We start from the raw sequence: 72089 nt of genomic DNA, 5'->3' as shown, positions 1-72089 counted from the left end.
AAACCCAAAAAATAAACGTGAAATAAAAATTCTAGGTCTTTTACACGAACCAACTGATGCAATGGGTTTCAATTTAACACGGCAATCCATAGTAACCTTAATAGAGTTTTCAGTCAGTGAAGCAATTAAATTGAACAATATTGGTAAAAGAAGATTTTATGCAGCTATTCACAAATATCTAAGAATGGATATAGATTTAAAAAAAAAGCACTGAAATTCTTTAACAAAAAAACCTGAAAACTACTCATAATATATCTCGGTATAAAATCAAGTCAACTGAAGAATTGAAGAATAACCATCCGACTATTATCGATCCTTTTTAGATAACTAAAATAATGATATGAAGTTAAGTAGCTATGGGAATTACAAAACTGAGGAAACTCATTAAAATCAGTAACATGGAATACAACAGAAATAGAAAAGATGAATGACACCAAATGAGTGAAGCACCACGATCATAACGGAATTTATATGCTGTAAATCGATTTAAACTAATTGAAACAAGTAAAGCTCTAAAAATGTCACCTTTTCATGATACCATAGTAAAATAGAGGCTCCCGGCGTAGTATTCACCTCACGTACGATATCAAAGAATGGATTAGTAACTGAGCAATAACTGAACATTCACAAAAAATATGTCTAGAGGTCTCAATTGCTTTTAAACACGGACAACATTTTGTATCCTAAGACAGACCTATTTTGTTGAGAATTTTGTAGAGCAAACATGTTAAGCCAACAAATAACCTATCAGTAGCCTATTATTAAAGGGATTAGAATATTCCCGATGTAAGGTAAAAGACGGCTTAAAACCCGGCGCTATTTCGACACTTGTCAGGAAGTGTACATAGTAGTAAATGTTGTCCTAAATTGCGACACTCAACCAATAGTGTAAATCTGGTACTATGGGGTATTCAGATTAGTATTGAGATTTTCATTTTTGTATAGCAGTTGGAGGTGATGAAGAATTTTTATTTTCCATTTCTAGAAATACTCCAGGATGAGGTTTCTAAGCTCTTGAAGTGTATTGGTTATGTTGAGAACACATTTATCCGTATTGAGATTTTCATTTTTGTATAACGGTTGGAGGTGATGAAGAATTTTTATTTTCCATTTCTAGAAATACTCCAGGATGAGGTTTATAAGCTCTTGAAGTGTGTTGGTTATGTTGAGAACACATTTATCCGTATTGAGATTTTTATTTTTGTATAACGGTTGGAGGTGATGAAGAATTTTTATTTTCCATTTCTAGAAATACTCCAGGATGAGATTTATAAGCTCTTGAAGTGTGTTGGTTATGTTGAGAACACATTTATCCGAGTATAGCATACACGTATCGTCAGCATATACATATATACTATATATTATTTTATAAATAATATTTGTTAAATAATTATTTTCAAACTTCTATCATTTTTGTAGTTATAACACGTTTGATGAATAAAAAGAAACATTAAAATCAGATAAAAATAAATATTATTTCAGACACTATTACTATGCTATAAATCCCTACATATATTGTTTTATATGCTTTGTGCTATAATTTACAATCAAAACGTTTATTACCATAAAATATAATTCAATTCAATGTTGATATGCATTCAATAATTCAAAAAAAATAAAAAATGACAAGGTGCCATTTATCTTATGCTATAGGTATTGTTATATCTGTGGTGTGAGAAAAGTATATAAAATATCAAATCCATAATATTCACAATGTGCACGGTATATCATTGTTGTCTTCAATAATTCCTGCGTAGCCGATATCCTTGCTTGTTTTCGGATTGTGAAACGCACCACACAAGTTCAACAATGTCACTGCCAAACGTACAATAGCAGAAAGTTTTCAATTTTTTATGCTTACATGGCACAGGTAAAAGGTCATAACCTTTATAGCTACTTTTATGACTCTAACTTTTCACAAAAAAAAAGTACACACCCCAGCCACTTATAAATAATCAAAAAAATATATATCGTTTTGTCAAAGATACATTGGGAAAAAGAAAACTTAGTACATAAATATTGCGTATACTTTTATGTAAAAAAAAAAAATACAAAAAAAATATTTAAAAAATTGCATCAGCAATGGAAAGGAAGAATTCACAAAAACTAAGCCTTGAAAAAATGTGTGTACTCAGATGAGAAGATTCTCGTCCTCATCTCGTTAACATTTTCCAAACCAACCGAAGCAACCACACAAACCAAAATGTCTACATTTTAAGGCAGTTTTGGTTTAGTTTTTGTGGCAATGAGTGTCTGTTTGACACGGGGCTTTTGTCGTTTTACAGTTTTTGGCAAGAATACGTTTTTACAGCGCACAGAGGAGTACAACTAATATAGATCCTGGTACATTGTCAACATTTTGATTTGTGTGAATTTTTGTCATGTTGCATATTTCATAGATGAAAAATGTTTTCCTCAATGTTTTCGGCAATTGATCATATTTTTAAAAGTAAATTTAAATCGATTTGAACAGGTATGGTGTGTAACAGGTATGAAAACCTCAAATATGACAGCTTGTGTTGCAAGGACATACAATTTAAATGACAAAGTATTTATCTTAATAGTAGACTATATCAATCAACAACTTCTGAACTATAAATTATTTTCAATTAAATGGTCACAAAACCATTAAATTCACTACATAATTCAATTTAACATTGTTCTATATTGCTGAAGTATCCCAACTCAAAACATTTCCATTATGGGCCGAGCAATAAAATGAAAGAAAACTCAATTTAAAAAGGCTTTACTGTCATTAAGTTTGTTTGCATATAATAAATAAAACATGAAAAGTTTTCCTTGCGGCACAGACGGAACAGGCAGGACTAAAAGCGGCCGTTCCCTATTCAACATATGAGCGGTGTGCCTGCTCCTCTGTAAGCTGGCAATGAACTCACAGCTGGGAATGTTTATAAGTGTATATATTAAATTTTGCCTTTGAACGGATTTGTCAGTTTTGTGTCATGATAAAATGGACGACATTTACTTAAATATTGTTTATGTTTAGAATTAACAAGAAATCCAACAAAATTGATTTCATTTTTTCTTTTTTTCTAATAAAATAACCAATTTTATTTAAGCCACTTAAAATCCACAATTTTTATTTAAAATTATATTTTGTTTATTCGAATTAAAAGGTTTTTAAAAAAAAATATTCATATTTTTGTTCATTAGCTTTCACTAAGAGGAAAAAAGAGCTATTTATATTAAAGTTGATATAGGTAAGTAAATAGGTGTGATTATCAAATTTATTTATTTGAAAATCGATACGTTTTGGATTAAGTGTATTCATTTAATGACTTGATTAGGCTTGGCAATGTCCAACTAGTGTGGGTTTTGAAGAGAAAGACAAAGACATCTCAAGTAACTATAAATCGGACGCACTCGCTAAAGCAAGTACGCTGCCCTCCGATATTCACGTTAACAATATTGGTGACAATTACTAATATAATATAAATATAAATATTAATATGTAAAATATATTTTTATGTATATAACATATATTTTATAACAAATAACATATAACATATATAATATATATGTCGATTAATATAACCCCGACAATTACATATAAATACCACAAGTAAGAATGTAAACCTGGGTAAATAAAAATACTTTCGAGATCATAACACTTACCTGTTCCAAATTAAACAAAGTTTACACCAGTCAGCTGTTTTAACTAAAGCTAAATCAACTGAGTACTACGGAATCGGTACTGACAAGCAACTGCATATTAGTGAAATAGACCTTGTTATAAGACCTGGTCTACCAGCAAGATAAACCTTGCAATAAGAGCTGGTCTACCATCTAATGACTTTTGCCGGGATTTTGACGCTGCAGCTGAGAAAAACACAATGCTTCACCTCATGTGTCAGTGCCCTTTATTGGATACAATAAGACTCAAAAATTTTGTGGCCTATTATTTAAATGATTTGAAAGAGTTAGGTTCCATTAAAATGAATTAGTTAGAAAAGTTTATAAACTTCTCAGGTTGGTTCCTGCGCTATATACTTTGCACTTCTACCTTTAAGATAGTCTATTAGATCTGACAGACAAAATTTGACTCATTAGTGACATCACAATTATGGACAACGAACCATTATTTGTGCTAAGTAACCTTTGATACAAGGCTGCCACTCCTTCCCACGCTAATCTAGGTCTCACTTTCTGGTTGAAAAGTTTTAATGCTTTATGATTAATGAATTTCTTAAGGGTGTCAAATACGAGATCTTTGTATATATCTGCTCTTCTGATACCATATATCATAAAGAATTTCCTTTAAAGTTCTGCTCTGACAATATAGTCATTCAATAATGATTTTGTTTCTTTTGCCACAAGTGACCCATCGATATAGCGAAACAATTTCAAAGATCTGCTTAAAGATTTGTAATTTATGTTAAATATAAATTTATTGCTATTGAGAAGTTGATCTGGAGAAGTATGAGATTTCAAGCACATATAACTCTAAACTTTATGTCTAAAATTTGCATTTAATAAATTTTATTCTTATATATTTCAAGTAATAGTTTTCTAATATTTCCCGATATTTCGATTTATTAGAATCGCTTTTGTTTTGTTCCGATTAAATTGAATTAAATAAAGAAATCCGTGATTAGCTCTATATAGTATATGTGCTCTTAAACTATATTTGTACAATTATACTTTTATATTATCTAAATAGTTGGGGCTATTTTCATCTATGAAAAGCAAGAATAGAGTATGGTTCTTGTTGATTATACTTTAGGTATATGCTCGCGCTCTAATTCTTATGAGTTTAGAATTCTGTTGACTTATTCCTACTTATAACTAACTCTCTGCTTTATATAACTATGCTAATAATTTTTTTAAAAGCGTATGTTGGCTTTAAACTTTTTCAAAAGTCTTAACTAGGTCAAATGAAACTCTAACAAATTAATTTTGTTTAGTTAGTACTATCTGGATATTTTTTACTATGTCAACTGAAACTATATAAAATGACTCTCTGTTGTTTAAGAATGTCCGCATCTTTTCTGGTACTCTGATCAGATGCTCTTCAATGTAATTTCTGTCTTTGTAATCGTATTGGTCCTTTGGTATTACGTTATCTTCATTATTTATATCTTTCAATACATTACACAATACTTATAATTTATTTATAATTTTTATGGATGAAACTTAAACTCAAATCAGATGTTCTTCAATGCAGTTTTCGTCTTTATAATCATATTGTTCCTTTGGGATTACGTTACCTTCATTATTTATTTATTTCAATACATTATGCAATACTTATAATATATTTAAACGTTTTATGGATGAAATATTATTATTATTATTTTTTCTTTATTTTTTTAATTTATTAAGAAGACATTTTTTACATGATTACAACCACTACACTTATTTATCTATAATTCAGTCAAAGGGCAGATATATTTATGAGCACAATATTTTAGATAACAAAAGGATATATTTATAATGTTCATAAAATAAAAGCAAAACAAAAAAAAAATATAACAAGGACAAATAGAATAAAACGATAAAATAATATCAAAGCCCAGAAGGTTAACGTTAAGGGAACATTAGTCAACTGAGGTAAACAAAAGATACAAAAAACGAACCTAATTACCGGAATATTTCCATATTTACATTCTACACAGATAAATTTGGTTACTTGTGAGAAATTAGCAGGAAATTTAATTAAATTATATTTTCTTATTTGTATCAGATAAGCAACAAAATATAATGAAATATAAGATGCTTATTTAATTATATTTTTAAATGTAAGATAATTTTCCATAGATTTTAATTTCTTTTTGAATTAAGATTGATTAAGGTTGATTAAGGTTGATTGCTATATATTAAATGTTTGTTTAAATGCTTTATAATGTTTAACATATAAAATATGTTTATATATAGAATTTTTTAAATATTTGTTGGGAAATATTTGCTACTTTGTTACTCCTTACCACCCATAAATGAATAAGTCAACATAGTATGAATTTTTTTAAATACAAGGAAAGCATATGCAAAATATGTAAACATAAAAATTTTGTTTATGTTTGCTTAGATATGAAGTCAGTTATGCGTAAGATACTTTAATACATACATACAATATGTAAATACGAGGGTTGTTTGTTAAGTAAGTGACTTTTTGAATTTCCCGCGCAGTTACTCCTAATGCAACAATGCTGCCGTCAGCTGTAGCATATCCTCATATTCTCCAGATTTAGTCCCCTGCGATTATTTTCTGTTTTCAAACCTAAAGAAATGGCTGGGCGGTAAGAGATTTGAGTCGAACGAAGAAGTCATTACCGAAACAAACACGTATTTTGAGAGCTTTGAGAAAACCTATTATTTGGAGGGAATAAGAAAATTAGAAAAATGCTGGACTAAATGTATAGAGCGTAAAAGTGATTATGTAGAAAAATAAAATATTTGCCGAAAAAAATTTATTTTATTCAATAAGTCACTGACTTATCAAACCGCCCTCGTATTTATGTCTGGCTATGTAAATATGCTTCTGTTGAGAGTGTTGTAATTCAAATCTAAATTAAATTGTAATGTCATTATAATTTCATTTTTATAGATCACATCTCACATTACAGACAGGTTGTTTGTGTATTCAAAGAAAATGTTAGAGACATCAAGTCCATGTGCCACAAAACAGCATTAAATACATAAAAAAAAAATTAAAGCAATTTAAAAAATAAAAATTATATTAAAATATGATTTAAAAATTTAAATAATTTTTATAAGAAATAAATTTAAGACATTTATTCGCATTTGCCTTCTGACTTTATAGACAGACAAATTTAAATAAATAAGAATTTTGAAATTTTTTCTTAAATTTTTATTACTTTTTTTCAACGAACTTCAAGAGCTACAAATAATTCACAGGAAAGGTCCTTGTTCAGAATTTGAAATGCAAACAAAAAATAAACTACAGCAAATATCAGAACAACATACCTATTCGTATATATATATATATATACTGCTCAAGTAAATGTGAGAACTGCCAGAGCAGATAACAATCGACATGGGCTTAAATGTATGAAAGTATCTATGGAAAAGACGGCAACTTACGTGCACTGCTGCGTAAATATAACACAAAGATATATACAAGTATATGAATCTGTATCAATAGTTATTCGTAAATATTAACACAATTTATGTGAAAACAGATTTGGAATGCATGAAAAAGTTGCTATGAATAAAATTTTGACTAATGAATTTCAAAAGTTTTGAAAGGATTTCAATAGATTTTTGGATTGCTGAAAGTTCAAAAGAAATATTTCATTTCAATTTTTCAGAATGCCAATATTAGAAGAGGATTTATTAAACCCAATCTACATTCTAATGGCATAAATGAGCTTAAATAAAAATACACAAAAAAAAAATAAATGTATTTAACAATATTTAAACTTTTATTAGTCAGCTATCAAACATCGTGAAGAATAGCTCTTTCATATGTAAGGTTAATGAACCGACTTATGACAAATAGCAAAATATGTATCTATTAGTTGTCAGGATAGAGATGTGTTAAATAAAATAAATAAGTGCTCACAATAGCACTAAAGAAAATTGTAATCGCAACTAGTAATATAAGCAATATATTATTGTATTTCAAAAAAATTAGTGAAAATTTAGACTTTAAAGTGTGTTTTTAGTACGTACAGTACCACAAATGCGGTGCTGCTTTCTGTGGACTGTGAGCAACATGAGTACAATCCACTTTGATGGCATGTTTATAAAATTCTCTTAGCTTAATTTTTATGTAAAATTTAACAATAATCTCTATTGATATGATTTCAATATCATCAATATCACACCAGTACACTTGAGCACTTTTACTTTTTCTTAACTCGAGGTATTTTTAAAACCCCTCTATACGCTTTGACTGGATTATTGTTTATCACTTCATCAGACTAAGCAATAATTGACCTCAAATCTGCATACCTCCCCGAGGAGCCTGTAACCATTCTGAGATTTGATAACGCGGTGTTGATAAATCTGTCAGTTTTTGCAAATAATTTCAGGGCTCTGTCCTTTATGTATTTTTTTGATGGGATCAATCTTGAGGTCCCTGAGGATGTCATTCGTCCTAATGTACAATGGTACTTTGAAAAGTCTTCTCAGAGCCTGACTTTGTCCAATTTCTAGCTGGCAAATAGAAGTGTTTGAAGCTTTGCTAAACGCTACACATCCATCATCATCATCATTCATCATCTAATTAATTTAAGTTTAGTTGATTAATATTTTTTGTGTTTATTAAACCAATCAATTCATTTTTTTTGTTTTTTGTTGTTGCAATGACCTTTTTTCTTGCCAAATATAGTAGCAATATTTAATAAACCTATGAAATTATTTTTTATCCATTGTTTCGGGAATAACTAAAGTCGGTTTGTAAAAATTACTGTAAGTTATTGACTTATGATCAGTAAATTCTAGAACATATCTTATAAAGGTTTGTAATAGGAAACGGAAATACATATTTCTTGAAGATATGCTTTCTATATGTCAGAACAATAATGTTTAAATTTACCTATATATTTTAAACTAACTTTAATATATAACAATTCCTATTATCCATATTATTGATATAGAATATATATATAGTATTTTAAAATTCTAGTATATAAAAACTATTAAAAATTTTACAAAAAATTGAAATTGTTTTATATAAAATATAAAAAAATAAGTCTACTATTCCATCTAAACAGTTGGAATCGAAAAAATGTGTTGATAAAAAAATAACAAAAAATTAAAATTCATCAGGCAGAACGAAATATAATGCCAAATCCAGAGAAAAATATTTTTTCTATGCAGACTAAAAAGATACATTTTAACTTATGACGAGAAAAAAAAAACAGAAAAATCAGAAGTGGTAAAATTTGGATTTCAGTTGATTTTTTGCTCCTGTATTTTTTGATTAAACCCGTGAGTGAAACTATTCTATATAGGGTTTCTAAAGCAAACAGCGTTATTTATAGCAGAGTTTGAAAAATTTATTCAATGATTTTTGGAGACTGATAAAGTTTATTGAATGATAAATTCATGCAATAAAAAAAATTAATATTTTTTATGAAATAAGTAGATGCTATAGCATTTTTTGTAGATATATAAATTGAAATATAAACTGACACGACACGCGATTTTTTTTTAAGAGTCATGTACATAAAGTCTGGGATTAATTATGCACAAGATAAACCACAAATAATCTCTATAGTAAATTAAAATTGAAACTTTTATTAACAATTTTAAATTTAATTTAAATAATATACTGAAATCCTACAATTAATTCAAAAACTTTTTTTTTTGGTTTTGAGAGTAGATAAAAGGCATTGAAAGCCGCAGTGTGAGTTTTCAATCCACAAAAGCCACAAAACTAATGAAGCCAACTACGACGGAAAGGAGATGTTAATAAGCTTTATATAATATTCAATAAATTAAATTAATTTAAGCCACATAATTGAATAATAAATTAAATATACAACTTTTAATAATATTTTTTTAATTTTAATGAAATAAAAATTCAATTTTTTTTCTCATTAATATTTTATTTATTATATTTAAGTAAGACAGCGAATCCGTAGGCGGATTTGCTTATGTTGAATTGTTTTTTCTTTATTTTATATTTTAAATTTATACAAAATATACTTAAATAATTAAAAAAAAATTTTTATATTTCTTGCATATTAATTTGCCAAATGCACTTGTCATTTTGCATCTCAAATTCAAATTTTATAAAAATTCATAAAATCCTAATTTAAGTTGACATTCTTTGAAAAGGTCAAGAATATTTTTTGTTCAAATTTTTTACATTAAGTCATCAAAGTATATAACTGCAAAAATTATATAAATTTATATTTAACAATTAATTAATTATAAAATTATTTTTCTATTTTTTATTTTATTTTTTTATTTAAAAGACAGAATGGTACACTATCTCTTTACTGGGAAGGTTTTGCCTAGGAGCTTTTAGCATACGTCTCAGTACAATATTCTGATAAGCTTGAAGTTTTCTAATGGTGGATGTAGCAGTATTGCACTAAATAAAACAGCCATAAAATAGTTTAAATCTAATAATTTGCTTATAAAGAAGAGTTTTATTTTATTTATTAAACATAACGAAACAATAATTTCTTTTATCTCACAGACGAGGCTAGTATGACAATTTTTTTTGACAAAAAATCTAGCTACTCTGATAGTTTACCTGATACAAATACACATTTCATAAACGTAGGCAGTGGGTAAGAGAGGAGCCACATTAGAAGAATTCTGTCTTTATATAAATTGACGAGCAAACTAAAAAAAGTTACTTTATTGAAATAATTAACAATTATTCTTATTTTAAAACTAAAAAGTGAGAATCAGATATGAATTGCTAAATTGCACAAGTACCTGCAAATTGAAAGACCCAAACCTTCGCCATCGATATATAGCATTTAACGAAACGATGATGTAATAAAAACTCATGGACCGTGGTTTTATTATTTTATATTACAAAATACAACGAGTACTTCGGTCACACTATCATTTTACCTCATATACCCTCATTTACTAGATCCATGTCACATATATACATAAATGTAATAGCAGTAAATTTTATAAACTATAAAGAGAAATAACTCTACAATAGTAATAAACTAAACTCAATATACCGAAAACAATTAAACAATTTCTGTATGAATTTTTAGATCGTAGCAGATTAAGGCATTACCGAAATGTACAAAGTAATGAACCTGTCGATAAAGATCTAAAAATGTGTATGAACTAAAAAAGAATATACAGGTCTTCAATTGTATACATAAAATCGAGCTTGGTCACATTTCCAAAACGTGTAGACCTTGAAATATATATGAAGTATCATGTTAATAAAGAACTTATATATATACGAACTGATACACAGATAAATGTTAAATTGTATACATAATATCTAAACACTACCAATACATATAAGAGATTTAAGTCTATACAAAGTAAGTAACCTGACGATCAAGATCTTAAATGTTCACGAACTAAAGTATTAAGAGATCTTTAAATATAAACAAAGTAACCAACCTAATGACCTTCTCAATACATGAAGCTCTTGAAATCTATAAGAGCATGTAATAGTAACGAGCCTATAGCTAAAGATCTTAAATGTAGACAAACTAAAGAATATATAGATCTTGTATTTTATGCATAATAGCGAACCTGGTGACATTTCCAATACATATATATATTTTAATGTTTCTAAAATAACGAATCTGGAAGGCCTTCCCAACGCAACTAGATCCAAATAAAAAGTTATATTAACTTTCATTACAAGTAAAATATTATTTTATTCAAATTTTGTATTTAAATTAATTAAATATTAAAATCTTATATTATTATTCAAAATTTAAATAAATAATAAATTATTGTAAGTAAGTTAGTATTATAAAAATTAAAATATATAAAAATACTATTATATATTTATATTATTATATATATTATATTGTTATTTATATTATTTTTATATTATTATATTTATTATTTTTATATTATTAAGTTATATTTTTATTCAGACAAAAAATAATGTTAAAAATTATTTGTATACATAATTATTTGTATAAATTTCTCTTTGTAGTAATTTTTTTTTATTAAATGCATAAAATTTATAAAATATACTTAAATAATAAATTCCAAAATATATTTTAATCTTCTTAAAACTTACCTTATTTATTTAAATAAAATGAATAGAAACTAAGTCTTCTTCCAACAAAGTTGTGGCTTGAGTGTACCTGGGGTTTCCCTTTTCGCGATTTAATTATATTGTTTTTGCATCTTAACTTAACAGAAAAGTTTTCAAAACAAAATTAAGTAAATATGAAGATGAAAATGATAAACTTTAAGTTTCGAGAACAAAAGTCGCGTAGGAGCTGCACAGCGAAATAGTTTGATAATCTTTAGGATTTGTTTTGGTATATAATCGGATTAATTTATACTTGCACTCGTCAAGCAAACCACTCAATGGAAATTTTATATTATTTATATTTTTATGTAATTGTGTGTAAGTTTAGTGGATGTAAAGGTTTATGTCAGGATTAAGGTGCACACATGAGAAACGGAATATTTAATATGGAATTACATTTTCATTTTGAGCAGAGCGTCAACTAAAATTAATTTATATTAAAAAAAATTATTAATTATTTCCTTAAATAATCAAGTGTTCAACTCAATTTAATACAAAAATATTATTGGTTAAAGATTTTGGTAAACAAAATTTTTTAAAAAAACATTTCATATAATTTAATTATATTTTTTATTTTAAATGTCTTATATTAATTAATTTTTTAAAGATTTATTTTACTGTTTTTCGCATTGTTTCAGAAACAATTTTTTTTTTTTAATTAAGAGTTTTTTAATTACGCTAGAAAGCACATATCATTAAATCCAATAAACGCCATACAGACGGTGTATTTATTTATTTTTTTATATTTTTGTATCTGATTAAAATTTAAAATATTTAAGATATATTAATTTTTTTAAAAATTTGCTAATATTTATGATATATCGTGTTTATTTTTATTTAAAAAAAACAATTACGTTTATTTTTTTTCACTTAAGATTTCTGCTTTTCCGTTAAAGGTCCGTTAACAACTGAGCTTAAAATGCATTGGTGGCGCACATTTTGTAGACAAAAAAATATCCCAAATCATTTATAATATCCCATAACAAACTTAAACAGCTGTTGGCTGCTCCTTGCATTTTAGTGTTTAAGTCCTTTTTTTGCATTAACAAAAAGGGTTAGCGCATGCGTTTGTGTTGATATAGCGTTTTGGCGCTAAAATGCCGATTGTGTGTATATATGTGTGTGTGATTATTTTCTTATGTCGCCCACACTATGCTCAAGCGAAATAGCTTCATTCATTATTACAGTGTTTACGATAATAGAATTTTAAATATATAAAAAACAATGTAAATAATCCATCAAATATAAATAAAGTGAAAAGGCAATAAAAAAAATTGCTTGTAATTATTTATTGTAATTTTTTTCATTGTTGGTTAAATTTTTTTACACGTGCGTTCAAAAATATGCAACATATTTTTAGAAACCTTTAACCACTATTTAATATTCAATATGCACTTATTCATACACTTCAGATGTGTGGTTGTGTATATTCTTTTAAAATGCACAGTGGGCCATATTAGTATTTAAGCAAGTAAAACAGAATTTCAATTGTTCCCTGATATTAGTGTTCCTCTTGTAGCTGCTTAACTGACAAACATAAATATCGAGAATGTTAAAAGAAAGCATGGTAAGATGAAGATTCTTGTCAGAAGACTTAACTGGTTTAACTTGGACAATCAAGACAAAATATTTAGACTCGTTCAAGTCAACTGTTTCAATTAAAGCGGTATCAACTCAACTCTGCTATGGTATCGATGCTAACAGGTCACTACCTATTAGAATAGCATGGTCTGTAGATGAGAAGGAAACCGTTGTCAATTTCATGTGTAGTGCACATCATTGGCTAAAAGAATATTTATTAGGACTGTAGTCAAATGTAAAGATTTGTCAAGTTGGTTTTCTTTTAACCGAGTGAGAGAAGTGCGCCTTTTCAAAATGATACTGTTCGACCGTAAGGCACTTTTTCCCTTAAAATATTTCTTTAGTTCTGTTATACTCCAAAGGCTCTTCAAAGTGCCATGGTACATCCTCACGAATAACATGCTAAGAGACCTTGAAATAGATCCGGCCAAAAAATACATAAGGGACAGAGCTCTGAAGCTATATGCGAAAACCGACAGGCTGTCCTACTTAGTACTATCTAATCTCAGAGTAATCACTAACCGCACGGAGCGGTACGCAGATCTTAGATCAGTCATTGAATAATCACGAAGATTATGAGGAATACTCAAATTAGTCAGTGAGATGTGTGGAACTCTGTAGAAACTCCCCAGCTATCAAAAAGTAAAAGTGCCCAGATGCACTAACTCGGAAAAGTCTCAACATTACATTACAAATGGTTTCTCATCCATGCATTTACATGAATGCTACTCCATTCAATGACACAATCTATGAAGCTTGTAAATTGTAATTTTAAATTTTTCCACATAGTTTACTAATATGGTTTCCAAATAAATATATTGAAAAAGACTATAATGTATATATACCATGAATATATATGTTAGAACACTGATACTTATTAAAATATAAAAAACATGCATTACAGTTTATAGAACATTGTTTATTTATTAGACCTTTTTCTAATGATCATACGACACAAAAGTAAATTATATTTAAATTATAAAAAAAAATAACTATTTATAAAGTAAAGTAATTAAATTATGAAACTGCACAAAAAGTTGAAATTCCAATGGAAGTGAGCAACACCTGGTAGCTTCGGCATGTAGCCCTGAGACATTTAGTCTAAATAGTAACAAATTATAAATTGATTAAAAATATAGGATAAAATTAGAATATAGACAAATTTTAGCAAATTTAAATAAGTAAATGATACAACATTTAATTGTACATTATTTATAATTCCACAAAAATTGTAGTTTTTAATAAAAGTAACTTCTATGCAAATTAACTAAATTATTTTGTATAATTTTATGTGTTTAGTCTATCTTAAAGTAATTAATGCAATTCGTTTTAAAGCATGTTTTGCTTTTACCTAAATATTAGTTTATTTGTAAATAAACTTATACATATTTTGCATATATGTACATATATACATACATATGCATTAACATTATTAGACGTTAGTCGTTAATATTTCTAAATAAATATTACTTTACATATATGCACATATTTATAAATAGATAACTATTATTAAAGTTAATTTTACTTAAAATCTACTATGGTTTATAAATTATAATTTGAGATATCTCGTATAATGAATAAATTGCCTAACTTATCTCCTTCAATAGTTTCGTTTTGTACATCAGTTACCCAAACAACATTCCCATCTTCGCTGATAGCATTATCGGTTGAACTATTTGGAATCAAAATTGCTCCCATACTACTATCTATATCACTATCAGTTTCCTCTAAAATATATTCAATATTTTCATCCAGTTCTTCTTCTACGATTTCATACTGGCTATTTTGGTTTTCCATATTATTGGTGGCAAAACTTATTTGAGGTAAGTTTTCATTTTCATATTCAACTTTGCTTTTCATAATATTAATTGGGATTGGCTGCAGTTCGTTATTTGGTTCGTCATAAATTTCTAATTCATTTTTTTCATCATCACTAGCAACCATGATGAAAAATTCTTCCTTAGGTTTCATTTTAACTTGTTTTACTGCTTTTAGTTTCTTCGAGCTATGGTCACTATGCTCCTCTCTGATATGCGCTCTTAATAATGATACTCTTGTGAATTGCCTGTTACATTTTGAACACTTATGTATTCGATTTGTGAAATGTGTTTGGCGATGGCAACGTAAATTTGATTTTTTTATGAATTTTGCATCACACAAGTCACAAGCATGAGGTAAAATTCCTTCGTGTTTATAGCGATGTTCCTGTAGATGCGGCTTTTGTCGAAACCGTGAGAAGCATATATCACATTGATAAGGTTTCTCACCGGTATGTATACGTAGATGAGTTGTCAGCGCAGCATTCGTACGGAACGTCTTACTACAAAGTGTACAAGGATGTGGACGTTCCATAGTATGAGTCAGTAAATGATTTTTATGAGTAAAATGGTGTTTCGAGATTTTCCCACAAATAGTACAATGATAAACTTTTTTATCACCAATTAGCACTTTTTTTGACGGGCAATCTGAAATATTAGTCGTACTATTAATACTAATATTCTTTATATTTCTATCTATATGATCATCATTACTTGTTATGTTGCTTGTCTGTTTTGAATTGGAATGTCTTTTCATATGAGATTTCAAATACCGTTCCGATTTAAAACTATAAATTCATAAAGCAAATATTAATAAATGATATAATACGTAAAAGAAACTAGAAGAAATACCTTGAGGTACATTGCGTACATGGAAAGTTTCGATCCGTCTTATGGATGAGCATATGAGTTTTTAAAATATCAGGACGACAAAATTTCTCTGAACATACTGTGCAACAGTATCTGCGTATATTTTCATGTGCAGAGCGTATATGACGCGTTAAATTGTAGGCAATATTATAAAGGCGGCCACATTCAGGACAAGGATATGATTCTCTTTTTTTGTGAATTTCCTTATGTTTTGTGAGGGATGCTTCTTTTAAGAAAAATTTGCCGCACTCTTCACAAGCATATCCATCATTACCGTGTTCCTTGATGTGACTAAGATATTCAGCAAATGATTCGCAGAACTGGTCGCAAGTTTTACACATAAACACTTTTTCAGTCTACCAAAGAAAATTTAGAAAAATTAAATTAAGATTAAAAACTTTAAAAGGGGGTTTTCAAAACTAATTAAAAGTTCATATGAAAACCTTTAGCTAAGAAATATTTAAAATGTTTTAGTAGACGTAAACCCAAAAACTCCTGCATAAGCCACTTATACGTTCTCATTATCTCAATCAACTCTAGAAACGTTTATATAAATTTTTCTAATTCTTTACCTTATTATTGGCATTTTCAGTAGATGGTGTTGGTGATGGTGATACAGACTCAAGTATGTCTGCTTCATCCAATTTTTCCACTTTTATTATCTCATCATCACAAGTAAAATATTCTGATTCTTCTTCAATAAAATCAGCAAAAAACCGTTCCTCGTAAATTTCATCGACATTATCTTCCGAGAAGGTCAACACCACAGGTTTAGCTGTTTGTACATTATTTGATGTGTTGCTATTAACTAGATCCTTTTTCACATCTATTGTTGTGGTTTGGACATTATTTTCTTCAACAGATTTTTCTAATTGCAATTTTAAGCGTATTTGTGTCATCTCCCCCTGCTTACGCAGTCGATAAGATATTTCAACGTTTTGTTCACATTTTTCGCAAATATGTTTTGGTAATTGATCGTTTTTCAGTATCTATAAAATAAGTTTTTAAACTCTATAATTTTAATAAATATATAAATTATATTAAATAATTGAGATATTTACAATTATACTTGTGCACACCCTTAGCTTCTCCAGAAAAAACTCTCCCATATCTTCAATATATTTAAGATTTTCACAGCCACCGCAAACGCGGCATACTTGGCTAAGTGCAAAATCTACTTGCGACATTCTGTTATCATCAATATTTTGCTAATATTTTTTCACATTTATAACAAAATCACAATCAATGAAAAAATTGCAAAATTACAAATACTAAGTGTTGATGTACTCAGCTGGCTGTCAAAATATCTGACATGGGCTATGTTTCATGTTTTGACATATTCACTTTACATTGATTAGAGTTTACCACTCTAAATAACATTTATAAATATTATTTTGAACTGTCACTAAACGGTCGTTGTGCTGTGCATATTGGTTATTTTCGTTTAAGACCATATTATGTCTGTTCCGAAAGCTACTCGTAGTAAAACACAAGGAAAGTATAAACTGAGAGCGTAACACAAATAAAGTGCCAAATTACGCTCTTTACACAGATTTCAATGAAACAGCTTTGTATAAAATCTGGTAAAATCACTAGTGCCGTGCAAATAAACCACACAAAAATTTAAATTCAAACCAAAATAGCTGATTCACACATCACAAAAATTTTACTTGAAATAAAATGTACGAGTAAAGTCTGTGCAACATTTTAAAATTTAGACAGGGATGTTACGCTCTCTCAGTTGCTCTCAGTTACTTGAAAATTTGCTGGTGAAACGCATTTGTGTATACACAGTGTTACTCAAAGTTACTATGAGTAACTTCGATGAGTTAAACATAAGTTATATCAATATTAAGACTTAAGTTACTACTATTAAATCGGCTCTTTTATGTTGTATTTATTAAATTGTTATTAAAATAAATTACAGATGAGCTAACAGAAGTTCACTTAGTTCGCAACGTTTACTAATTTAGAATAAATTTTAAACCCGTAAAAATTGTTAATGCGATTTTAATAAAAATAGAACAAAAAAAAGAACAATGTTTAAGAAGACTTTTTAAGGTGCCATGGTACATTAGGACGAATGACATCCCCTCAGGGACCTCAAGATTGATCCAATCAAAAAATACATAAAAGTTGAAACCCTTAAACTGTTTACGAAAACTAACAGGCTTACCAACACTGCATTATCGAATCTCAGAATGGTTACAACAGGCTCCTTGAAAAGGTATGCAGATCTGAGGTCAGTTATTGCTTAGTCTGATAAAGTAATAAACAAGAACCCAGTCAAGGCGTGGAGAGGGGTTATGAAGGAACCTCGCAGTTAGTAGAGAGTAAAAGTGCTCAAGTGCACTGACTTAACTAGCCTAAACATAATAATAAAATAAAATACCTAAATACAGCGAAAGGTTCATCCTAAAAAGTATTTACAAAGATATTTTTGTAAATGATTTGCTTGTGTTAGAATGAAACTCTATGTTGAAAACAAATAAATTTATACGATATAAATTTATTCGGTAAAATTTTCTTGTAAATTTATCAAGTTTGTGTAAAATATTTTTCATACAAAATTTGACACTTCATTTACCAATCAAATAAATTTATACGTTTATAAGGCATTTATCAGTTTAGATGAGTACCTCTAATGTTTTTATTTTATAAATATATTTTATTTAAATAAAGAATAAAATTTATATGAAATATATAAACAATATAAAATATTTAACGAAAGAAAAAAAACCATTTTTAATTTAGTGATTAGTGATATTTCAAAATTTTAATCTGTTCTCTGCTTCATCATATTATATTCTTCGCTACTTTATTTTCATCTCTCATCTTCTGATATTCAATGGTGCTCTGATTACGTACATTTGCCAGCTGCTGACTATATTCCCTGATTTGACTAAATCCTTCATGCGTTTGTGTAATATGTTTGCCCAACAACTGCTGGCTTTCGAAATATATACTGCAATATTTACATTCATACAGAGATTCAACAGAATGAATAGTTAAATGTCGCATCAGATTTTCTCTGAAAATATTGGTGTTTTTTAAATTAATAATATAAATATTATCTCACCAAAATAAAAAGTTATATTAACTTACTTAATAGCAAAGCATTTGAAGCACATACAACACTGATACTTCTTGGCACGAAAAGGTTGAGTAGCTGATGTGGCCGAAACATTTATAACATGCGTCCCATCATTATCAAGCATTTCATTTTCTGCACTATCATTCAACAGCATTTCTTCATCCAACAGTTCTAAGAATGTTTCATCGCTACCAGTCGAACCGGTAGCCTGACATTGAGAATCCTTGATTTTATGATTGTTTACATGTTTTTTCATGTGCAGTTGTAGGTTTTCTTTGGTGTACATGTCTTCTTTACAAATCGAGCACATATGTGTCTCAATTTCTCCATCATCCATAACAATCGTATGATGCCTCAGAATGTGTACCTAAAAAAATTATAGTCGATCAAATAAGGTTGCACGTGTCACATTAATTACTTACTTTTAATCCATCTTTTTGTCTGAAAGATGTACCACAATGTACACATGCAAAAGGTTTATCTCCACTATGTCTACGTTTGTGAAATACTAAACTTTTACTCTGTGTAAATCCTCTATTGCATACTTCACAAACATAGGGCTTTTCACCAGTATGCGTGTACATGTGATGCTTAAGTGAACCATTTTGTGTAAATCCTTTACCACATATGTTGCACGCATAAGGCTTCTTACCGTCATGTGTGGCCATATGTCGGTTTAGATTTGTTTTAGTCGTATAATCCGTGTTACATTGCTCACAATAGTATCGTATCTTATTAGAGCTTTCATTAGAATTTCTTCCACTTAGTTGATCTGTGCGTATACGTGTTCTACGTAACTTGAAATTATTACTATTTTTTTGTGGAGTCGTATTTATATTCGTACGTAACTTTACCGGATGTGGTTCTCTACCCAATTCTGTACCCATCACAGATGTAGAATTGTTTACTTTTGAAGGACGCAATTCAATGCTAGAACTATTTAAATATTCCACATCCAAAATCATATCATTCATATCTTCCATATCCATATAATCATCTTTATTTTCACTATCATCCAATATTTCTTCATATTCTTTTAAATACCCATCACCATCCACCGGTATAGCCTCTGCATCGGTTTCTATATTTTCATTCTCTGAAGTATCATCAAGCAATTCTAAAACGCGTTCAGTATCATCAATATTAAACTTATCGGTACGGTGGACTTTTGAAATTCTTAGATGAGTAGTGTCATCAATTCCAATTTCTTTTACATTTGAATTATCAACTTCAAAATGTTCGTTTAATCCAGCATTTTGTATTTGATATTCTATTTCATCATCATCAACTTCATATTCCCGTTTTAACGTTTGTTCTGTTGAAACTGTTTTAGGTTCTTCTTTAATAGTAATTAAAACGGATTTACTCTTATCAATATTTGTTCCTAAATTTAAGCTCTTCGAAATTGAGGTTGATGGAGTAACTGCTGAGATTTCATCAGGGTCTATAAAAAATTTGTCTTAATTATATAATAACATAAAAATTTATTAAAAAAGTATTTTTAAGGTATTCTCTATAATGTACTTTAGAATATTCTTAATATAAAAAATATATTAATAATTGTATATAATATATATTTTATTTTCATTGGAACCAATATATACATTGGATAACATAACAGATCCAGATTAATATTCAAGTACTATATTTATAGGTTCGGTTGGGTCTAAAAAGATCTAGACCACCTATGGATCCGTTGCATTAGCCTAGATCTTTTATTTTAAGATGTTGCAGCTTAAACCAGACAGGAAAACATAATTTCCCATTTTCTTTATACAAACTCTGCTCTTTGGAGATAGAGAGCAGCTTCTTCTGGTAAGACAAACTGCTCTTTAACAACTAATAATGAAGTTTAGGAATATTAAAATTTCTGAAGCTGTACAGACTGAATCTAATGATGCTGTGGAAGCAAACAACGTGGCAACAAAACGGTGCGAAATCGCTAATTGGGCTTTAAAAAAGTCGCCACTGAAATCAGCCAACCAATATAATAAATTTATATAGAAATATTAATTGTGAAGTATAATAAAACATTGTTGTTACCTTACCTTCATCTTCACGCTCATTTAGTATTGCAACACAATCTTCTATATCATCATCTGATACCATTATCAAAGCTGAATCATCTAAAGCTTCTGCTATTTTAGGATTTAACCTGGTTACTTCTTCAAATTCATTCGAAACCTTTTTTAAAAACTGTTTGAGTGCTTTTTGTGATCCATAGGCCAACTGTGTAAAATCGAAAGCAATATTCAAACGATTTATGCATTTCACACATATTTTCGTTGGCAGATTATCATTATCAATTATCTGTTGAAGTATACAATTGATTATATATAGAAAATAAACTAGATATAGATTAAAATTATATTTTATAATTTTTATATATATAAAAAGACGTTTTCATCTCATAGACTGTGGTACACCCAGTTAATAATGAAAATATCTTCATCAAAAGCTCTTATCTTAGTAATAATGAATATATAACTTTGTAATTCATTTATAAATAAGATATAATAGAAGTTTCTTTTACACTTTAAAGCGGATAGCCGCCGATAGAACACAAATATAACAATAAAGTGAAATAGTGGCCCTCACACTTTTTTGTCGAATGATACGTGTGTCTTTGTGCTCGACTGCTCCTGGAAACAGAAAAAAGGACGACAAAATCTTTCACAACATAAACTATATCTACAAATTTAAACCCAATTAATTTGTTGTTATATTTCACAAAAAGAGTTATTGTCTTACTATTTTTGGTGACAATATCGCTTCCCACTACCCACATCCGTCTCCTATCAAAAGTACTTAATTATACCTTCCTTCAGAATTATAACACCTTCCTTCATATTTCCCTACTACTCAATCTCTTATGCCATCAAAAAAGGAATAATGTTTCCTTTTCTTGGAAACATTATTCTCCATTATTTATACCTTATTATACTTCAAAACGTCATTATCATTTTTAAGTCCCCACTACACAATCTCTTAACCCGTCAGAGTGGTTACATTCTACTTCTCATTCGTCACCAATTATTCTCAATCCTCATCACTCCCCACCATTACCACACTATTAACTAAACAGGCCATTTGTGCTTTCTCTAGTTAGTTTTTCCAGAATTGGCAGAGCTTTATCTCTATCGATAATTCAGACGTACCACTCACACATGTTATATGTATATATACATATATGTTAGATAAATATGTCGTAGCTTTCTGAATGAGATTCACGCTTGTTAGTGTAACCAGAACTAGCAGTACATTACCATAAGCCACAACTCAATATTTCCTCTCATGATCTCAGCCACTCTTCTTCTGATTTCCAACCAATTATTCTCATATCTCAACACCCTTCGCGATTGGTACACTAGTATTTAAATAGCATGAGTAGGTTTTCTGCTGGTTAGTTTTTCCAGAACTAGTAGACCCACATATAGAGCCACATGTATAGATACTTTACATTAAATGGATGTCATAGCATTAGACTTTTTTCTGCTTGTCGAGTTTTCGAGAATTGGCAAGCTCTAACAAAGAATCACAGCAACACTACCATAACACTAGTACCCATTTTATGCACATATATATAACATAGACTCCTTTGGCGGCACGTTTAATAGAAGACGGGCTGTTAGGCCCAAAGAAGTGGGCCTATACCAAACCATTTTATGTATACCAAATTATAAAAATTATAATACAGAAATTAATTACTTTCTTATTATATTAAAATTTACTTTCCTTATTAGTAACATTTAATAAATGAAATAATAGAAGCAACAATCGCAGTCCATTTAATTCAAAACCAAAATAACGAATACAAAATCATTTTGACTAATTTTTAAAATGAAAAAAGTTTAAAACTTTATAAATAATATCAATCTTTATCTATCAATCTCTCCAGTATAAATCTGCATTTAGATATCCAAATCCACATCCATCATTCTTGCTTCTTATCCGGCACTGTTTGTGCAATCCAACTCAAATATGGTACGTTGCCTTTCTCAATAGGCAATGTTATAACCTCAGCCACACTGTATGAATGATTCTCACGCACCCATTTTATAAGCTCATCCAAGCGGCTAGTACGTGTCTTAATCATCATTAAATATTCACTATCTTCATTGACTTTTCCTTCCCACATATAAACCGACTGTATATTGGGTATAATATTGACGCAGGCTGCCAATTGTTTTTCTACTAAGCCTCGCGCTAATTTCTTTGCTGTATTTTCATCTGGCGTAGTGACAAACGCTACAGAACTGGTACCGGAGGTATAAGTTTCAGCTGCAGGTGACGAAGTCATCTCTTTTGGACAATTTGATGCAAAATTATGTTTACTTGTGCAAGAATTTATTGTTTCACCGGCAACCACCAAAGAAGACTTTGTTCCAATGGTAATAAATGGACGCGCAAGCAGTAAATACGAGGATACACAATATAGATGTTTTATAATGTGCATTGAGTTGTTTACTATGATTATTGTTTACTCTAATTAGTTGATATTTTTCTTTTTTGCTTTTAATAACTCTTCTCAAAATAGTTTAGCAAAAAAATGTATGTTTGACAGAATGTGGAGACTTGTGTTTCTTATTATGAAACGAGTAATCATTTTATACGTAACTTATTCAAAGCATAATCAACTACTATTTTATACATAAAAAACTATTACATAGTATATAATATCCAATTATCATTATTAAAACTTCAATTCAGAATCTTTTTACCTATATTAAATCTTAAAATATGTATATAAGATCCATTTTTAAAATTTATTTTATATGATTTTTCAACTAAACTAAATTTGAAAAAATAAACACTTGAATTATATTACGTTTACATTGTGAGTTTAAGTAAACGAGATTAAATTAATCTGCATTTTTATAAAAATTTGGTACAAAAAAAAAGGAAATATAAATTTAATAAATAGTTTTATAACAATAATTTAACAAATTTTAGTTGTAATTATGTACAGAACTATTATTAAACAAATGTATTAAAAATTTACTCATTCGGCATTTTTAAGTTTTCAACGTTTAAATAGATTTTGACACTTCTTTTCCAATTCCTCTAAGATCGTAAAAAAATTCACAATATTAAGCCATTTGCAGAATTGCACAGAAAAATAATCACCATTTCTCCGGAGATAAAAGACTAATATCGACCAAAAGGAGATTAACTTTTGTCTGGGAAATCTGACATTAAACGACGAGTTTAGTACTTTAATCTCGATTTAATCTACTTTAATGTACTTTTAATCTCACAATAGAAACGCCTCATTACTTAAATGACACATCACTAAGAGCATAAATTACTAAATTTGCAGAAACCAAAATAAATTGTGCTGACACTATTTTTATCACTTTATTTTACTTTTTACGATCCATTTATTTATGTCAGATTAAACTCGCACACATACACACACATTCTATATATATATATATATAACAACAATTAATGTTACATTTTAATAACCACTAAAAGTAACCAAAAAACTACACATCTCTAAAACTCTCCGTTGTGGTAAAAGATTTATCAAATCTCTACACACTTTCTATTACATTGATATTTTTCTTCTAGTATAATAGATTAATATTTATTACAAAAATTTACCGCCAGACGTGTTGTTAGATAAAACTTCTTTCGTAAATCTATATGCAATAACAAATCCTTGCCTGCAGCTGAATTCAGACACACGCGACAAACATTTATATTTAATTCGAAATCCATTTTTCAAGAAAATGCATTAAGTGCTCACGAATATTCAGTGTTCCGACTTATACTGAAATGTCAAATTAGTTGTAATGTGTTTGCAAGATGCTGTCAGATATTAAGGAACAACAGTTCCCACATTTTATGGAAGATAATTTTTAAAAAATAAATTTCAAATTTATTTAACAGTTAAATAAATAATATTGTGTTAAAACTTGCTTAAGTCAGTTTTAAAGTGAGTAATGCATAATTAATAGCAATTACTTCCCCACGTACATCATTTTATTTAAAATATAATCATTTTTAAAAAAGTAGATTGTTTACATAAACTGAAACTTAAGATTTCGACGTGTGGAAAAACTTAGGTTAGGAGTTTATAAACAAAAAAATATTTTCTTTTAGCGCTTAACTTTATCAGAAGATAAAAGCGGAGATACTTTTATATATAAATTTTTTTTTGTTTTTATATGTAAATCGTTTTATGTTTTTAATTATTTTTTTTTTTTATTTTTATTTATTATTTATAGTTATTAAATTTGTATATAATAATTTTACTGCAAGTCTTGCAATGCGAAAACAATTTTTCTCTTAACTTTTCCACACAGTCAAACAAATTCTTTATTTAATCTGCACTGCGCATGAACAAACAGAGAGGCGCTTGCATTTTATGGAGAAATTCATGAATGAACATAGCATAAGTATCCATTGCCAACACTATAAACATTGCAAAAAGCAATTATTAAATGTCATTCCTTCTCATTCTCTCTTGAAATTCAGCCTAAAAGCCGGCAAAACATTACAAATTACTTTGGTATGCCGCCATTTTTGGGGAGCAGAATCCGACGTCGTTACGCCAAAGCATTAATTTAGCGTTTCATCCTTTTTTCATCAGTATTTTGTTTCGCTTTGCCTTTTCCGGGATTTTCTTCTATCGACCTGCGTGAAGTTAAAATGAAAATAAGAAAAAAAAAACAATTGAGATATTTTCTATATATGCCTTCAACACGGACAATTTGACATTTGTACTGTTAAGGTGAACAAGGAATTTGGGTAGAAATTTTTTTTTTAAACCATTATTGTGCAAAAATGTAGTTCTCGGTATACTTTAATTAATTCTGTGAAAAATGTTTATTAATTGGTTTAACAATTTAAGTCATCGCACTTTAGCGATTACAATTTTAATTTGCATATCCTTGATATACGTGTCCTATACATTTAACTCATGTCTCCTGACCAGCATAAATCGTACTTTTCAAAAGGTCAGTCAACTTTTTATGTTTACATAAAAAAAATTTTCCAAATAATTTCAAGTAATTTTATAATTAATAATTTTTCTCTTTTACAGAGTCCTTTGCGTAACTTCCTTTTATCGTCAAACGTGCTACCATCCACAGAGCAACTGACTACATCCGTACCAAATCTAATTGTGAATAATACTAGCCAAATACATATATCTTTATCTTTATTACGAAAAACTTTAAATACTACAACCACCTATGTTTCGGATGGTGCACCGAAATATCGCCTTTTACGTCAGCAAGGACTGAGGCCATCTCGCCATCTACCAGATACTTTAATTATTGGTGTAAAGAAAAGCGGTACCCGTGCTTTACTGGAGTTTATAAGACTACATCCTGATGTACGTGCTGCTGGTTGTGAAGTACATTTTTTTGATCGACATTATCAGCGTGGCTTCAATTGGTATCGTCGATATATGCCATACACCATTGAAGGACAAATAACGATGGAAAAAACACCCAGTTATTTTGTAACTAAAGAAGTGCCACATCGTGTACATCATATGAATCCTAAAACAAAGTATGTATGGAAAGAATATATATATATATATATATAATTTATACAAGTGTAGGTATATCATCATCTATAGTACTTTAAGCTTTTGGATCACTTTAGGAATTTGCTAATTAAGACCTTTTTTTGTCATTCCTTTTAGAATACTTCAAAATTTATACTAAAATTAAATTGAATGAAAAATGGAAATATTAAATAAACTATATTAGAATTCATTACACAATGTAGAAAATTGAAAAATAGAAAATAAGTTAGATTCTATTATTGTTAACCGTGGGTGAAACATGGGTTAGAATACGGTTAGGTTAAGGAAGTGTAAAAGGGAGAGGTGTTATTTGACAACAGTAATCGATTAAAGATGGGTTGGACTTTGATTAAAGCTGATATTGGAACAAAGTGGAGAAACCTAAACACTCTAATTGGACTTAAATAGATTCTAAGATGTTTTTTATACCATAGTAAAGTAGTATTACCTTACAGTCTATATTTTACCATCTAATATATAGATTATTTCAAGGTGTTTGCAATACGTTAAAATTATTTCACACATATTGAAACACATTCAAATTCTAATATAATTTTACCAATACTCATAGATAGGTACACCTTAATCTGAAAGGTTTGTTGTATAAGAGAATGAGATTAAGTGGGCATTTGGAGACATCTTATGAAGTTCAGAAAATTTATATATCTAGTCTGAAATCCTTTATATTTTCCTACCTAAAGCAAGGTACAGATAGCTCTGTTAAAAAATAGTTTTTAGGTTTCCCTAAACTCAGACCCTCAGATAATTAACAGATACATTGTTGTCCAATAAAACTTAAGTTTATGACATCAACTTCAGCCTAGTTAATATTTCCATTTTCAAAGAAAGATTGCTTTCTTCTCCAGATTGTTTGTAGTTCCTCCACTATCTAATGTAAAGCGATCCATTATCTGTATACCAAATTTGCGCACTAGATAACATAACATTGTCAGTTTTTCCCCGAATTATTTACTATGGGTAAAGAAACTAGCAGCAATGCTAAAAATCTAAGGCAATCCAAATAGCTCAGAAATTCTTAGAGGTCTCTTAGCACAAACAGATTTAAATTCAGATTAATCACTAGTTTGTAGACATGCTTTCACTAATTACCAGAACAAATGATATTGATATTGACAGTCTTATGCACCGATCGAAATACCCGTCCATCTTAGTTTGGTTTTATTCGGTTGTCTAGGAACAGTTACAATATCTCTTTCTGGCTTTTGGGGAGCTAAATTTAGTCTGTTTATTAATTCGTTCACTTATCAAAAGCCTTTATTATATTCAAGATTACTATAATAAAAATCACATAGATCACTATGTATCTATAATATCAATTATAGTAGTAATAACATATGAAAACATAATTTATTATATTGATAATAGTAATTTAGTTTTTGTTGTTTTTTTTTCTATTAAGAAAACAGTTTCTTTCATTATGTTTGACTTTAAAAATCAAAATGTAATAATATATATATTTATCATTAACACAGTTTCTTTCATTATAATTAATATTAATAATCAAAAAGCATAATATATATTGCTAATAAAATCACAACATTTTTAAAATCCCATTTTCTAAACATAGATTACTTGTGGTTGTACGAGATCCAGTAACCAGAGCCATCTCCGACTACACGCAAGCGGCAAGTAAAAAGTCAGATATGAAACGTTTTGAAGACTTGGCCTTTGTGAATGGAACCTATTCAGTTGTGGATACAACTTGGGGACCAGTTAAAATAGGCGTATATGCACGGTATCTGGAAAAATGGTTACAATTTTTTCCACTAACGCAATTACTCTTCATAAGTGGTGAACGTTTGATAACCGATCCTGCATACGAAATCGGTCGTGTACAAGATTTTCTCGGTCTTAAACGTATTGTAACTGAGAAGCATTTTTACTTTAATGCTACAAAAGGCTTTCCTTGTCTACTTAAATCCGAAGCACGTTCTACACCGCACTGTCTTGGCAAGACAAAAGGACGCAATCACCCACATATCGATGCTGCAGCTATCGAAAGACTCAGAGAGTTTTATAGACCGTTTAATAATAAATTTTATCAAATGACAGGCATAAACTTCGCTTGGCCATAAAAACTTCATTATGAAATTTTGAAAACGAATCATGGTTGTAGATCAAATAAATACTCGTTATTGAATTAGTTTAGTTGAAGAATTTGGAATTGTTAAATTAACGATAAAAATTTACTAGTTAATTGAAAATTAGTTACTTGTGCTGTATTAGTAAAGTACTTAGGACGAAATGTCTCTCATAAGTATATATCACAATGGAGCCAATTTTTTGGGGTCTAAACGAGCCCAGGGGCTGGCACTTGCAGCCTTCATACTTGTATTCCTACATATACTTATATACATGGTGTTGGCATCTATTGCAGAAGTAACGATTAATCAGAGAGATAAAAAAATTTAAGCAATAAATAGACTTGCAATTTGAATAGTAGACTTATAATTGGTAAAAAAAATCTTAGCTTTATATTTATGAAAGTGGTTCCTTCTTGTGCTGCATTGTTAAGTCAATAATGGCAAATTAGTATATAAAAAAAATTATCTACAATTTAAATGAAATTATCTCAAGCAAAAGCATTTCTATTATATATGAATATAGTATATTATCTATATCTTATATACAGATACGGTTTAGATAAATTTATCTCTAAATGCAATATTGTATCCACATAAATTGTTTAAATTTTGTAGACATTTTTGCTAAAATATGAAACTTTTTTATAAAAAAATTTATTTGTTATATTAGTTTAACTGAGCTTAATAGAAATAATGACAAAAAATATTATATATAGATTTTTAAATTAATTTTTTATTGATGATCTTCCAATAGAAATTCGTTACACTCGAATTCAATTTAAGTAAAAAAAACAATAGACTGTAGCAAAGTTATTCAAAGTTTTTTACTATTAGCTTAGCAAAATTAAATATTTACAACTTAATCAAATTTAAAAAAATATATAAATCTAAATATATTTTGAATTTTTGTAGCAGATTGTAATAAAATTTTTTTCTTATACTGCATCTATTTTGATGCCTTAAGTACTTCAACGAGTGAGTTTACAGGAGTGAGTGCATTCCACAAATCATGCACACATCCTTTCATAGGTGCAATATACGAAATGAAATTGTTTTTAATAAAAACGTTTAATAAATATATTATGTACGTATACATAAGTAAAATATATAAGCTTTATTTCATTTAAGCTAAAATACTTACCTATATATGATATAATTAATAAATCAACATGATGAAAAATAATGTTTACAACTTTTATTTCTCAAAACGAAGGTACAGGATACATAACGTCTATACATTGATCTCAAGAAGAAAACGTTCGAGCATAAGAAATTGACTTTTTATAATGCAACCCCAAATATAATAACATTCTAACTAAATTAATGAAAGAAACCCATAGAGTGCTGTTTCATTGCACCTGCCATGTGTTTGTCCCACATTGTGTAGTTCCTATAGACACTTACGGAAAAGAAGGGCAAATTAGATATAATAATGGCGATTACAGGGTAGAATCAGATCGATTGAATCACATTATCTTTATCTTAAACTGTCCCGCAGCTTCTGTTGTTGTTATAAGAGACATCCCATAACCATTTGACATGCCTCTGAATAGTTTCAAGAGCGAAAGTAGCAAGCTTCCTTCACCTTGCCACAGACTGATTTGAATTAGATACGTACATACTTATGAGGTATAATCCTTAGGAGATTATAGGGGTATAATCCTCCCTTTCGGCACAAACCTCAACCAACTACTGTTTTCTGATATGTGTTTTAAGACCAGATCTTAGTGGGATTTGAATCCAGATCCCATTGTGACGTAGTTCAAATACATATGCAACATATCAGTTCTCCAAAATTCTAAGACTACCATTTCAAACTTTTTCTTTTCTCTACACATTCTAGTTCTGTAGACACCCATAAATATATTATAGAGTCAGGAAAGTAAATTATTGTAGTATAAATTAACTACAAATTAAGTAGTATAAATTGAATATAGAAAGTAAACTATATAGACTATCTAAAAGGTATGAAACCCTTATGTTTCTCGACGACTTAAATGGCTGCAGATATCTTGTATAGTCCATCTCCCTATTCTTACGCCTTCAACCACCACCCATCCACATCCCACAACCCTTCGTAAATCTTTTCATGTTGTCTGTTTTCAGGTCTCAGTGCGTTATCCTTTCTGGTTCTCCTTTCTAGGTATAATTTCTTCATTTTGAGGACTTGAATGGCATAGAATCATATGGGATCAAGTCCTCAAAATGAAGAAATTAGATCTAGATAGAAGAAACAGAAACTAGAATAATAAATAGTGCAGACACCAAGAAAATGCGGTGAAAAAGTGAAGGTCTATACACAGATCGAAAATCACAAGAGTGTGACTTGAAATGTCAACATTAAAAGAGATTCTCCCCGAAGTAATGCGAAAGCGGTTCCGAAGGGGAATAAGTCTTGCAGCAGAGGGAGTGTTTTAGTCCGTATACTACATATTAATGTTTGAGAGTTGGGCACACCATTGCGACGACGGTCGGTTTAACAGTGCATAAAGCATTCCACCTCCTCACCATAAAAACAATAAAAAAGGTCTCAGTGCGTTACAAGAACAAGAACTGCTGATGTCTTGAAGAAGGACAATTCGAAATGGATACTGAATACTGGCAAATCCATTAACAAACTACAGCCAATAGCGCGTAACAGAAATAACTGAAAAGCTTAAATCGAAACCTTTAACTTCTTATAGAAGTATGATTATCTACTTCTTAGATAAAAATTATCTAAAAGCATTCAAATGAAGTTTCATAATTTATCCTAAAAACAATAAATTAATAATAAAAATGGACTTTCATTTTTTCAATATAATTATATATATAATCTTTTTAAATAATTACTTTTATTTTATTTAGTTTAATTTACAATTTGCTTCTCTTTGCTTTCACTTATTGAAATATGTTTAAGTTATAATAGTGTTTTTATTTATTCTCTTATACATTTGATGATGTATAAATAAGTATTTGTATATATGTATAATTGTATACATATTTATATATATGTATTTGTAATAATTTAAATAAACTATTTCGATTAAAAAATAAAACGCTTTATTTTTAATACTAAAATATATCTTAAAAACTACAAGTTCATCACTAAAACTATAGTTTCAAATAAATAATTTAACTTAGTTAATGTTTTTGTAATTCATATCAAACCGATTTTATACATTCAATTAGTTTCTATAAATCATTAAATTATTTTAGTAATTTTATTAATTACTCTTACAAAAATTATTCAAGAAATAAAAAAGAAATTTTTATTACATGCACATGTAAGTATATAAATAAATTTAAAAATAAAATAATTTAAGCTTAAAATATTTAAAAATTAATTATAAATTAACTATTTTTGTATATGTGTTTTTGTGAATTTTTTTTATATAATAACATTATTTTATTTTATTTTATTTTATTTATTTATTTTATTTTTTCGTAAAATTAGTAGGAAACAAAAATATAGTTGTTGTTGCTGCATTTTAAAGAGCAAACTTGGTATTTCACATAATTCACTTTTAATGATTTTAAACAAATTTGCTGTATAATTTAGTTTACATTGTAATTTCTTTTTTTTTTTTGTTTTTGTTTTTACATAAGTCTTTTGTTTAACTTCAGTTAATTTAAATATTAGCTTTTGCGCTTATTTTACAAGAAGAAAAAAAAACAATATATATTTATGTATATTTTTTTTTTTTTGAAGAATTTTGTGAAATGGCAGTTTTAAAATTTCGTTCGTGTTTGAATCGTTTCTGTTTAATGTTCTTTTTTTTTAATTATTGTAATTTTTGTAGAACATATTTATTTAATTTTTTTTTCTCTTTGCTATGATTATTATTTTTTAAATCTTTATTTACAGACTTTTTGGTTTATTTGCTAATGCTAAATGTTTTAATTCGAAAATGCTGTGTAAAATTATTTTCACAGAAAAAAAAAAAACTTCATGAATTAACATTTATTTAAACGTATAAATGCGTTCATTCAAGTAAATTCGAATTCATAAATAAAATTTTAATGAAAAAAAATAAATAAGCTGCAGTTTTCTATTTTTTTTTTTTGAACTTTTTGCACTAATTAACGATAACCAAGAAATGCCTTAAGTTGGATGTTATGCTTTTTTTTTTAAATGTATTAATTATTTTTAAGGCTGTAATAAAAATTTTACAGTCTTCCAATTTCTTAAGTTTGCTTGTTATATTTTAATTTTTTTTTTCATAATTTCAAAGGGTTTAAGTATACATTTTTTCTATATATATATACTATATATATGATATTCTGCTAACCCTGCATTTAAGTACATCTAAATACTATATATATTGCATCTATACAGCAGCTACGTTTTTTTTTCTATTAGTTTAATTATAAAAAAATATAAATTTTAAAATTTGTTAACAAATCAAAAAAAAAAAAATAATTATAATTTGTATATATCATCTCACAAATTTTAATTTAATTATAAATATGATATTGTTACTAATTTATTGCTTTCATTTCTTTTAAATACAATCAATTCAATTAAATACTTGCACTACATTTAAAGCTAATCAAATTGTTTATTTGTCATTTCAGAATTTTAAATTATATATTATATCTGTTGCGTGTAGATCTATTATAAGATCTGCACAACAAAAGAATGTTCTACTTGTATTTACTTTTGTAAAATATTGTAATATTTATTGAATTGTGTTATAAGCCCAAACCCAAAAAAAAATTTAAATTATTTAGTTAGTATAAAATAAAAATAATTTAATTTGCTCCAGGCAATTTATTCAACATAATTCGTTTTGGGCGATTCGCATTTCGCTTAAATCGCCGAATTCGCTTTAAGTGACTTATTTAACTTGCTTTGATTTGACTGATATATTTAAGTTACTTCGCTTTAAGCGATTAATTTGACTTAACTCGCTTTAAGCAAATTTAACTAAATTGGCTCTGACAAAATCACTTTACCTAATTCGCTTTGGATAAATTGTGACCTGCAATGCGCTCTAAAGCGACTTAGTTAATTAAAATCGCTCTGGACATCCATTTTATTTATGGCTCTGACAGTCATTTTATTTAATTCACTTTGGGTAAATTATTTCCTTTAATTCACTCTAGGCGATTTATTTAACTTAACTCGCTTTAAGCAAATTCAACTAAATCGACTCTGACAAAATCACTTTACCTAATTCGCTTTGGATAAATTGTGACCTGCAATGCGCTCTAAGCGACTTAGTTAATTAAAATGGCTCTGGACATTTTATTTAACTTAATTCGCTTCAGATGAGTGAGGAAAAATAGTAAACGAGCAACAGCAGCAATCGTGAAGTGCAGTCGTGAAGTGCAGTCGCAATAATTAAATAATTATATAAAAACTACTAACAAATAAAAGTAAAGATTGGACCAAAAAAGAAATTTCAGAAAGTGGAACAAGAAATTTTTAATAGTTTCGTATAAATTATAAAAAAAAAATGTCATCGCTTAGATGGTTTCATCCAACAATAAGTGGCTTAGAAGCTGAGAAGTTATTACAAGAGCAGGGTTTTGACGGTTCATTTTTGGCTCGTCTTTCATCATCGAATCCAGGAGCATTTACATTATCAGTGCGTCGTGGTCAGGAGGTTACTCATATTAAAATTCAAAATAATGGCGATTTTTTTGATCTTTATGGAGGTGAAAAATTTGCGACGCTTCCCGAATTAGTTCACTATTATATGGAAAATGGAGAGTTAAAAGAAAAAAATGGACAAGTGATTGAATTAAAACAACCTCTTATTTGTGCGGAACCAACAACTGAAAGATGGTTTCATGGGAATCTTTCAGGAAAAGAGGCTGAAAAATTGATATTGGAACGTGGAAAGAATGGTTCTTTTCTTGTACGTGAATCTCAAAGTAAGCCCGGAGATTTTGTGCTTTCGGTTCGTGCTGATGATAAAGTGACTCATGTCATAATACGATGGCAGGATAAAAAATATGATGTTGGAGGTGGAGAGCCTTTTTCTACTCTTTCTCAATTGATTGAACATTACAAAAGAAATCCTATGGTGGAAACGTGTGGCACTGTTGTCCATTTGCGACAACCGTTTAATGCGACTCGGATTACTGCTGCTGGTATTAATGCCAAAGTAAAACAGTTAATTAAGGGTGGATTCTGGGAAGAGTTTGAATCATTACAACAAGACAGTCGTGATACGTTTTCGCGAAATGAAGGTTATAAATTGGAAAATCGAAATAAAAATCGTTACCGTAATATATTACCATATGATCACACACGTGTTAAACTAATAGATATTGATCGTAACATTGCTGGTACCGAATATATTAACGCTAATTACATTCGATTAGCCACATGTTCAAATGGCGCTTTGTCAGGGTGTAATAGTTCTGCCAATGGTACAACGCGTGCATCTATATATAATTCAATAGAACGCGAAATGTTCAAAACATATATTGCTACACAAGGTTGCCTGTTCAGCACTATTACTGATTTCTGGAACATGATTTGGCAAGAAAATACGCGAGTAATTGTTATGACAACTAAAGAATTTGAGCGAGGAAAACCTAAATGTGCCAAATATTGGCCTGATGAAGGTCAATGCAAGCAATTTGGTCATGCAAAAATACAGTCTTTATCTGAAAACTCAACTAATGATTACACATTACGAGAATTTCTTTTTTCGTGGCGCGATAAACCTCATCGTCGAATTTTTCATTATCATTTTCAAATTTGGCCAGATCACGGTGTACCAGGGGATCCAGGTTGCGTATTAAATTTTTTACATGATGTTAATACTAAGCAAAGCCAACTAATGCAAGCAGAAGAAAATTCGGGTCCTATATGTGTACATTGTTCTGCTGGTATTGGTCGTACAGGAACTTTCATTGTAATTGATATGATTTTGGATCAAATTAATAGATACGGTTTGGACACAGAAATCGATATTCAACGGACAATCCAAATGGTTCGATCACAACGTTCCGGTTTAGTACAAACTGAAGCACAATACAAATTTGTGTATTATGCTGTGCAACATTACGTACAAACACTTATTGCCCGAAAACGTGCAGAAGAGCAAAGTTTGCAAGTTGGACGGGAATATACAAATATAGCCGATATAGCCGATATATATAAATAGAATATATCGTGAACAATGCGAGTTTATGATGGGACTTTAAAATTAACTAAAACTTGATTTGAACTATAAATATTTATGTAGAAAAAACTGTGATTAATCATATAAATACTGTACGTCCTAAAATTTTGAATTTAATTTAAAATTCTGAAATTAACAATTATAAATTGTGCGATTGATTAACTCTGTAGCATTCAAATTTCTTTGTAATTTATGAGTATTTTTCATATATTAGCTACTTACTCATAATCTATATAAATGACTTCATATATACTTTTTTTTACTTTAAAAATCTTTAAAATGTATACTTGACATAGTAGTATATACTGAATATAATTTTATAATTTTGACATTTTGTTATACAATAAAATAGCATAATTGTTCATTTAGTTTAGTTCATTTCAATTATTTTTTACTTTCAAAAGTATCTCAAACCTTTAGATGCGGTGGTGTTTGTTGTTCTTATGTTGTTTATAAAAATTTTAATAATTTAATTTTTTAATTTTATTTTGTAATAGCAAAAAAAAAATTTACGTTTGCTTTATGATTTTACCATGATTTTTATAAAAGAAAGAGACATAATTTCAAAAAAGTTTTTCTAATGCATAAAAGCCAAAAAGGACATACATACATAAATATATAAAATTTAGTATATTAAGGATTAATAAGGTATCGCAGTTTGGCTGTTTCTTGAAATAGAGATTTGTTAAAATTCTTTTATAAATCCATACGCCATCTTAATAGATATTTCTTCCAAATTTTTTCGTTTATTGTTTAATAAATATATTATTTAATTTTTAATTTGAATTATTTTAAATTGCTTAAGTTACAATCTTGTATACGTTTTCTTTAGAATTTTAAAGTTGCGCAAAAATGTTTAAAGATAATGCAACTATACAAATAAAATAAAAATAAAAATAAAAATATTTATAATAGGAAAAAATATTATAAAATAGTATTAAACAAAATAATTTAGATAAATATCAAAATATACAATCTATTATGAATGTTGTATGTTTTGTATGATATATATAATTGACAAGATAATACAAAATCTGTTAAATATTTTTTATGAAGTTCAAATTTTCTTTAATGTAGAGGAAGGATAATAACATAAAGTTGAGTGAGTTGCAACACTGGTAAATTATTATTTTAAATAAATTCTGCTGTAATTACTAATATAATATTTCGAAGCAGTTTTAAACCAACTACAGAAAATAAATATCTTGTCATATACCTACATATTGTGTTAACTTTAAGAGGAGCTTATTATATCTAACTGTATCTTGAACGTTTCTTTTAATATTCAAATATCATAAATAGTAATCGCGCATAATCGATTGTATATTTTAAAAACAACAACAAAAACACCACAATTTTAAATAAATTATAAATCAAACTAAAACTTTGTATAATAATTTTCTTTTTTAAATACAAAAATATTAATTGTTACACAATTATGATTTTACCATCTTACTGAACACTTTGCGTGCGTAAATAAAATTATAAAAAAAAAAAATATTCAATTTACTTTTTAACTTACAGTACGTACTTAAACGAATTTCGATTGCTTACTAACTGTAGTTGTTGCAGTTGTGGTTGTTGTTGTTATTGAAGTCGCAGTCGAAGTCGAAGTTGAAGTTGAAGTCTTTACAGCATTTGCACCACTTACGGTTGCAGCATCACGTCCAATTGCATGTGTACTGGCGCAGTCTTTTGCCTTATTCTTGACATCTAATTTACCCACTGTCGTTGTAATTGCAGCTGGTGGCCTATTTGTAAGTAAAGCTTCAGATTGTGCAGATTGTAAACGCTGTTCACAAAACAAGAATCCAGTTCTTAGCCAATTTAGCCTTGTTTCAGCCATTGAAGCGCCCAAACTTTTGGTTATTGCATACGTTGACGTTGAATATAGAAGAGAATCTGCATCAGTTGTTGTAGTGTCAATTGATGAAGTATAAACACACTGCGGTTTAATGCCAGCTGTATATGATTGCCTTTTTACGGGTTGTTCAGTTTTTATATTTCGATCACCACGTAATATTGCAGTCATATCCTTATCACTGCTTAGAGATTCTGTTGGTGAAGTTACGTTTTCACTTTGTGCTTTTGCCGCCGCTGTTGTTATGCTACGCCTGCGATCTGTAATTGGAAATTTATTCTTTGTACAACTAAGATCCAGTTCGAGTGTATAAAATCTTCCAAGACCATATTTTTTATTTTCATTCACAATTCGTTTGGGTGCAGCTACATTCACTTCATTAGCATTAGTGTTATTCGATTTTTGCACTATAGTGCATATGCTGCTCAGATTGCTATTAGTTGTTTTATCACTATTTTGTGAAGAAGTTAAAGATGTTCCAGATTGAGTTGTGGTTGCAAAGAATCGTTGTGTTATACCATCAACTTCATCTTCATTACCTTTTTCCGTAATTGTAGCATTTGATTGTACATCATCTTCGTCGTCATCCGTAGCTATATGTAACTCATAAGTGAAGTCTTTGTTGATAGGAGGCGGTGCAGCTGGTGGTGGAGCTATATTAGTGCCAGTACTTTTAATAACTCTTTTCTTTGTCGTTATTATTGTTTTCACATTTGACGTATCTATTGTTGCACTTCCACTCAAAGGAGTTGTAGTAACTGTCGTTGGAGAAGTTTTATTATTCTTAAGACCATTTGCGTCTCTATGCTTTGCAGAGCCTTGCAAGCGTGGTGATTGTTCTATTAATAAATTTTCACAACTAGTTTCATATACGCTAGCGAGAGGTTGAGATTTTAAATGTGGTTTATGACTTGGTACATAACTTCCACTTGTGTTTGTTGTACTGGCACTATTAAAGATTTTTCCAGTATTAGCATCTGTAGCTTGCACATGTTCTGACATACTAACTCCGCTTAGTTCAGCTAAACGCTTTTGTCTAGGCATGAAGTCAGTTATTTGTTCTTGAGCAAGTTGATTGATAGTATCTTTATCCTTTTTAGATATTATATCTTGTGGCTCTAAATAAAATGCATCAAAATTTAAATCTAAAAATAATTCCTGCAGGAAACGCCTGGCATTCATGCGATAATTACTTCTACCGAGTGTTTTGCACACTTCCGAATAAAGACAAATATCTTGAAATGATGCTGGATGCTTCTGTTTTAACTCTAATAAAGCCATTTTTGATTGTTTTGCACTAACCGGATTTGCTAAACGCTGAACATTATAAAATATGTTGGCCGTTAAACGATCTGGCATACTCTCTTCGCTTAGTATACTCTCGGGTGAATTGAACGAAATATCCGAAAGTTGTATGCTTGAAGAACCTTGAGTTGCTACTTGTTGATGCTGTTGCTGTTGTTGTTGTTGTTGCTGTTGAGTTGATTGTTGTCCTTGCGACTGTTGTGTTTGTTGTTGCTTTGGCAATCTACGTGCTAATACTGCAGTGGCTTGCATACCTGCTGCCACTAGTGCAGCTGATGCATTGCTATATATTTCACATGTTGTGGGCTCACTATCAAGACGATATGCTAGTGAACGATTCCGTCGCACACGTGAACAATTGAGGCAATTATGGCGACCATGTTTAGCACCCAACCATTTCGAACGTTTACTTACTGAAGATACATCGGATAGCGAAGATATTACTGATGATTCGTCTCCACCTTCATTATTTAATGAATCGTTCAAATACTGTTGTTTTGCAGTTAACAAATTAATGTCCATTAAGTCTTGATCTTGAATATCACGTGATATATACGTGTGTAATAAATTTCGAGGGGGGAATAAATCTAGTAAATTTTTTGGAAGACATATGCCTGCAAAAAATAAAGTTAATTTAAATATTGCAAAGGATTTTACTAGACATACCGGCATAAGTAGGACCATTGGAATCATTTTGTGATAAAAACTTTGGTGCAGTTAATGTAGGTAATGGTACTTGTAACTCTTCCGAACCCAAGCGTCTATATAATATATATGTAAAATAAATTAAAAAAAATATAATAAACTATGTAATTTGGGAGAAAAAATTATATTTATACTTACGCATACATTCGCAGGGAAGACTGCCGATCTAGGCTGCGCACTTTTAAACGACGTTGCGCTGATTTATGTGGACTCGTTTGTGGATTACTCTCAAATATATCATATATATCTGCAACAGATTCCGACAGCACTGGTCGGCAAGAACGACGTAATGCACGCAATTTGGCATATCCATTATAGTCCAAAAGCGAAGTACGTCGAAATAAAGAAGTTTGGGTTTGTATTTCTAAAAGATTCGACATACTAGGTATAGGACTTAGTGGAATTTGGTGAAAGTCACTGTAAAGTAATATTATTCAAGCATTAATTTTAAATATATTGAATAAATATATACAAACTTACCCAACAGGTCCACGCATACGTTCAGTAACAGACTCACAACTGCTTACACCAGAAGTATTGGAATCCGTACATGAATTATAACGTATACGATGTTGATAGTGGGCACCAGGTCCACCAATAATACTGATAACATCTGTTGTTTTTGATTCGGATAATGAACGCTGGTGTTTTGCAAATCGTATATTAGTACCTTCAGGTAATGTTCTTGACTTCGCCGTTGTAGTTACAATAGGTCTACAGCTCTATAAATTAAATATAAATTTAATTTACAAAATAAATTTTATTTTTTTGATTTGTTGGTTATTATTAATACAATTTACCATACAAATAATTGTTGTACATTATCGATATTTTTATTTCATTTTATATTATTTTACGTTTAAACACCCGACATTTGGCGGATTTTTTGCCCGTCCCTTCAGTATTATAAATAGATTTTTTTTAGCAGACGGAATCCAAAATTGCTTAACATCAGGTGTATTAAAAAATAAATAATAAAACTATAATATATATAATGTAATTATTTTTATAAAGGAACTCTACCCATAAGCATTAAGATGACAAAAAAAATTTTTTTTTATATTCAGATTATCTTATGTTATATATAAAAAAATTGACATAATCCTACACAATTATAATTTATATATAATAAATATACAATATTCAAAATAATATGTTTATATAAATATTATATATTTTGTACCTCTTCACCCATTTTACTGCTGTCGGAAGTGGTATTAGCGTCTTGAGCTTCTGAACTGCCAATAGCTTCGCTATCTTTAGTATTATTACTACTACTTAAAAGAAGGTTCCAATAACTGCCAGTATAATACGGTGCATCAATTTGATCCTCAATGCCTGTATAGTTATACGGAGGCATATCATCATAATGATGCCGCGCTGGCGTGTAGTTGTGCGACATCCAGTCCTCTGCTTGATTTACAGGCCAAGTTGTATTACGATCGTGGCGAACACTTAACCAATCTTAAAAAAATTAATTGAAAAACAATTAAATGAAAATATAATTAATGTTTTGTTTTAAACTTACTTAATTTGTAAAGTAGATTGGCGCCTGCATTTGTGCCACTGATTAAACCTAAAACGCTAAAAGCAGTAGCACGTATTGAATAAACTTCACATTTTGTAGCAAGTATGACCAATTTTTCATAAATTCTATACGAATATATATTTATTTCTATAAAAATTATTCAGCTATATATTTTTAAAAGAAATATACCTTGAGCCCGTTTCTACAAAATATTCAATTCCATTTGAATGCGTCGATGCATGCCCCACTGCCCATATGGCAGCTTTTAATTCTACACAGTCAGTATCATCGGTACATTTACCACGAGATACAATATCAATTAAATGCGATAAGTCACTAAATTTACGCAACGCAGTGGTACCCTGCGCTGTTTGAACCATTTGCCCATACAGATGTGGAGGAATATTTGGTGGTATAATAGTTGGGCGTGTATTGCAGTTACGTCGACTATAATAGCCATCCTCATTACGTACATGCAGAGTTAAACTGGAATGCGTATCAGCCTCTACGAGTAACACATACCTGCACAAAAGATATTTAAGAAATATTTTAATTTTTTATTATTTGAAATTGTTTTGAATTAAATAAGTGAAGTTCAAATCAAAAACAACAAATTTTATACTAAATTCTTTTGTTGTTGTTTGATTGTAAAACTTCTTTAACAAATTTTGATATTGCACGCTCGCCTCTTATTGTAACCATTTTTCCAGTACTCGATCTCTTCTTTTATTTTCGCTTTTCGATGATTTAAACCACGTGATAGTGAATAATAACGTGCCATCAAAAGACGACCAACATCACCGAGAGCTTTTAAGTTGGGCCACAAGCTAACAATTTCTTCAAGATAATACTAAAATAAGAAAATAGTAAATAAATTTCTTTGATTTGACAACAAATTGTTTTTGTGTTTATACCTTTTCATGACATGATTCTTCTAACACATCCATAGCAGCCAATACAACACTACGATCTGGATCTTTTGTTTGTTGTATTATCAAAGGGATACCCCATACTTCAAAATTGGTTATACGTGCCCGTAACAGCACAACTAAAAATTGAGTGGCATATAGACGTCCACTACGTATTTTTGATGAAGTCAAAGCTTTTTCAAGCACCTTGCGCGTTGCTGAATCGAGAGTGTAATCCAATCCAGAAACAATCAATTTTACATAGCAAACATGATCGGTGTTACAAACCAAATTAGTTAAGCTAAAGAGAATTAATTAATTGATTAATTTTTTTATTCTATTATAAAAGTAATATATAAAATACTCACTGCTCAAAAATTGTAGTATTTGTTAATATGCTTATACCCTTCGGTTTACGACACATACGCCCTATAAATAAAAAATACTGTTGACACATAGTGTTGTTGACATGTTGCGGACTAAATAAACAATCGTGTGCACGGCTTGATGTGGTTACAGCTTTAAGATGATAACTAACATCAGAGAAATAGTCCGTCAAGAGACGCATACTCTCCAGCTAAATTAGAAAACAATATTAGTTGATATTGTTTAGAATATCGAATATTTATACCTCTTTGCTAGCTAACAACCAATCTATTAAATCCAGACCGGCTGTGACATTCGATGGCAGTGGGCGACCTTGTGTAAAGTCTTGATGTGAGAAACTACTATTGCTTGGTTTAAAATAATGCACTAAACGTTTCAGAAATTTTCCAGTGTTATCATCCATTTTACGTATTAGGCTCGATCTTAATATAGTTATAATAACTTCCCAATCCCAAGTACTGCTATCAGCTTGTACTAATACATTAGAGTCTTTTATTAAACGATTCACGCGAAGATTTTCCAAAATAGGTAAAAATCTATGTTTTAAACGAAAGCTAGAACGTCGTGATGATGACGATTGAGAAGCAGATTCATCACTAGAGGAAACAGAATCCAAACGTGGACGATCGAGTGTACTTGTTTGTAATACGCCTCCTCCTATTGGTGATACTTGAATATTTGCTCCTATTTGGTGATCTTGAGAGTTAATATCTCTTCGAAACAAACGTGTTTTTATTAAATCTAAAATGAAATATATGTGTTGTTTATATGGTTTGCAATTTTTATTGAGTGTAGGTATAGACTTATTTGTACATACTTCCCCCTTGTAAAATACTGTCCAAAAATGGACTACATGAAGCGGGACGATTTCGTAGCATCTTCTGGTAATTTTGTAAAGCTAAAATTGCTGCCATAGCATTTTGATTACCACGCGATGCATGTAATACTAATGTTGGCAAAGTTGAACTTGTGCTGGATATATCGGCTGGCAGGTGAGTGTGCATAAGTTGTAATATTTTACCTAAAAATTTATATAAAATTAAATCGTATAGAATACAAAAAAATATCTATATATTTGCATTATATATAAACATAATTTCGCTAACTTTAACACGTCATGGTTGCGCCTATAGTAACCACTAGGCCAGAAAGTAACACGACATATTTGGTAAAAAACTTATTTGCATACAATAATAATAAATAAATAAATAATAATAAATAAAACAAATGAGTAATAACAAATAAAATATATAATAAAAATATAATTGAAAATATATACTAAAAAAATAAAAAAAAATATATAAATATATAAAATGTATTATAAATAAAAATCAATTAAATATATGATAAATAAAAATAAATAAATACTATGCTACACAATAGATCTTTAGATCAGAAAGTAACTAACGTACATTTATAAAAACTATTGCAAAAAAAAATACTAAATATAAAATCTACTAAATTTTATAAAATAAATAATAAAAAATATACTTAGTATCTGAACATTCGCATAGCATATAATAACATTTTTCCGTACCTATTAATACCGTAGTACGCACTGACAAATGCACATCTTTCGATATAATAACTTCGACAAGTGCATCAAGTAAACCAGTGTCTAGGAAACAATATAAAAGTAGTGCCATATGTTGTTCACAAGCGTTAGGCGCACGAGCTGCTAAACTAGGTAATATAGAGCGACCCTCCATAGCAACAAAACCATTGCTTAAAAGCCACGCATCCTATAATAAGGTAAAGCATAAATTAATTTCAAAATATTGATAATAAAATAATATTAATTACTTGGAAATCAGATGGATCAACCGTCTGAAGTGCCAGTGCATACTCATCAGTCCATATCGGTATTGGAAGACCCAATAATTCACATAACAAATCCAATATTGCTTTCTATAATGAGAGAGATATATGTATAAACAACATATATATAATTGTTATACCATATTTTTTTACTTACTCTCACTTCGATCTGATTAAGATACAAAGCTTCAACTATTGCTTTCAAACCTGAACGTTTACTTGGATCACAGAATTCAATAGTCCCAGTCCAACTGCGTAAAACTGAGAGTAACGCTAACCGACAACTAGTATACCGCAATTCATGTGCATCTCTGAAAAAGGAAAAGAAAAAACAAAACGTTTTATTGCGTGAAGATATAAAGTTTTTATTTAAAAAATAAAAGTAGGTAATATTGAGAATAATGATTGAGAATGAGTATATGCTTGAGAAACAATTATTTTCGAGACCACAGCTGCACACCAACAAAATATCCAACAGGTCCGTGCTAGATATCTTTAGGAATGAAAGACGCTTTCTTTGTGCGACAAGAACCATCCTATCCCAATTGATGCCAGAATATAGCCACATTCTAAATAGTTACTCAATTCTCAATGAGTGACAAAGTGCAGCATTAATCCACTTGACTTCGCTCATCGGTTCTCATGCCCTATGCGACTCAGTAATTTAAGTCTATTGAACCACAGCTGCACAAAAGCAAAGTTTTCAACAGATCCACGCTTGATATCTTCAGGAAAGAAAGACATTTTTTTATGCAATTGATGTCAGGATATAGCCACATTATGCATAAATGAGTCAATTCTCAATATGTGATAAAACTGCAGTATTAATCCACTTGACTTCGTTCATCTGTTCTCATGCTCTATTTGACTAATTTCCTTCAGATTCCTTCATAATAACCCAAGCTAGTTTTATTTAAGACAGAGAAGGAAATATGGGATGGAAAATTATAAGGATAAGGAAAATTAATGTGGTAACAGAAGAAACTATTGTCCTAAGCAAAAATATATTATATATGTAATGTAAGAAAAGATTTTCACAGTGATTACAAAGTGATTTTATTACTTACTTATTTTTATCCATAATGCCTAAGCGATATGTGAAGTCGCAGTAAGGTGCAGCTAAACAATCCAAACGTACACCTGATATATTTCTCGTTTGAGGCCATTCCAATAAATATAGTAAAACACCACAAAGACTCTCGGCAATACGAGGATTATGACATTCGAGAACGTTACGCGTAATGGAAGTAACTCCACCACAAATAATGAGTAGAGTGGGATTAAGTACTCCAAATTCGCAGAGTATCGCCAAACACACACGCAACAAATTATCACCATCTTCGATGCCACTATCAGCTAGTGACACTAAGCAGCGCACTAATACAGGACTGATATCGTCCGGTGATAATGATAACATTTTACGTATCTAAAAAATAAATTGCTTTCATTTACTGTCTGTTATTTGAAAAACTATATATATGGTAAAATTACCAATTTCAATGCCTGCACCCGCTCGTCATCATTTCTTAAGACTATATCAATGGAACGACAGAGCAAATGTTGCATTTGCATTGAGTTGAAAAGTTTTATATCTTTCGGTGATGTCAGCAAATACCGTATGGTACGCAAAGCAGCAGCCCGAACCTGTGTGAAACTGTGAACCATGCAGGCACTCAAGCTGAAATATTTACAAGAAAAATTAAAATTGCATATTAACTGTTTATTGTGAACCTGAGACGGCTTTAATTATTTAAGATTAGTATAATCCTTACCAATACAGCAACTCTTCCGTGGTAAATCCCAAAGTATTTCTAGACAGGTGTTGCGATTGCACATGTTGTTGTTGTTGTTGGCATAGCGTAGCCAGCGCATTAAGCAAATACAGGCGCTTGGTATCGCGTGTGTCACGGCAACACAACGCTTGGTAGATGTCGTAAACATTTTCAGCTGGTGATTTTTTGGGGTCCAATGCATAATCATCTTCGGGATCTTGTGGAACTGCAATAAGAGAATTATAAGAGCAATTAAAGCAAAATGAATAATTCATCGGATACGGATATTCTAACGAGTTCGCGGCAGAATTTTAATGTTTCCATTTAAAAAAAAATTAAGTAATTATAGTGGAAACAAGCGCCAGTAATATGAATAATTAAATTTTAAATTCAATAAATGCGGCAAACGATAACATCTGAAGAGAACCGTGTAGATTTTATTAGTGAATTTTCCACTTCCACATAATGAACTGACATAAGTTCACAGCGCAAAAAGTAAGTTGTTTTATTAATTTAAAATATATTTATGTTAAGGGTGAACGTAAAAAGGAAGGTGGGTACAAGTATGTCAAATTTTTTTAACTTAAAATTAAGGTAGTATATTAAGTAGACGTCATTTAAAGTACTCATTTTATAGTTATTAATACTCTGAACGAATATTTTGAACTCTGCTTATAAGGAACAACATAATATAATAGTTAAAGTAACTCTAGATATGAACTTTTTCAAGTTCTTATCAAAGATCTTATATAAATTTTTGTCTAGAGTTACTCTATCTGTTATGTTATCTGTTATAAGATCTTTAATATGATCTAAGATATAAAGTAAAGAACTTAAAAAGCAATCGGCATTTTATACGAATACCAGTAGAAGAGCAGTAAAAAGATTAACAAAGACTAAAAACCTCCAACAAAAAATTAGAAATACTGAAGAAGCAATGAAATAATATATGAAGACAAAATTATGATCAGGAACATAAAATTCATATAATCTTTAATTTTTAGAAAATAAACTTAATTTTTAAACTAATCTTTAATTTACTAGATTAGGTTGGAATGGTGACCTTGTACCAAACACACACTTGGCTTTAAATAATGACCCGTTCAGACACTACGGTTTAGTGTTATTCATATGCAGACTAGGACAGCGTACGAACAACACTAAAAAGTACAACTCCACCGTTCTAATTTGTTAGATTTGTGAAAGGAACCAATCTAACAAATCTATAAACTTAACCAAGTAAGTAATTTTACAGGATAACGGCTTTTGATTACCACCCACTGAAACACCCATTATTATCGTCAAGAAAAAGTTTTTATTTTTATTATATTATTTATATTTATTGCCTTAGTACAAAATTTATATTTAAGGAAATTTTATTAAAGTGGTTTTTCGAACATTAGTGAACTACAACAACAAAAATTCATTTTATATTATTTTAATTAATTGAATTTTTTGGCTGACCACGCAGCTCTTTTGAGTATTGCCAAATACCCATTAACAGTAGTCTTGGAAATAATTCTTGTATTTAATTATTCGTAAATAATTTTTTGACGCTGCAAGTACCAAGAATTGAAGTCGTATCCTGCCAAATTTAAAGCTTAGAGTCAGCGTAAATAATGTCTTGACACTGCAATTACCAGGAATCGAACTCGTGTCCTGCCAAATTTGAAGCTAAGAGTCAGCGCACCTTAACCAACTGACCCAAAACCGTACTTCACTTTTATTTTCTAACATTTTTCTAGAATTTTGTTAATTTGTTGTGAAAGTAAAAAGTTCACTTGCTGTATTTATATTAGAACGAAATCATAAACCAACTGTAGAGTAATTGAATTAAGGCGCACAATAGATCTTTTAGGTCGGGGCGCATTCATAACCTATTATAAAATAAAAATAATAATAATTGAATTAATTAATTATATTTGTATTATTTTTAATTGTTATATTTCAATATTATTCTGTTTGTAGAGGCATTTTTTGTTCTATAATTTATATATTCTTTCTTATGTATAGAACCAAATCTAGAAACGTGATATAGAGCAAATTTAATTTAAAAATCTTTACTGGTTCAGAAAATACAGAATTTTGATCGGTTATTTTCTGTTTTTGCCACACTGTGCGACTGTTTCAGAAATTGTTGAACTGCATGTAAATAAAAAGGGTTCGAAATGGCTATGTATTTCTTAAAATCCAATTGAAAATATTTTCAAGTTAAGATGCATTTTGTACTTAAGTATTTATTTCATAATAATGCAAGGGGAGCTGGAACTGATAGAGATATGAAAAACATTTTTGCAGTTTTTAATTTGAATGGGGTAAAAAAAAAATAAATAAAATAAAAAAAATACCAATATGCACATTGACGGAGGTCAATAAATATAATAACACGTAACAATAGATGATGATGATGAGACGAGAAAAACAATAAAAGTGTGAAAAAATTTTTGCAGGGCAATATAAAAGGGAAAAGAACAAGAAGCCGCATATGATGAAATTTAATATGTGATACTTAAGCGGCAAAAAAACATAATAAAAAAGTGTAAAAAATCATTGAAAATCGTTTAATAACACAAAACACCGAAGATAACAAGCAAATGACAAGCCACACAAAGCACAAATTTTACACCATGTTTAACACCTCGGCAAAGACAACAGATTACATATAAGACAGAGAGGCAGGGAGGCAGGCAGGCGGCAGTAAGGCAAGCAGCAGGTTTAGGTGAAGTGCAACGATACGTAAAGAAAAAAAAAGTGAAATGCAAACCGAAAACTGCGCGCTGCTACAGAGAGAGTGCGAAAACATTGAAAATCGGTCAAAAACCAGGGCAAAGAGGAATATAATTTGCGCACAGCACATGCGGCAGGGCAGGGCAAGCAAATCCATACATGTTACACAGTGTACAGTGTACACCGTACAGCATAAACTTCATGCATATGCAACAGAATGTGCAACACACAAGATGCCGCAACCACCACTGCCGACCGACAAGAAAAAGCACAAAAGTGCAACAACACACAAAATAATATCGAGAAGGACTCAAGCAAATTAAAATATGTTGAGGCAGGACCAAGCCAAAATGCAAACCTACATTTTGCCTAACCACAGGCAAAACTGCTGCGAAAGTGTGCATTACAAAAGCATGAAAAGCGAAACTCAGACACACACACATGCGAAGGCAGGGAATGACAACGTCATGGAATTTAAAGGAAGGCAAATTAAGGAAATGTAAATATCCGACTTTTATTCTGATGATATATTCTATATACTCTAATGGATGTTTGATGTACTCATATAAAGATAAATATAATATAGATGAATTTTAAAATATATTGCCAGGAATAAAATAAAATAAAGGATTTATACTAACACAAATATGCCCTTATGGGAATATATATCTAGGTAAAACCTAGTAATATTAAAAAAAATAAATAAATTATACAATATTATTTAGTTAGATTATAAGTAGGATAGTAGGACAAGATCTACTTATATACCATACATTAAAATAACATACTATTGAAAAGCTTTAGAATAATTGAACGATGCAAAGAATCAGAATTCATTATACATAATCTTTCCAGCTTTAATATCAATCTATATCTTTCTCCTAATCTAATCTGATTCTATGAATAACGGCTCAGGCGACCTACTTCACGCAGAATAACAGCATCAATAGCATTCGATTTTAGTCTACATAAATATATTCAATTCAATTGTTGTAACAAAATAGGATTTAATCCTATAATAAAAAAGAAGCCTGGGTTCCATATACAAAACCACATATTTAGAGTGCCAGTACCCCGATTATAGATTGACAACATTTCTTTTCGAAAAAATTCATTAAAAATCACTATCACGTGGTCTACAAAATTTATGTTAAAATCTTAAACAATTGTTAGATAATAATAATATTATAAAAACAAGAAGAGTTTTCAAAAACAATAAGAACGGTTGAGAGATAAGTGATGTGATGTTGAAATGAGTTGAAAGCGGGTCGAACATTATATAAAAAACATAATATATAGAAATCGTAAAACCAGGTGTAGGTTCTAAATTCAAATTCAGGTTATAAAAACCAAAGTTAAAATTGATTTTAGGTTTACGTACAATAAATAAATTATTGCAGATATGTCGATATGTCGACTCTTTTATTTGAGTCCTTAGAATGTATATTGTTATATATATATATATTATATGTATATTGTTATAGATAATATTGTTATAGAACACTGTCGTACATGAAGAATATAAAAGTATGTTACAATGCAATTTTATATTTTTATTCAATATGTAAATATAGTGTTTCTGTGCAATTCTATGTATATATTCGTATTGGGAAATTCTAGGAAAATTTTAAATTTCCAAAAAGGTCTTGCGTGCCTTCTGTGTATGAACTCATTAGAAGCGATTATGCGATGGAGTACTTCGCAACGAAACTTTATTATGAATTTAACTGGTTTATAATCACGACTGTAATTGATGATATAAGACAATTTAATATAGGTTATACCGATAGCCGGTAAGTTTCTATTTAAGCATATTAGTCAAACATATTTGGCAAAATAGTTTCTATTCCGCAGAGTCGCAGATTTTAGCAGCATTTAAAAATTCACTTGTAATTATGGAGACATTTCATAAACGTTTCATAAAAATTATATTAAATATACAATTTTAAAATGAACATTTTACTTTTACATATATATTATCAGTTAAAATATATTATATAAGCAATATATAATAAACTAACTTAACTTATATCAAACTAAAAATATTCTTTAGTTTAGGATTCCAAAGGTTCAGAACCCAATTCTTGATAATTGCAAGACATAAGTAACAGAATCTACGGGATCCAATGTATTTAATCCTATCTTTGAAAGGTGTATCTTTAAGACACTAGTGATAAGTCTTTGTTCAGATCTGTTTCAACTACGAATCTGTTTAGCATTTCTATTGTTGATCCGAACAATTAGGTCAATTTTTTGACCTTTTTAAATGTGCGTTAAGTTTTTGACATTGTACCATGACTCCGATTAATATTTAATATTTTCAAATTCTCAAGATCTCGCAGAAAGACACGATTTTTATGAAAGAAATTAAATGTGGAAACTGTGAACATCATTCCCCTCATGATCACAAGGAATATAATGCATAGTGTTCAACGTTACGTTGCTCTACGTTACAAACTTCTTAACAAACCTAACACACCCTTCAACAGTGTATAGGGTATTGAAAGTAATATGTTATTACAAATGTAAAAAACATTATTAATAGAGTTTTCACATGATTTAAAATATTTTTGGCTCTTATAGTAGAAAAAAGTTTAACCAAATACCGTGCCAAGTCAATGGACTTAGAAAATTTGGTGCAAATAATAAATGTTGTTTACTTAAAATTATTTTCTGTTTATAATATCATTAATAGAAAATGCAAATATTTTTAAAAACAGCAACGTCAAATGAAAACAGCAACGAGTGTAATGTATCTAGATACTCGTACGAGTAAGGGGCGAGTGAGTACCGTGCACGTGATACTGCTTAATAAAGGCATGCGACGACGTTGAATTGATTGTGTTGGTTTGTTTTTATTTTTGTTTTTGTTTTTGCTTTTGGTCATGCACATGTCTGACTGCACTCGAGGTAGCTATCGCGCATTCATCGCGTCTGGTCTGGTATGGTATGCTATGGTCTGGTCTGGTCTAGCTTGTCTAACTGTTTAGTAGGATTAACGGATGGATGGATCGACAGAGCCATTGAGGTAAACAACTGATATCGAGTGCATGAATGACGTCAATGATGCATACCGAGACACTTGTGAAATGCAAGCCACGAGAACTTTGACGATCACACTACGCGTATAAATACATACATACATACCTACATGCATTCATGTAAGCAAATTAAGTAAAAACAAATAGAAATGCTTTTAAAATGTTTTATTCATTTTGAACGAAGCAAATTATTAAGTTAAAATTATTTTCAGATATTTCTGTTAATTACTACTATATATTCGAAAGTGTATAGTAAATATTATGAAAAAAACAATTTATAATTGAAATTGATTTGCTTTTAGTATTTTTATTAAAGTTGCGAAGAAGAAAGATGGGTCTTTGAAGTTAATACTCACATTTATATATTTGCTCATTCTATTTGAAAAATATAAAATCGATAATTAAAGTATATCAATAAAAAATAATATATAAAAATTTGATAGAGCTTTTTAATTACTCCAATACCTTTTACACAACTTTCAATACATAAGACAACAAAACGTCCAGATTTAGCAAGAACATAGAGCTCCGATTCAAGAGAAATTTCGACAACAGAGCTTATCTCGAATATAAAATTATGGAAAAAAAAGAACTTCGAAAAGATTGACTACAATAAGGATTTAGCAAGAACAATAAAGCTCCGATTCAAGAGAAAGATTGGCAACAAACCTAATCTCGGATGTTAAATCGTCGACAGAAAGAACTTCGAAAAGATTGACTACTATGTTACTACTAGGTTACATCACCTTCGAGAATATCATTAAAAAAATGAAGGTACGACAGCATTGTTCGGCCTATCCTGAAGAAGAAGAGGCGGGTTTTAGTCCGTAAACTACAAAAAAGTCAGGCACACCTTCTAACACAAAAAAAAATACACCTTACGACAGTGCCGATAATAGAAAGCTTTTTTATTCATACAGACATAGGGTATTTATGCTCTATTGTTCCGATATCATGTAACCATTTAGTTTTGTCATATGTCTGTATTCACAAATAACAGGTTATATAAAGTGTCATAATAGCCTGTGCTACCATTCTAAGAAGATGGGTCTATCTGAGACAAACTGTCATCTCGTCTTGTCACTAGTGAAAGAGACCTCTAGTGACATTTTTAATAACTGTCTAACTTGAATGTAGGCCACAAGGAATTTACTGAACCGAAGTTATCGCCTTTTGATGTACCTAAACACTTGACACTTTGGCCTTTATTCTGTTTAGTGAGAGTTAGTTTGCAGCAAAAAAGAGTGTTTATCTGTTCTGATCTAAATTTTTTCTTTGGCTTATGTTATTATAATATCCCGTATGCCTATTTGAAACGCTCATTATATTCTAACCCAATCTATGATTTCTTATATTTTCACCGATGCTTTGATTTATGATATTAAAATGGGTTCCAATCTAATATTGATAGAATTTATGGGATAATTATTTTAAATTAATACAAATAAAATTTTGGTTTCTATTCCAGACTAAGAGAGTTTCTGTTCTACTAAAAGTTGTATATCATCTACTCGATATGTTTGTTATGTTTTATTATTTAGCATTTTGTATTCATTGATCAAAGTTTAAGATATTTTTGGTGGCGATGCGTTTATCATAAAAAATTTAATTTTTTCAATTTTATTCTGGAATAAATTGTTTTGTTTTAGTCAACTTTTAAAATATTTGTCGTAGGAACAGAAAAACAAGTTTTTTTCTCAAAAATATCATCTTAACAATGCCATGTATGTGATGTCTTCAACATCAGAACAATTTTTTTTAGTAGTTCTCAACATATACAAACAGAATTTAAATTTAGTTGCAAATCCCCAGACTAATTGGAATTTCAACAGCAAAAAGAATGTTGTCATCAATTGCAAAGCGAATTGTTACGACAGTAACAACATCAGCAGCAGCCACAACAGCAACAGCAATACCAACAACGACAACCAAAATTCGAGTAAAAATACAATTTTTAAAATAAATATTGAACTTTCATTCATCGAAAATGCCTTTTTCATTCATTCAACGTCTTATTTGTGTAAATAATTGCAAATAAAATCAGGAAAGAGTAAACAAGATTCGTCTATATACTTGCTAAAGGTTCGTTTTATTAAGATTATAAACAGCCAAAATATTATCGATTCTGAGAATAAAAAAATGATATATCAGCTTTTATTAAAGTCACACAGTCACCGCTCCAATAAAGCAATTAAAAAGGAAACTGTAGATAGCTCGATACATTAAGATAATACTTCATTCTTTAAGTCACTAACGTAGATGAAATTTTGAAAATATTAACAGTAATAATTATTAGAGCTAATAAACAGCATCCGTATTTTGCCTGAAATAAGATAATGTATGGACTCCATGTTTGGACCAAGTGTCGGGCCGCTTTTTATAATTCACAAAACAATCAATCCGATTTCATCCTGATCCACAAGGAAAAAGCTAGGTAGCCTTATGAACACCTTATTGGACAAATCTAATACTATATACTAACAAGATTTACCCGTTAATCGTAATAACGATTGCTGGTGAAAGCCACACCAATATACACCATGCTCAATATGTTGTTCATGTTACAGGGTAATCAATTATTAAAATTATATTTGTGCTCCTCAAATCGAAGCTTAACTTAGATCAAATAAATACATAAATAAAATAAATAAAATATTAATAGCTCTAGCGAAAAAGAAGAAAAGAATAAACAATTAAGTATCAAATAAAAGCTCTAAAAGCCAAAGAAACTAGAAAAAAAAGAATATAAATTGTCTTTTAACAGCACTAAAATTGGAAAAAAATGTGGTGTAGTGTATATTCTCCTACATAATTAAATTAATAAAATTTATTGATTTAATCAGTGTTTAGTAAACATAATTTGAGTTATTGATAAAATTATATAATATACATAATATATATTAGTATATAATATACATAATATATATTAGTATATAAATATACTAATATAACATAGTACATCATATAGTAAATAAGCAAGGAGAGTTCTTACCAATAACACCAAACACGCGAAAAATAAAAAAGAAAGATTTCACAAAAATATCAAGAAATAATAAATAATTGACGAATAAATATACCATTATGCCAAAAAATTTCTTGAAAAACTATATATTAAGTACTAGATTTGAAAGCAAAAAAAAATAAAGAAAATAAATGCGTTTTATAATTTCAGAAATAATGGTTTAAAAACAATTTCATATTGATTAAATAATTTTTATTTAATCGGGAAATTATACTATCGAAACCAAAAAGAGCTTTTTACACCAGAAAAATTAACTATTATGGACTGATACTGAGCATTTTGGTCGCCCAAAATTGGCACTTGTTCGGGAACCATAAAGATTCCACAAAATGGTTATAAAATATTGTGAAGTGAAGTTTTGAAGGGTAGCAAATACCTTTCAGATATCCAAAGGCTGAGTACGTACAATATTATAGGGGATTTCTTTTATTGGCAACAATTTATGACTACTACAGGCCTGAATCAAAAAGATCATCACTGGATATCAGTGGATAGATTGTTTAAAGTAACTAAAACTCAAAAGTCAGCTGACAAGAGGGTATGGTATCCGTTTTTACGTACACGTATAGTATTGTTTGGACCTTGAAAAAGTTAGAACTATCAATAGTGAATATTATATAGCATTAATGAATCTATTGAGTGCAAAAATCTCGAAAACATGACCACACATACAAAAGAAAAACGTACTGTATGGCTCAAGTAAAAGAATTAGGCTCCGAATTGCTTTTCTATTCACCACCCACTCTAGATCTAGCTCTCAACTATTAGTGATTTTTATAGACTTCACAAAAGATGCTCAAAAAAAAAAAGAAACTTAGTTCTAATAAAGAAGAAGAGATTACCAGAACTGAGATCGATTTTAATAGCAAAGACAAATCGTTCTACACAAAAGGCATTGACAAGTTTAAGGCGCATTGAAATGGCTGTATAAAACTTGTAGGAGATTACATTGACGATTAAAGCCGAATTTATAAATAAAAAAAAAAATTTTGTTTTTCTTAGCCAGACCGGAAACTCATTGAGTGATGTGTGGGTTATTTAATGCCCACAATGTTGTTATAACACAATACACTTGAGACAGGTGGACCTATTGTGAATCCCATTAGATGACACTTTTTTTCTTTAGTATTTTGCAGAAATGTTTTAATAAAAAAAAAATTATATCGTTTTTATTTACGCTAATTATTTTACTTTTCTATTCTATTCCTGCTTATTCTTTTTTTTTGATTTCTTGTTCTCTTATTTAAATTGATTTATTCAATTCTCCTTTAACTACACTATTATTATCATTCCACTTTTCATACACATTTTTTGGCTGCTTTATTACTTTGTATTTTGCCTAATATTAATAAGGTCAGTTCTTCTCTTTGTAAAAGCAAAAACAAAAACAAAAACAAAACAAAAAGAAAGGAAGCTCTACAAGCAGCAACAACGAACCCACACACACACACACACATGCACATAAGCGCGCGAACAGAACAAATTTACGGAATTTGTCGTACATGTTGACGTTGTTTTCATTGTTTTTGTATTGCTTGTTGTTGTTATTGCTGCTGCTGCGGTTGATATTTCGGCTTGTTTTGCATTTGCTTTTGCTGCTAAAAATACTTTCCTAGCCAAAAATAACTCGGCTAAAAGAATTAATGTGGCTATTTAAAGTAATTTAACTAAGAAAATTAAATTATTTTTGTTTTTTTTCTTTTTTTTGAAAAATATGAAGTAAAATAATAAAGTGCGCACACATTACGGTTTTTTAAATAAATTTATTATATTTATATTTTTGTTTTTTTTGTGGATGAGAGCACTTTTGGGAAAATTGTGCGAATATAAAATAAATGAGCGGAAACTCATTTAAATTTCACTTCAAGGCGAATGCCCTCATTGCAATTTTTTTTTCGTTTCGTTCGTTATTTTTTTTGTAGTTGCAGTTTTAAATTTTGGTTGTTTTTGCTTTGCTTTTGTTTTTGTTTTTATATTTTTTAATTTAGGTTCTGTTTTGGTAAGTGACGTTAAATGTTTAAGTAGTTGTTGTTGTTTTTGCATTATGGTCTATTTATTTTGTAGTGGCACATTTGTTGTTGGAATTTCCGGTTGATGATTGCGAACGTATGAGTAAGGTATGCCGGTATGTCGCTAAGTCGTTGGGGTCGTTCGTCGTGGTTGTGCTGTGTAGTTGTGTTTTATTTATTTTGCCAAACATACAAATATTTATTAAACATTTCACAATGTGCTATGCATTTTTTTTTTATTTAGTTTGTGACTCATTATATTTTAAAGAAAGTAACTACGTATAATAATAAATATTAAATGTTAATTCGAAGAACTCGTTTCAGCAATTTGATTTTATTTATTTTTCACGTTTTGATTTACGACGACTATCGATAGACATTAACTATCGATAGATTTTAAATAAAACTACATATAAAATCCTATATAGAATTTTTAGGAATTCTATCAATAAAGAAAAAGTTAGTAATGTCAGATGCAAAGAGGATGTATTGAAGAACTGAAACTAAAAAAAATTTTAATTTTTAAAAACTAAGTTCGCATGTAGATTATTCTACTCATACGTAAAGTTAATTGTGGTCCTAGGAAGAAGATTTAATACGCATTCACACGACAGTAAACACGATTAGGAAATTTCTAATGAGAAAACACTTAGGGTCATGTTATACAGAGTCACGGGTACATCAAAATAATAATTATTTTAATAATAATAATAATAATAATTTATTAAAATAATAATTTATTCTTTGCTTTCAATGTAAATTAAATAAATGAGAGTGAGAAAAGAAAACAAATGTTGTATTAAAAAGAATACCAGTAACCAGTAACAGGTTATGGTAACCTGTGGAGATATTTACGATTATCTGTCGTATATATATAAAAATATTTATAAAACCATTTACATAGGGTTAGCATATGGTTAGTAAAAGATGTGTGAATGTGGAGGGAATTGTTTGGGAACAATTAAGTGGATTAAGAATGGGTGGAATTTTAATTGAAGCTAACCTGGATGAAACCAGAGAAATCCAGCCACTTTAATAGGATCCGCGAATTCATCATGGAATAATGTTTGATCCCAACTACTTGTCCCCCTAAACTGTGAGTCGCAAAAAATCAAAAAGTATATAAAGACGTTCAAAACATTTAAGAGCCAATTTTAGCTAAAATTTTAAAATCATTCCTTTTTTGGTTTATTGTTCAAACAATTCGCATTTTGTATGTATGTACGAATGCTACATTAAATCTCTCCCTCTCCCTAAATCTTTTTCACTCTAGATATATCTCTCTCTCCAAGTCTATTTATCTCTTTCTTTAAATATTTTTCGCTCCAAAAAAATTCCTCTCTCTAAATATTCCGCCCTGTTTCGATAAATCCCTATTCGTAAATCACTCTCTCTTTTAATCTCCTTCTTTCTGTCTGGTCTTTAATTAGTATAGCGATACAAATTGTTTATGGACTATTGGAATTCATTTTTCTTTATATAAGCAGTACAGTTAATTAATACATCTATCTTCTAAGAAGAATATTTTTTTATACCAAATATTTTTATATTCTTTCTAAAGTCACGCTAATTTTATTTGCTATTTTTACTCAATGTTATATGACAAAGGTGTAAAGCTGTAGACGATAAAATAATAACGTTGTGCAACATTACAACTTTATTGTCTATTTTTAAATAATTTGTTTATTAGAAACAGAATATTTTATTGTTTTTTTTCTTATGAATTGGAAATAATTCGAAAAAATACATATGATACCACGTCTGTTTTAGTAATATTATGCATAATAATCTTGATATATTATACTGAGTATTCGTGCCGAGAAGATCTGGAAGATCCTGGTATTAAATAACAATAGTTAAAACAGATAGATTAACAAATTTTTTTTTTTTTTTTACTAAATAATTTTTATGAAATATATAACAAACACATTCCACTGTAGTTTTAACAGTCATTATTTATGGTGCTAAATGTTCAACGGTCAACAAAAAGTAAAAACTTGTCATCACCAAGATAAAGACCCCTAAATTTTATATGAATGAAATTCCTTGAACTCATGTGACTTTTGTTTACTTTTACACTACAATTTTACTCTAATTCCAATAATATAGCAAAAGTCAAGTACATACTTCAAAATTATCTAAGCACCTATAAAAATTCCATAAACAGTCATATAAAAATCGCTTTGAGTACATGTTGCGAGCAACACTCAACCGGCAATTACTGGAATTACGGAAATACCTAAATCGAAGAATAGGTATCATGAATAGGTATATATAATATTGCATACAAGATATGATATTTTTTTAAGAGAGCTATAAAGGCATGTGTATATACACTTCAGGTTGACATATTGATAAATAGATAGATAAAATAGTTATAATTCGTAGTACCAGGTTAGTAATACCTATAGAAATAAAATGAAATATATAAAAAATACAACTGTTTTATACTTTTTAAACAAAAAATTTATTTACTGCAGATATTAAATGCTTACTTTATTTAATTAGATGTACGATTATATTTTATATATATAATAAAGTGCTTGAGTCAGACTTGGATAATAAAGAAATAATAGCATTTGTTAAGTTTTGAGCTGTAAACATAATAAAAATTACACTTTATTTAACATTTATAGGTATTCTATTATAAAAATATTAAATAAAGTAAGTCACAAATTAAACACAGGAAAGCGATTTATGAGATCTATTGTACTATATTTTACATAGTATATATAGAATATTGTGGTATATTCTATATAATATATGTATATCGAATATGGAACATATATTCTATAGTATATACTTATTTGGCCACAATAAATACAAAATAAATACTTATTTGACCACAACAACCCGTTTCTGTTGCGTGTGCACTTTCTCCAGTCTCATGCATCAAGTTCGGTTAGTACTCCATCGACTTGATCATTTCACAGGAGACATGATCCTGTACGCCTTCTTCCTCTAACTACCGCTTCAAATACCTTTTTCGCTAGGGCATATTCATCCATTCTCACTACATGACTAAGCCCGTGAAGCCCGTGAAGCCGCTAGACGTTAATTCACTGAGTTATATTGATGTCGTGATAAAGCTTGTACAGCTTGTGGTTCGTACAGATGCGGTGATAGTCGTCGCCAACTCGTAGAGGATAAAAGATCTTACGAAGAACTTTTCTCTCGAATACTTCCAGTGCTGCTTCATCATTCTTTGTTAACGTTCATGCTTCTATGCCATACAGAAGTGCAGGTAGGATAAACGACCTTTAGAGCATAAGTTTTGTTTATCGAAAGAGAGCTCTACATTTCAATTGCCTACTGAGCACATAGTAGCACCTATTGACAATTGTGATTCGGGTTGTCTGATCTCCATGCTGACATCGTTGTTCACAGCGCCATCACAGATTCAAAAGTATAACCGACAGCTAGTAGCTCGGTGATCGAGTGATGCACATTTCTAGCAGTCGCTGATAAATACTACCTCATTCACCGCTAAGACCATTTTTGCAGATGTCTTTTCGATAGCAGCAATGACAGCTGTAACATCACATCTATATTCTATACTGAAGATTAGAATATATAATATTCTAGTTATAGAATCTTCTATATAATAATAGAATATATTATTCTAGTTCACAATTCTATGATTAAAATTATATATATTCCATGCAATCAATGACAATGACTAGTCTTTAAGATTTGACTATATCTAAATATATGTATTTATATATTATTAGAGTAAATAATACGATGTACATTTTCTAAACTTTCTTGATGCAAGTAGTCGTCGGTCGCCTCAATCCACAACGCTTTGTAGACAGACATAAACAACTTTAGAAATCATTTAAAAAAAACTAAAACAAATTACTCATACGATTTTATTTAGAAATATAAAAATATACATAAACACAAAAACGCTTTATAGAATTTTCAGAAATTGCACAAAATTCAAGAAATTTCAAAATTTTGATTTATTTTGATAAAACAATTTAAACAATCACAATAATGCACAGAAAACAAAACCAACCGAAATTCGTTCAAATGAAATTCAAATAGCAAAATTCATTAGGCGGCGAATAGCTGATATACTATATTCGTTTAAGAGCGGGAACAGGGACATAAATCAAGGCTTTTTTCTTTTAGCTTCAATTTTATCATAAACATATATTTTTCTTGAATTTGTTTATTTAGTAATTTTTACAATTGTTGAACGCGAAATTTCTATTTGTGAATTTTCCATGACACAAAAAACTAGGACGGAACACAGAGGAATACTCGCTCGTACACGTAGAATACGTACTCGTATGTGTAGCATATAAACATGAAAATTAACGAGTTCGGAGAGACCGACCACATGGAGAACTATTAAATACGTAATGTCGATGACTAAAACTTTAATTAGTGCAAAAATATGAAATCTACAATGACAGGGCATGATTCAGCTCAACTTCAATTAGAAATTACACCACACAATTCTACGTAACCTCTTTTAGATTTATAATTTATTTTTGTAAGGTGCGTTAAATTCGATGACGAAATTTAATCGGAAATTCCTTGCAGATAAGCAAAGTTTTGATATAACATTCGCACTTATGAAAAAGACTAGAATAACATAAAGGTTTTATAGTTTTGTAAAGAGCTGACAGTGATTCAGTATATTTATGGTCAAAGCATGTTTTGTTATTTTATATTTATAATTTAAAACAGATTTTTTTATTTTTCGCTAAGGACAGAGGAACCTATGCCTGGAGGTCAATGTCTATCAGTTCAACTTATGTATGTACTTACACAGTACTAGATGAGATTATATTTATCTTCCCATAGTCGCTTATCATTTATGTCCAATGCAACTCATCATTCGTACAAAAGTTCCACTGTTCGCAAGTTAGACCACCCAAGAAATTTCTTCTCAATTGGAGTTCTCGGGAAAAGTTTTGTGTCGCACCAAGTGCCCAATGGCACTCGAGCATCACTACCCTTATCAGAAAACGCTTGTTAGAGTGAGACCGCAAAGTAGATTACTCAAGCGATCTTTCCCCTTCAAGGGTTCTCTGGTGTGGTGGTGATCACTCGGTGTTCACCACTTGATTTTCGTTGCCGAGTTTCATTATGCGCAAGCTAGACGAAACAAGCAGTCTCTTTTCCAAATAAAGATTCGATTTTAAGTATTTTAATGTTAGAAAAAAAAAGAATTGCATTGGTCGACATGCTTAATAAACAAGAAACAAATTAACTACTTGGTGAGATTTTTATTCTACAGCATCACTATTCTTTCACTAATCTTTCTGGAATAGATGGTAGTACATGTAAAAGATCTTCAGCAAATAACTCAACTTACAAGACACTCATTTGTTTATTGGTTAATTTGTGTTCAATCATTCGTTTTAAATTTCTTTATGCAGAACTAGTTTCAAGAAACAAACATTCGCCGATTCGAAAGTTATTCGTTTGTATGTTATTCACAAATATTCCTGTAATTACTAGAACATTACATTGTAGGCAATATAATAACTAGAAAGAAGGAAATATCTGTTCTCAAATTGTCTAGTACAAAAACTATTTAACTCATTTCAAGAAACATTTTAACTTATTCGAAATCTATTCTTTTATAACAGAAGAAAAAGAAGAAAGTATATGTCTACAAAACTCATTTTTTGTGTAAATTGTTTTAGTGTTGGCTAGCTCAATAATTGCTTGATTATCATTGACTTTTAAGTCCGCATGTTCATTGCTATTGAATGCAGTGACGAATTTCGAACCACTTGACCACTTTGGAGAACTACTACTTATTTATGACAATGTTTGAGGTATTACTTACAACTTTAAATAGTAGGTTTTAGAAATAAATTCACACTTCTAATTACTTAAATTATTACATCATATATTCATATTTAATATATGTTAATTTGTAAATATATATAAGGTAATATATTATGTGCCTACTATTCTCGGCACATGTTTTTCATAATTCGAATATTTGTATACGAATATTTACAGTAGTTCATACAAAGATTTCAATATAAACAAATGAAAAGAGGAAAAAAATTTAAAGCAGAGGAATAAACTATTCGGAGAGATAGATGACTGGAGTATATTTACCATACTTCATAAAAAACAAACCGATATATAATATAAAAAAATAAAACAGAAACAACATAACATAAGCTAAGCACAATATTTTATTTATTTGTTTTCTTGAAAATATTATTATTGTTTATTACTTTTACGCTTCGTACACTATATTTTTTATTTATTTTATTTTTTTTTGTTATTACAAATTGTGTATATGTCTCGTTTTTTATTAATGGAAGTTTTAACAAAAATTTTTTTTGGAGAAATGTCAATTGGTTTTGTGGATACAGAGAAGTTTCATAGAAAAACGCGTAATTGATACGCAGTAAATTATGTCTGTGTTTTGTTCCATGTTTGTCTTACAAACAACTGTTTTAGTGTGATTCCCCCGAAGAATACGAGATGCCATTCTGTTATTTAATCAATTACAATACGATCAGATCATGTGTATACCTTTATAGTTATAAGGTAATTTTAAGATTTTTTATAAAAATAAAATAATAAAAATATGAACATATGTCGATGACAGAGTCAGATTGTTTCCTGTCCCATTGTTGCCCTGTTTACTTTAGGATTTCCTTTCATTTTCCATATTGTGAAAACCAACGTGATCAATGAACGCATTTTACTAACGTTTTCAATGGGGTGTTGATGGGGTCATTAAGCTAGCTGATGACAGCATTCCTAGACTATATAATCTTGAAGTTGAAGAGCAAAATAATAACATATCAGTCGTTTATGCTTCATTAACTTAATGAATGAATTATAAAAAAAAAAAACATAAAAGAAAAAAGTAGTAATTGGAGATATAAATAAATTTCCAAAGAGAAAAAGTTGTTAAAAAAAAACTACCCACTTTAAGTGGGTCAAATTTCTTTAAATCAGTATATTAAATCATTATAAATGCTTACTTGTAAGCTATATTAAGAAGTATATTCTATCTTATCAACTATATCACAATTTCAAAGTCAGTTTAGATAGCTAGATAGACAACAATCTTTCTTATAGAACGCACCTCTTTGAAGTGGTTTCGTTGTGAGAAATTTTATAGTATGATAACTAACTAATAGTACTTTGTGAATAAAGATATCCCTATTTTAGAATCTGAAAGCACTCTATCGTTTCAATAAAACAAGTAATATCTTGAAGCACAGCATAAAGATTGTTAGTATCATTGATATGGTTCAGAACATTTATTAAAGATGTTCTGAATTCAAAATTATATTAACTATTAGACAATCAAATATATAAAACGCTTTTATTTAAAAATTCTTATAACAAATTTTTTATTTATTTTGTACTTAAATACTAAAAAAATTATAAAATAAAAAACTAAATACAATATTTACTGGATTATTATCTATATAGCAGACTAAGCGTAGAGGCAGACCAGCAATGACCTGGAGAAGAACAATTTAGCAGGATACGGACAAATCGTTTAACGAGTTGAGAGCAATAGCACAAAATAGAAGCCAGCGAAAATCTTTTGTAGACTCATTAAGCTCCTAATAGAGTATGGAAATAATAATAATAATTTTCTTTATAAAGCGTTATATTCATTTGGTTTTGTCTGATAGCTAATATAATTTTGAATCAAGTATATGAGGTTATCGGTGAAACATTTCAGGTAGTGGGTATCCACCGTTATTACACTCTTTGGGTAAATAACAATATTTTTCTTTTTCTTTCATAACTCACAATTGGAAAATAAAAGTTGAAAAGTATACATATTCGACATAATGCGAATCTCTATACATTTTTCTTTCAATGCAGGATCATTGTACTATTCTACAGTCAAATATTAGCGACTGAAGAGGATAATATTGAGGCTATATCGAGTATTATATTTCATTAGAAAATTGAAAAGTTAATCAATTCGGACATCTTGCTCATATTTTTATTAACTCATAATTATTATGATCGTATTTTTAAATTTATATTTTAATATAAAAAACTTAAAAAAATTAAGATTATAAAAATATCAGTTGTTAATTTATGTAATATATTTTATTAACAGATATTTCGGTCATCTTGAGGGTTATTATAATTAAATAATATAATTATAATTAATAATTCATTAATAAAGTTAAGGACTTTTTATAATTTTATAAATACTTTTACCATCAAATGAACTTCACTAAAAATATTAAATAAAAGTGCTACAATAACGCATTAAACTACTACAATGACTCAATAAAGTGCTTCAGTACCGCATAAAAGTGTGCTATAAAGCACTTTTAAACATTAAATATTGTTCTATATAAACTACGTAATTCCTGGAGATTTAACTAAGGCGGCAAAGTGATTGATTTGATTTTAAAAGTAATAAAATTTTGTGAAGTGTTTTATAAGTTTTATTGTGTTGTGTTGAAAGTGAAGAAAAAAAAACAAAGGAAAAGGGCACTCATAAAGTCAAAAGGAAACAAGAATCGGGATTTTACTTTAGTTGTAAGTCGAAGTGAAATAACTTTAAATTATTTACGCTTCTTACCTTTGGCACGATATTTGCTCCTTTTGCCATAACGCCAACTGGATGCCATTTTGCAAAAATTTTATGTTTATCAATAAAATAATCGAATTGCTTTTCGAGAATTGTTTTTTTAATAATTAATAACATTTGCCGATAACAAGACAACGTTTTGTATTTATGTAAATCATCACCAATAATTATTTCAAAAGCAAGCAATTTATTTATTTATATTTTTTTTATTTTTATTTTGTACACTTCTTTCTTTAGTATGAATATGATCACTCAAAGGACACTCTTTATCCTTGCATTTATATTATTCATTTTTAAATTATTAAACCGCATGATATTTGTTTTGCAGATTTTAATTAATATTTTCATTTTCACTCACAAAAATCTAAAAACTTTTTCGCAGCGCTTTCGACACTCCCTTTTTAACCCACCACTTTATCACACTACTGTTGTTTTACTACTACTATATTTTGCATGCACTTTAATTCATTTTTTCGCGTTGCACACATACACACAAACACGCCGAAGTTTACGTTACGTTTTTTTGTTTTGTTGCCTTTGCATCATCTTCATTTTCTTTATTTTGACGTGCATTGACCGACAGCAGCAACGCCGACAGCGGCGGAGTTAAACAGTGTTGCATTTTCAGTTATTACATTTTTTTTCTATATAAATTTCTCTTCATATCCACACAACATTATTAAACAGCATGCACATATATATATTTACATATATATGCATAAGTAAAATAAACTTTTTATTTTAATTCTCTTAAATATTTAATATGTACGCAATTTTATAAATTGATTTCATTGAAAATTTTTATATAAAATTCTTTATTAAATTTACATTTATTATAATTTAAAAAATATATTTTGTATATTGAAAAATTTATTTCATATTTTAATATATTTTCACGCATTGCAATGCCAGTTTTCATTTGTTATGTATTGCTCCTCGACCCCGCTACAGAAAAGCAAGACAACGCGTATTTCCGTATTGTTTCTTTTATCTATTTGGTAGTATTTCTATTTCCCTTTTTCACTTTTCACATTACACTTGCCTCTACCTCTTTTCTAATTTTCTTACGACTTTTTAACACAAACACTTTTACATTTCAGCAATTTCACCCCTTCAATTTTTACTACTTTTATTCAAAGACAATATTTATTAGATATTTGTTTTTTTAGTTATTTTTTGTTCAATATTATATTATTTAAGCAATGTATTATAATTTTTTAACAATTTTAATTAATTTTCGTAAATATTACAATCACTTTTTTAATAATTTCTCCACGCACATTTTTGCTCTATGCTTTTATCGTTTCGCTTATTTTTACAATGCTCTTCTTTATGAAATCATTATACAATGTCAAATTGACAGTTGTGTCGGAAATGCAGTACAACGTAAACATTTTGATTTTTTCATTTTTTGAATTTTTCTTTATTTACCAAGAAGTAACAACATAAATATTTTAAAGTATTTGCAAAATTTAATTGAAATTAATGTCATTCAACAGCTAGAGAAATAAGATAGACAAATTCGAAAAAATATATTTTTAGAGATTGCTTATTTTAGTTTTACTTACTTTCTTAGCTAGGTAAAGCAAAAAATTAAACATTTTTAAGACAAAATGATTAATAATAAATAAAATTTTGAGAATATCAGGCAAGAGGGTACAACTAACAAATGACATTACATTTAATATATGAAATTTAAAATAAATTGTAAAAAACAAAATATCATTTGTCAAAAGTAATTGCAGTCGAAAAATATATAAAAGTGTAATAAAAGCTTTAAAAACGCTAAGAATTCACTTTCATTCATCAAGACGGATGTTAAAAATCAAAAAAAAATTAATATTATTAAAAGATACTATAAATATTTTTTCTTTTTGCTGGGCTTTGGGTCGTTTTTTGTTTTGGATTACTTTTAGTAATAGAATATATATGTAAATAAAATCATTAATTTTATTTGTTAATTTCAAACAAACAATGATTAATTATTTAAAATAGACATATCGCTCAATTATATAGACTATCTTCGGAGCTGTTAGGTTAGGTTATACCGTCGATCCTTAGTGGATCCACCTAGGTCTATTGGACCATTGTGTTACTGTATATACAGGAAAAACTCGGTGCTCTTGAATAAAAGTAGATATTTTTGTGAGTATCGGAAATTAAAATTTCTGAAATAAAACCAATAATTTATGTCGAAACAACTTTTTAAACACAAGATATATAATTTACCCAGTTATTATATAAAATTATTTGATGAAGTAATCATTAAATATATATCACTCATATAAAATACTATAAAAAGTATTTTTACCATTAAATATACTGTTAAATATAATGTTGAACGAAATTAAACTCAAAATAAATTATATTGTTTATAAATTACATTAATTAAACATAAGCCCTAACCAAACGTATTACAAATATTATATATATTTATATTCAAATTAATAGACGTTGAAACACAAAAATTGGTAAATCATTTAATTTTTTAAAGAAAATAAATCTATGTTAAAGGAATAAAGGATTTCGCAAAATATTAATTAATATTTATATCAGCTTTTCTTATTATTAGTAACATTTTTTAATTTATAATTAGTTAATTGAATATGAAAATTTTTTAAATTTCTAAGTAACAAATTACATATGAGGAACTTTAAGCTATAATTTTGATTTCAACAAAAATAGCTTATTTAGAAAAGTGCTAAGAAACTGTTAGAGGGCGTTGTTACAAATAAGTGCCATCTATCGGGTTTAATATTATTAAGCTACGAAATAATTGTATGCGACATCTGATTGTTAAAAATGTAAAATGGTACTAAAAGCACTATTCAGGGTGTTGTGTTTTAACAATAGTATTGTACTGGTGCTAAGTGTTGCACATAGAAAAATGATATTTATAATTAATTTTTATATGGAAGTTTAGAGTTTATAGAACACATGTTATCTTAAGAAGTAAATATTATTACAAATGAGGCTTAAAAATTAAGTAAAATGAATATTTACCCATGTTAAATAAATTTTATTTTTAGATCTAACTGCAGCAGGACGATATTAAAAACTTTGCACTCATATGTAGTGAATTTAAACATAGTGTAAAAATATTGCATTATCATTTTGCTAAAATAAATATAATTTTAAAAACAGACAATTGTAATCTAAACTATATCAGTATAAGTTTATTATATAATAAACCAAAAACATTAATATAGCGTGTACATCAAATTTCTCAACTGCATACTTTAAAAATTTTTTATAAAGTCTAGGAAAATATTCAATATGTTATGCAAGGATAGATACTGATTTTACTGATTGATTTCAACTAGATTAGATTTTCTCAAAAAATAATATAGCTAATGAAATAATATAATATTTTATGAACTGGTTGTGTTGATGGTATAGATTGCTGATATAGATTTCAGTATTAAACAAGATTTTTTCAACTAGATTAAAATAAATAACAATTTTTTTTATCTCATCTCTGTAGCAGTATTTTTTCTGTAATCCTACTCCAATACAAAGCAATAATATTACAAAGAGTATATATATAAGTCAAGTAAAAAATGTAAACAAATACAATATGAAATTACTAAAGGTTCAAAACTAAAGTGCAGGTTCCTTCAAACTTAAATATAATTTGAAAGCGTGAACTATGTACGCTGTATTGTCTTTTGAATTTATTTTAAAAAATGTAAACATTTTAATAGTATAAGTGAAACAATTCAGTTTGATGTACTTACTTTTTTTTAATTTTCAACATTTGGAACTTATCAAACAAGATATTCAAAGTAAATAAAACTCATTTAAAATTTCTTTTATATCGATTTTATTAATTCTTTTAGGGTATTAAAAAGTATATAAGTATATAAAACAAAGCCTATTATTATAAGGTAGTAAAATTTGTATATATATTAAAAATATATCATATAAGAGATACCTTAGTTTGAATCGCAAGTATTCAGGTACATAATCGAAGTATCCATCAACCTCAGAATATCATGTCGTCGTTTAGTTAACTTTTACATTCACACAAGTGTAGTGTTTACTGATAATTTAAATTCAATAGACATCTTTTGATTTTCTGTTCCCTAGAATTATCTTGGTTTTATGTGTAAAGTAACTATCTTTGGATGAACGTTTTGAATCTAAGAGAACGGAAATAAAATTAACTTATATATACATTTTATCAATATCATTTTGGTTTTTTTCACTATAATAAAAATTTTAAACGACATTTTTTTTTTATAAATGCATTAATATAGTGGCCTTAATTCTATTGATACATATTTTTTTATAATATTGTTATATCACATACACATTAAATGACAATTAAACAATTATACATCTTTTTATAACATGTAATTTAACAGCAATTAAAATAAATATTTTACTTCGTTTTTACATATCTCATTTTGTAAATTTAAACTATATTTTAATTATGAAAAATACATTTTTTAAAAAGATATTTAATTATCTATTGGATTATATAAATATACATTACATATTTTAAGCATTTAAAACTAGTAAATACTTGTATTATTGTATATATTCAATGCATTTTTACGTACATTATTGTAGAAAAATATAAAATATAATTTTATAAAATATAATTTCAATAAATATAGTAAAAATTAAAGTAAAAATTACTTTATATTAGTAATTTATAAGTAATATATTTTAATAATTGTTTAAAATAAACAACTACTTATAATATATTAGTTATATAAAGAATCTATATTATATATTATTACACATGTTCAATCTGTATTACAATTTTTATATAGATCTTTATAAAAAATAAATATTTTTGATGTACTTATATATTAATGCATAAATAAAAAATAAATATATTATATATGTAAATTATTAATTATTATAATAAATATAATATTTAGTGCTTAAAGCTACAAAGCTTTTATAATGCTTACATTAATAATTATAGAAAACTTTTTCACGTATTAAAAATTATTCCATCACAAAGTTTTTAGAGACCAAATGCACCAAAAAAAATGCGTAGCACAAGTATATCAATACTTCATTAAATATTATTTAATGTGGAGTAAAATCATTTTTTGTATAAAAAAATGATAAAATAATCTTTTTATAATTATATATTTTATAATATTTTCTTTATAATAATAATTACTTTAAATATTAGAAATGATTCCAGTTTAAGAAAATTGTTTGCATTACATATACTTGCGAAAATGTGCCCAACATGAGTGTATTATTTACTACTATATATACTACAATATTACTCAAAAAACACTACTATTTCATAATGTACGCAGATAATACAACTCTACGACTTGCTGATTTCACATTATTTTCCCTCACATGAAATTTTCTTGCTGATGTTAAGTACAAAATGGCATCACAGCAATGCGATGATGACTGTTGTTCGTCGTCGTTCGTTGACTGTGTCGTACGTGCTCGTTCCGCTAATCTATTCATTTTAAAAATATAAAAGTTTTAATTAAAGAAACTCTAATGAAAATTAGCAACAACCAATACACAATCAATATTAAATGAATTGTAATAAATTTTTCTTGTTTATGAATTATTAAAGAAAATTTTTAGAATTTTTTTTTTTCTTAATATAAGCACTACACAAAAAATGGTCGACAAAAAAAATTAACAAAAGAAAAAAGTTTATCTACATTTAATGCAACTAATTAGAGTAAATCACAATATTTTACAAGAAATTTTATTTTTTTTATTAATTATTTTACACTCGTATTATTCATATTTGCGAAATAATTTTTAAACAATCATTTTCAAAAACGCATTAAAAGATTTTTTATAAAGCAAAAAAAAATTCACGGAATAGTGGAAAAAAATGTACTCGTACGTCGGACGGTTTTACTAGCGCCGCTGAAGTTAAACTGCTGCAACGCTCAGCAAACGGTACTCGGTATAACTTTTGTGTGTGTTTTGTAGAGACATGAACGAAAGAGTGCAAAACCTATTTTAATATAACGTACGAGAGAAAGAGAAGCAGATACAACTGCTTTTTACGTTTTGCGTTATTTTTTTCATATATTGAATTCAGTTTGTGTTGAAATTAAGTTATTCTTGCTTTAAGTGGAATTACGCTCTTTTGTTTTATTTTCAACATTTCACTCCCTGCCATTGGTGATATTTATTTTCTTTCTTTGCAATATAGTTAATTATGTTAAATTAACTAAAAATACAGTTATAAGATCGCTATTGTTTTAACTAAAAAGTAATTAGCGATTTCGCATTTTTCTTCTGAGGGCTTTTACATTATCGCTAAACAAAAACATCAAACAGAACTTGACTTTGGATTGAGCTGCAGCAACGTTTCGCCACGAGAAATACGAAAATTTAAAAGGTGATTCTTTATTATAATAATTATTAATATTAATTATAGTAATGTTAATTAATTTAGTACCTGTATTTTGTTGCTATTAAATTGTAAAAATTGATTTTGTAAAGTCTTAGTTTGTAAGTTGAAATACATATGAAAAAAAAACAAAAAAAAAAAATTTATTAAAATAAAATATCAGTAATTTGCCTTTGATTGCAAATAAACCAAAAATGACTACGTAATTTTTTATTTGTTCTTAAAAATACTTCATGTTCTTTTGTCACAC

At 28.8% G+C, this 72089-nt stretch overlaps 7 protein-coding genes across 8 annotated transcripts in view; 3 read left to right on the top strand and 4 right to left on the bottom strand.

The window, feature by feature from the left end:
• Nucleotides 1-14812: 14812 nt before the first annotated feature.
• Nucleotides 14813-17244, bottom strand: LOC119671043 (zinc finger protein 836-like). Its single transcript, XM_038081535.1, has 5 exons — nucleotides 17022-17244; nucleotides 16533-16949; nucleotides 15943-16316; nucleotides 15805-15878; nucleotides 14813-15738 (listed from the first exon to the last, which is right to left on the bottom strand). Exons 1-5 carry the CDS (start codon nucleotides 17145-17147, stop codon nucleotides 14816-14818), a joined length of 1914 nt encoding a protein of 637 aa, XP_037937463.1. The 5' UTR covers nucleotides 17148-17244; the 3' UTR covers nucleotides 14813-14815.
• Nucleotides 17245-18706: 1462 nt separating this feature from the next.
• Nucleotides 18707-24952, bottom strand: LOC119671041 (zinc finger protein 350-like). Of its 2 annotated transcripts, none has more exons than XM_038081532.1 (5): nucleotides 24662-24952; nucleotides 21103-21364; nucleotides 19477-20498; nucleotides 19066-19421; nucleotides 18707-18991 (listed from the first exon to the last, which is right to left on the bottom strand). In XM_038081532.1, the coding sequence occupies exons 1-5, from the start codon at nucleotides 24776-24778 to the stop codon at nucleotides 18757-18759; spliced, it is 1992 nt and encodes a 663-aa protein (XP_037937460.1). In that variant the 5' UTR covers nucleotides 24779-24952; the 3' UTR covers nucleotides 18707-18756. The 2 variants fall into 2 exon arrangements, with proteins under 2 accessions (XP_037937460.1, XP_037937461.1); XM_038081533.1 differs by lacking the exon at nucleotides 24662-24952 and adding an exon at nucleotides 22321-22724.
• On the bottom strand, nucleotides 22826-23627 carry LOC119671042 (protein CutA homolog). Its single transcript, XM_038081534.1, has one exon. The coding sequence runs from the start codon at nucleotides 23508-23510 to the stop codon at nucleotides 22989-22991; it is 522 nt and encodes a 173-aa protein (XP_037937462.1). The 5' UTR covers nucleotides 23511-23627; the 3' UTR covers nucleotides 22826-22988.
• Nucleotides 24953-25374: 422 nt separating the features above from the next.
• LOC119673112 (heparan sulfate glucosamine 3-O-sulfotransferase 6) lies at nucleotides 25375-29169 on the top strand. Its single transcript, XM_038084348.1, has 3 exons — nucleotides 25375-26019; nucleotides 26106-26578; nucleotides 28186-29169. Exons 1-3 carry the CDS (start codon nucleotides 25885-25887, stop codon nucleotides 28691-28693), a joined length of 1116 nt encoding a protein of 371 aa, XP_037940276.1. The 5' UTR covers nucleotides 25375-25884; the 3' UTR covers nucleotides 28694-29169.
• A 4220-nt stretch (nucleotides 29170-33389) lies between these two features.
• LOC119671039 (tyrosine-protein phosphatase corkscrew) lies at nucleotides 33390-35931 on the top strand. The gene has a single exon (XM_038081529.1). It carries the CDS (start codon nucleotides 34144-34146, stop codon nucleotides 35806-35808), a length of 1665 nt encoding a protein of 554 aa, XP_037937457.1. The 5' UTR covers nucleotides 33390-34143; the 3' UTR covers nucleotides 35809-35931.
• A 1348-nt stretch (nucleotides 35932-37279) lies between these two features.
• LOC119671038 (rapamycin-insensitive companion of mTOR) lies at nucleotides 37280-66201 on the bottom strand. Its single transcript, XM_038081528.1, has 19 exons — nucleotides 65467-66201; nucleotides 46111-46336; nucleotides 45830-46016; nucleotides 45406-45764; nucleotides 44496-44649; nucleotides 44324-44428; nucleotides 44058-44262; nucleotides 43338-43541; nucleotides 42765-43261; nucleotides 42502-42710; nucleotides 42140-42434; nucleotides 41912-42075; nucleotides 41415-41747; nucleotides 41226-41350; nucleotides 40881-41161; nucleotides 40178-40419; nucleotides 39836-40114; nucleotides 39659-39753; nucleotides 37280-39606 (listed from the first exon to the last, which is right to left on the bottom strand). The coding sequence occupies exons 1-19, from the start codon at nucleotides 65513-65515 to the stop codon at nucleotides 37358-37360; spliced, it is 6258 nt and encodes a 2085-aa protein (XP_037937456.1). The 5' UTR covers nucleotides 65516-66201; the 3' UTR covers nucleotides 37280-37357.
• A 4428-nt stretch (nucleotides 66202-70629) lies between these two features.
• Nucleotides 70630-72089, top strand: part of LOC119671037 (putative GPI-anchored protein pfl2) — a 52624-nt gene continuing 51164 nt past the window's right edge. Inside the window, exon 1 of the mRNA XM_038081527.1 lies at nucleotides 70630-71827. The gene's annotated coding sequence lies outside the window, so the exon portion shown is untranslated. The remainder of the gene's footprint in view (nucleotides 71828-72089) is intronic.

Source organism: Teleopsis dalmanni, chromosome 1 (genome assembly GCF_002237135.1).
Source record: "Teleopsis dalmanni isolate 2A chromosome 1, ASM223713v2, whole genome shotgun sequence".
In the NCBI taxonomy this organism is placed as follows: Eukaryota; Metazoa; Arthropoda; class Insecta; order Diptera; family Diopsidae; genus Teleopsis; species Teleopsis dalmanni.
The sequence above is the reverse complement of the archived record's forward strand: the minus strand, read 5'-3'. Positions and strand labels throughout refer to the sequence as shown.

Excerpts from the sequence above, each read along its gene's own strand:
- LOC119671041 (XM_038081532.1), bottom strand. The coding sequence starts at position 24,778 with ATGGATTTCGAATTAAATATAAATGTTTGTCGCGTGTGTCTGAATTCA. Across the intron at positions 20,499-21,102 it reads AAATGAGCGTGAAGATGAAG|ACCCTGATGAAATCTCAGCA; the intron begins GTAAGGTAACAA and ends AATTTTTTATAG. Across the intron at positions 19,422-19,476 it reads GACAAAAAGATGGATTAAAA|GTACACATTCTGAGGCATCA; the intron begins GTAAGTAATTAA and ends TAATTTTTTTAG.
- LOC119673112 (XM_038084348.1), top strand. The coding sequence starts at position 25,885 with ATGTTTATTAATTGGTTTAACAATTTAAGTCATCGCACTTTAGCGATT. Across the intron at positions 26,020-26,105 it reads TAAATCGTACTTTTCAAAAG|AGTCCTTTGCGTAACTTCCT; the intron begins GTCAGTCAACTT and ends TCTCTTTTACAG. Across the intron at positions 26,579-28,185 it reads CATATGAATCCTAAAACAAA|ATTACTTGTGGTTGTACGAG; the intron begins GTATGTATGGAA and ends TTCTAAACATAG.
- LOC119671043 (XM_038081535.1), bottom strand. The coding sequence starts at position 17,147 with ATGTCGCAAGTAGATTTTGCACTTAGCCAAGTATGCCGCGTTTGCGGT. Across the intron at positions 16,317-16,532 it reads CTGAAAATGCCAATAATAAG|ACTGAAAAAGTGTTTATGTG; the intron begins GTAAAGAATTAG and ends TTTCTTTGGTAG. Across the intron at positions 15,739-15,804 it reads ACAGACAAGCAACATAACAA|ATTGCCCGTCAAAAAAAGTG; the intron begins GTAATGATGATC and ends CTAATATTTCAG.
- LOC119671038 (XM_038081528.1), bottom strand. The coding sequence starts at position 65,515 with ATGGCATCCAGTTGGCGTTATGGCAAAAGGAGCAAATATCGTGCCAAA. Across the intron at positions 46,337-65,466 it reads GAGCAAATATCGTGCCAAAG|TTCCACAAGATCCCGAAGAT; the intron begins GTAAGAAGCGTA and ends CTCTTATTGCAG. Across the intron at positions 45,765-45,829 it reads GGGTGCAGGCATTGAAATTG|ATACGTAAAATGTTATCATT; the intron begins GTAATTTTACCA and ends TTTATTTTTTAG.
- LOC119671042 (XM_038081534.1), bottom strand. The coding sequence starts at position 23,510 with ATGCACATTATAAAACATCTATATTGTGTATCCTCGTATTTACTGCTT.
- LOC119671039 (XM_038081529.1), top strand. The coding sequence starts at position 34,144 with ATGTCATCGCTTAGATGGTTTCATCCAACAATAAGTGGCTTAGAAGCT.